This window comes from Scleropages formosus, chromosome 4 (assembly GCF_900964775.1).
Source record: "Scleropages formosus chromosome 4, fSclFor1.1, whole genome shotgun sequence".
In the NCBI taxonomy this organism is placed as follows: Eukaryota; Metazoa; Chordata; class Actinopteri; order Osteoglossiformes; family Osteoglossidae; genus Scleropages; species Scleropages formosus.
The window spans coordinates 7,778,177-7,839,932 of NC_041809.1; the positions used below are offsets into that span (position 1 = coordinate 7,778,177).

The window sequence follows — 61,756 nt, forward strand, 5'->3', positions numbered from 1 at the left end:
ATTTATTCATTTAGCAGACACTTTTCTCCAAAGCGATGTACATCTCATGGATAATAAAATGTGTACGTTATATTAGCAGTGATTTATTTATTTCCCTGCTATTTCCCTGCAGAAAACTTTCATCTTCTGTGAGCTGAATTAGATGAAAGTGGATAAACAGTAATCTATGAAGACATGTTAAACACCAGAAAAGTGATGCCATGAGAAAAAAGTACAAATACAAGAGTGGGACAAACACTGGGGAAACGCACTTCACTGCCTGAACTTTAGATTTCTTACACAATCATGTAAAGCAGTTCTTTACATTTTATAGCTGAACTCTAGAAGACTTGATTATAGGAGTGAACCAAAGCGTGGGCTATAAGGCTGGGTTTTTAGCAGGAATTAAGAACTGAGAAGACCTTTTTACGGCGATCAGTGATGTCTCTTCAACTCACTAATTATCCCACACCAAGAAATACATGTTTCGCATCGAGCATCTGCAACATTAATATTACGCAGAGAGATACTTCAGCGATACAGTTAATATTCCAGACCTCAGCAGCGCAGATCCTGTGTACCGGTGTGAAAATGTGCGCTGTGATGAGAAAGTCAACTAAAAACAGCCCAGACTTTCGAATGAAAAACAGCGTCGCAATGTACAAATGCGCAAAAATATGAGCGTGCACGAGCCAGCGTCGCACCGAGGTTTATGTTAACATGCAAGTGATGAAAATGCGTCTCGTATGGATTTACTGACTCGGCTCTCTGAGTAAAATGTAAAGACCCAGTAATAATAATAGCAACAACAATATTATTATTATTATTATTATTATTATTATTATTATTATTATTATTATTATTATTATTTACCTTATGGGATACATTATTCTGATTGTTTTGCTATAGGTTTAAACGTTCGCTGAATGTCGGTCCGATCCAGTAGGAACACAGGGAGGATTTCCAGCACTGCTCCATATAAAAAGGTGCGCTCCTCGGTCTGTCGTCACATCTCCATAGGAGCAGGTGGAGGAGCGCATCGTCCACTGATCCAGGGGTCTGCGGAGAGCCGCAGTCCAGAGCGCATCATCTCCAGGTACGGGGGTGCTGAGCAGGGTGGGTCTGACCACAAGATGCTCACCAGGGCATGCTGACCAGAGGGATTTTCACGAGAAGATGCCGAGCAGGGTTATGCTGATCAAAGGATGCTGGGCAGAGCGGGGGATGCTGACCAGAGGATGCTGAATGGAGCGCTCAGCATCACACAGCATGTCGGGAGCCAGTCTGGATGCAGGGTGTGGGAACTGCTCACAGCACCTTCCTCCTGAACTGAACTTCAGTGCGGGAACTCCCCCGTATGAGTCCATGGATGAAGATGAGGAACTTCTCAAGTACATCTGGAGGGAATACCTGCACCCGAAGCAGTACGAGTGGGTCTTAATAGCCGGATACATTGTAGTGTTCTTCGTTTCGCTCATCGGAAACACACTCGGTCAGTTCCAGCCCTCCTTACACTCCATTCCATTCACCTGTAACCTGCATTTCAGTTTTGCTTTATTTTTTTTTTTTTTCTTTTTGCTCTCTAAGCGCGTCGTTGTAGTTATATGTCTGGCAGCAATTACCTAATATCCACATATATTTGTAGGGCTTACTGCGCGTTTCAGACAGACCAATAAACGGGTGTGTGTGTGTGTGTGATTGATACTTCACTAAGAATATTATTAAATCATTGCAGCTTGAATATTCGACACACACACACACACACACACACACACACACACACACCCCTGTGCGTGTCACGTGTGCATATACGTATATGTATATCTGTATACGTGTATATGAATACACGTGTGTATATAAATGTATACATATATATGTATACATAGCCTATATATTAAATGTATACATACGTGTAAAAAACACCTATAATTATATATCTATGCTTATCTGTACATAAATATGTATATATACGACTGTATATAGAGTACGATATATGTACATGACACTTGACTGGTGCAGCAATGGAAATTTTTACAGCTGACATTTTTTTTTTATTTATTAAAAAAGTTGTTAGTGATACATTTTGCACTAAACCCAACCTTGACCAACCCAACCAGAAATCAGTGTTGAAAATCAGCATTGTTTTAATGCCATTCTCTTTCTTGTCATCTCAAGAGTCAACAACACACATCCTACATGCCCTTTGGTCCAGTTTGAGGCAGATCAATTATTTTTTGTGGCTGATACAGTAGATGAAAAATGATTTCATGCTGTAATTTTTTTTCCATACCACTAACAGCATTTATTTCACATCTACATGCTTTAATATGAGGAATTCCTGATCAAATGCTATTTGATACACTTATTAGTTAAAAGAAATGGTTAAATACTCATTAATTATCATGTGAAATATCATGGTACATGCAATATATGGAAAACAAGAATTCATAGCCATTTCACATGATAATGTATAGAGCTCTTGGGTTCATCTTGAAAAGTGGAGATGATGTTTTATTATAACATAGAGAAACAAATGGTTTAATGGCTGAACCCTCTAAACAGAAACTACATCACTATAAATTTTTCAGAATGCTTATATTTTTATTTTCTAAATGCTTTTTGCTGAAATTGTTCTTTTTAATATATAGATGTACCAGTCTTGTGGTGATCAAGGGATGTACTGCTGCTGCAACTTGATCACATGACACTAAAAAATTGTAATGAAGTTGTTCCTGAATTTACCTTTATCTTCTGCGTTGCCTGTTGTAGCCTGATGTTTCTCGAACTGTCTAGTTTGTGGCAACATTTCTTTTCTCTCTAACTCATTAGTGCTTCACCAGTAACATAATGAGGCATTCAATTCCAAACATTAATTTTTTTTTAGCTGACAGCTCTTCTTGCAAAAGCATACTGTAAGCATACTGGTAGACTGGTTAAAGGTTATTGTTAATATATTACTGCAGGAAAGTGAAATTTCCATGTCTGCTTCAATTTAAATTTAATATATTTTGTACACTATCAAACTACTATTGTATATTAGGCAGCAGAGGTCAGATCTGAAAATTATGATGACTATGATCAGTTTTATATGCAGGTGGTCCTTAAGGTTTCTATGAATGCTGGCATTTTGGATGCATCTTTTCCAGACTGATGGGAATTGGGCCCAATTTCAGGGACAAATGTCTACACGGAACACAATTTAAATAGCGACGCTGATGACTGTGTCCTTGTTTTCAGTCTGCTTCGCTGTGTGGAAGAACCATCACATGCGAACCGTGACCAACTACTTTATAGTGAACCTGTCTTTTGCTGACGTCCTGGTCACCATCACCTGTCTGCCAGCAAGCCTGGTGGTGGACATCACAGAAACATGGTTCTTTGGGGAAACCCTTTGCAAAGTGTTGCCGTACTTACAGGTGAGAGGAGGACTGAAGTTTTGTGTCAACCTGTCTTTCTCTTTATTATCTCAGGATCATTTGCAAATGTGGACAAGAAGACACAACTCTGGATGTCTGGATTCAATAGTTTTGATTCTGGAGCTCTTATGCAGGGTGAGATTTTGGAGAGAAGGGGGTCAAAACCAGTTCTTCTCTGTCTTTTGCTGCAGGGGAAATCCTTTCCCACTGTAAAGCAGGGGCTTAAATAGGGGAGTCATGGCAACTAGGTGTTTGTTAATGGTAGCTAAGTGTTGCATGGGCACTAACATGGTGAGCAGGTGTAGGTGTTGGTGTTTGCATAATTTTCCATGCATGGTGATGGTAATGAGCTGTAGTCCATTCTGTTTGTATGTGTGTTGTGTTCCGTATACTTTATGTGTATATATATCTTTTGTCTTCCTATCTGCCACATACTGTACATATTCTGCCAGTGTAATTTAATGACATTTAATTAATTAAGAATCAGTGCCAAACCCCAGAATTATGCTATTTTTCTATTTAGACAGACGTGTTTGGGCCTTGCTGATCCCTCTGATCTCTCATTAAAAGTGAATCCCATTGACTGAGCATCAGTGGATGTCTTGTACCCAAGTTCTGTGTCCTTCTTGAACTTTTTGATTATTATGATTTTTAGAACACGCCTTGAAATGTAAAGACAATTGCCTCAAGCAATATGGCAATTTGACTGTTGTTCCATTGTGAGCCCTGTGAAATTACACCTCCTGTATTTTATATCAGCCCGTCTGAGCTGATCTTAACTGTTGCTCAGTTGGAAATGAAACACCTTCTTGAGTGTGGGCACTTGATTCTTACGCCATCCAGTTTTCCAGTGAGCAGTCCGGTTTTGATTATTAGTTGTGCTATCAAGTGAGAATCACAGGAATGAGAAGTAGCGGGTTTTATTGTCAGGCTTTCACATTCACTGGGGTAGACTGTTTAATGTCTCAGAGAGCTTTACATCTTGTCAGATTCCATGTCATACATTCAGTGCAGCAGAACTATTCTAAGTCATTTAATAAAGTTTGGCATTTTTTTTTAGAAATTAAATGAAAAGTAGTTGAGTTCAGTAGCTGTGGAAAAGGTGTGGAAATCATAATGATTTATTAATTTTATACATTTAAGACTTAAGATTTTGATTTTATAAGCTTATTTTAGTATTTCATACAGGAATAATGACTATCCATATAGGGTCTGTACACTTTCAAGCAGCGCTGTACAAGAATGTCATTCTAACACAATGCATAGAGTATGTTACCAAATATTAAATAATATTTTGATAATACTTTCGCAAGATTCAGTCAAAAAAAATACCAGATATTCATGGGAAGAAATAAGAAAGCCAAACTGATTTCACCGAGGCTTTAGAGTGTCATGGATTGGTAAGAATGCATTGAATTCCAATTTTCCTGTGACGTAGTAGATACATATGAGGTGGACAAAATATTAGGAACAGCAAACAATATGTGAAGATGAAATACTTGTACAGAACAATAGCTTGTATAACAAAGGACAACCCTTAGCCATTAGAACTCAGGCCTTCCATGGGTGCAGTCGTACAACTTCAGAGCTGAGTGCACATGAATACCAGGCCAGTGCGAGCAAAGGCCTGTTTTTCTTTGAGAGATGAAGAACCCGGAAACTTACTTAATAATTTTTCAGTTGTAGACTATGTACATTGTTTGTTTTGGGAGGTCGCAGCGGGTTCAGCTGGTGCCCGCTGGGTCCGGGGTTCGAGTCCTGCTTGAGGTGCCTTGGCGTCCCATCCCCTCCCCATCTGGTCTTGTGCTCTGTGTTGCCGGGCTAGGCTCCAGCTCGCTGCGACCTCGATCAGGGCAAGCGGTTGTTGATGATGGATGGATGGATGGATGGATTTTGGAGGTAAACAAAGAGGAATGTACTGTGGTACTCATGAAAGTGCTCAACTGGGCATGTTGGAATTATCCTCTTGAAATATAGGAACACATCTATTTCACCTCTGAAATTTTTTGCAATTGTTGACAGCACTGCTTTTTTGCTGATAAGCTTGTCCGCGATTCTGATATTTTCTCCTTTTGGCTGCCACGATGACACCGCTCCCTTTGGCACTTAATTTATTAAAAATGTTTCTTGTTTTTGTGACCAGTGCACTTTGGCATCGATTATTTGGCACCATTACTTTGTTAGCTGTGTGTTATAGGTACATCAAGGTAAATCAAGGCAATTGGCCTCCACCTTAATATGACTGACCTGTACAGCAACTTTTATTCTTCTTCTTATTATTATTATTATTATTATTATAAATAAAACATAGTAACAAATGTTCAGTCAAAAAAGGAATAAGCCACCTTCTTGTTCAGGGAACTCTGGGAAAAACCACAAACCAGACAAGTGAGACCCCTTTTTTTCTGTGTCTTCTGTCCCGCCCTCAGACAATCTCGGTCTGCGTGTCGGTGTTGACTCTGAGCTGCATCGCCCAGGACCGATGGTACGCCATCTGCCACCCGCTAATGTTCAAGAGCACGGCCCGGAGGGCCCGCAGGAGCATCATCCTCATCTGGGCTGTGTCCTGCATCACCATGATCCCGCAGGCTGTGGTGATGAAGTGCACCAGCCTCGTGCCCGAGCTCACCAACAAAACCAGCCTGTTTACTGTGTGCGACGAGCACTGGGGCGGTGAGCTCCTTTCATAGTGTACTCCAGCTGTCCGTTATCAGTAACTGCTTATACAATGGAGGGTTGCGATGATCCGGAGCCAAGCATAAGATGTGAGGCAAGGCACACCCTGGATGGGACGCCAGTCTGTCCACAAGGCAATCACATGTTCTCATTCTCTCTCTCTCTTTTTCACACGCACACAATCACTTTAAGGACAATTTGAAGTAATCATTTAATCTGAAAGATGTCTTTGGACTGTGGGAGGAAACCAGAGCACCGGGAGGAAACCCATACTAATACAAGAAAGTGCAAATTCACACTCAGCTGGATTCGATCCCACATCCAAACCTGGAGCCCAGGGGCTCTGAGGCACCAGTGCTACAGTACAGTGCGTCCCCATGTGCAACTCACTGCTCAAGATGAGAAAAAGATATTAACTGGAAACACGGGGCAGCTGTTAGTGTAGTGGTTTGAGTTGCTGACTTTAGGCCCAACGGTTGCAGGTTTGAATCCCAACTAATCCCAACTCCAGTTAATACTACAGTACCCCTGAGAAAAGAACCCAAAAATTGCTCCAGTAAAAATCACTCAGCTGTATAAATGGGCGAATAATTGAACGTTGCTTTGGAGAAACGCGTCAGCTGAACAAATAAATATAAACCAATCTCCATGATGCTCTGGGTGTCTGCAGGGTGTTTTAGTGAATAGTTTGCACAAGCATCCTGCTCTAAACTTTCCTCTCAATACAGATTATTTAGGTATGCTATTAACTTTGCTGTATGCACCTGTTATTTTACTTGGATTTCTACATTTTACTAGCAGAGACAATGTTCATTGTAGGGTTTTCCATGACAGATCTGTTCTATATAGCAAAGACGACTCTTTTCTTGCTTTGTCTTTACTTGCTAAATTCCTGTGAAGCGCCTGGGTAGGGTAGGTACTGCTGCCGTCCTTCTCGAAGTCTGATTTCTGTCAAAAGCAATCAGTCTTCAAATTATTTCATAAGCGATATGGAGACTAAGAGAACGTCGATGTATCACATATTCGCTTGTGATTGCGAGAGCAGCGCAGTAGAGAGACTGAAGTCGCGCTCCTTGCCAATCGGCCTGTTATGTCTGAGGCTCAGGGGGAAGGAAACAAATACTGGGCGGTTCAGCATTTGACAGGCGCTATTCCCTGTGCAGCCTCCTCGTGACAGCCCGCTTCCCCATGAATAAATAACTCTTAATAATAAAATAAATAAATAAATCAATAACTGTGAGGCTGCACATCCACTCGGGTGGATTCTGTTGCTGCCTAATGTTGGTGCGAAAGGTGGACGCTTCAAAATCCATTTGTTTTCTGCAATAAATCACTCAAAGTTAAAAAATAAATACATAAATAAAATTAAAATGGCTGTCATGTTTATTAGTGAAAGAATGAAATATTACAAGGTTTTCGGTCTGTTATGATGACTTGAAGTCTGGAATTTCTACAATCTATGGTGGCTCACGGTTGGCAGGGTGATGAGGTTAGTTATTTTCCCTTGAAGGATCTGGGTTCGAACCTTGGTTGGAAGGGCAGTCAGTCGCAGGGAAGCCACACACAACAGGCAATTTCGTATCACCAGTTCACCCGGACTGCAGGAGGAAACCAGAGCACCCAGAGGAAACCCATGCAAAGAGTCCACTCCTACTCATTACACTTGATGAAGGCACTTACCTTGAATTGCTCCAGTAAAAATGACCCAGCTGTGTAAATGAATACAGAATTGAAAATACCTTTATATAATATACTTCACACTGTAAGTCATTTAGCAAAAAAAAAAAAGGGTCAACTTTATGAATAAGAAATAATAGTTTGAAAGTTAAGACAAATAAACTGGAACTTAAATCCTGTGGTGGTAGAGTGGTGCCGTGAGTAGCACTGTCACTTCACAGCACCTAGACTGGGTGTGGGTTTGACTCTGGTTGTCTTTGTATTGTGTTTGCATGTTCTCCCTGTCTCTGCATGGGTTTCCTCTGGGTGCTCTGGTTTCCTCCTGCAGTCCAGGTGAACTGGTGATGTTAAATTGCCTGTTGTGTGTGACTGGGTGTGTGTGGCTACCCTGTGGCTGACTACCCTTGCAGCCAGGGTTTACCCCCTTAGGCTTTTTCCAAGTGATTCCAGGATGGGCTCTGGACTTCTGCAACCCTGACCAAGACATGCGATTACCGAAAATAAATATTAAATCATATTTTTTTACTCTCCTTGACTTAGTTACATGTTTGTATTCATAGCTTTTTCTTCTTTGAATTGCAGACGAGATCTACCCCAAAGTTTACCACACGTGCTTTTTCATCGTCACCTACTTTGCCCCGTTGTGTCTCATGGTTTTGGCCTACATCCAGATATTCCACAAGCTCTGGTGTCATCAGGTGCGTGCGCCTCTTAGACTGCCAGAATAACTTCATTAGAGCAAAGCTCGTCTCCCACTCCACATGATTACATTTAGCTGTTATGATAATTAATAAACCAGATCTCATTGGTTCCAGAACACTCTGGATGGCGAACCAAGGCTGTCGTCTGGCTATTTAAAATGCGAGAGTAACGTGTGAATTCAGCAGCACGCATCCACTGTACACCTCAGTGTCCCAAGACTATGCCACTGTTACACTGGGAAAATACTTATTTTCAAACAGTTGATCTGTGACTGTCGTGATCATACAGGACTTTATGTTTCTAATGACCCAGCAAGGGCTGGCACAGATAAACTCACTCCTCCCATCCATGCACGCATAAACACACTTGGGATCTATCACACACACATTGTCTGAAACTGCTTGCCCCAAGCAGGGTCGTGGCAAGCCAGAGCCTAACCCAGCAACACAGGGTGTAAGGCCAAGGGGGAAGGGAACACACCCAGGATGGGACAGTAGTCCTCCGCAAGGCACCCCAAGCAGGGCTCGAACCACAAACCTACCACACAGCAGGCCCTGGCTGAACCCACCATACCACTACTCCCCCTGAGTTTGTTAATAGAAGAAAATGACTTCCAGCTTTATTAATAAAGAAATTGACCTTTTCCAGATTCCTGGGTCATCCTCCCTGCTGCAAAGGAAGTGGAGGTCCCTGCAGTGCTCGGCCCAGGTGCCCGGGGCGGGAGAGCCACTCAGGGTCCGCACGAGTGCTGTGTCAGCAGAAATCAAGCAGGTTCAAGCCAGGCGCAAGACGGCGCGCATGCTGATGGTGGTGCTGCTTGTGTTCGCTCTCTGCTACCTGCCCATCAGCGTGCTCAACATCATGAAGAGGTACAGAAAGTCAGCTGAGGCACTAAGCAGCTTCAAATCCTAAACACAGTAATTGCTCAATTTATGAAATCAAAACATTCCTGAAGACGCTGCCCATACCAAAACTTTGGATGCCAAAAACCAATTTCCAAGTATTGTAACTGAGAAATATAAAAATGCCCATCAGAAAACCCCAAACAACTTTTTTTCTAAATATTACTCAGACAATGTAAAACACCTATATAACTATCAAGCCATGATTTCAGCACAATACAAAACATTTACATTTATTCTTTAGCAGATCCTTTTTTTTTCAAAGTGCAGTTTATCTCAGAAATCAATACAAAACTGCAACAGATGGAGAGTTCTAGATGCAGACACGTGAATCACTTCATGATTATCAAATGCGTAATGAAGTAATAAATTTGTATGTTTCTAGGCAGCACGTTTCGGAAACTGCTTGTGTTTTCTTTAAGTCCAGTAGACAGCACCAACATTTATGTAAAAAAATAAGTGTATTCAGTGATTTAAAATAAACAAACAAGGAAACTTACTGTAATGAACTGTTACTGTGCTCAGTGAGTGCGAAGAAGAACAGTTTACTGTGAGCTGTAGTGTGTGGAGGAGGGAGGAGGCTTGGCAGTCATTGTTGCACTATCACTGCACAGTCTTGTGGAAACAATGCAAACACAATAGAGGAAAGTCCCAACTACAGTACATTACGGCGCTGCTACTTCACAATACGTGACCTCCAAGACCTCGACCAAGAGCCAAAAATTTCTGATATAAAGAATCAAGGAATGCCTATATGTGCTTTGTTTGATATGACCGCAATACTTTTTTGGCTTAAATAAAACGTCCGAAAAATGTTCACTTGTAGAAATGTCTTGAATCACTAATGCCTGTAAGAACTTTCACATAAGTAAGCCATAAATAACAAGCAAATGTAAGACCTGCTGGTAGGAATGAACAGAATTCTAAAGAAGTAACATAAAGGGCAAACATTATCTTCAACAATCTTTTTTACCCTAGGTCTTGCGTTAATACCCTTTTGTTAAGACTTGTCCCTTATCCCTCTTTCAAAAGTTGCCTGGCTGGTTGCTAAGCAGACAGTGAACACATTTTTTTACCAGACCATTCAGTCAGGCTTAAACAGAACCAGTTACCTGTATTATCCAGATACAGGTTGGTGGAGGTTGATCACAAGCGCCAGTACATGAGTACATTACTGCTTACACTTCAATTTCAGCTGTATGCCGTTCAGACACAGTTTATTTTAGAGGAATCTGCTGCACATGATCCTTGTAGAACGTGTCACTCTGAAATACCAGCATTCATTGTTTAGTTTATCTCTCGACATTCAGGGATCACAGGCAGCGGTTCTAAATTCCTGATGCAGCAGCTCTTTGCTCAGCTGAGGAGGTTCAGTATAGCAATCCAGTTACGGGCATAAAGGGCTTAAAAACATAAACAGGTTAAAAAAACAGTCACTGATATATTTACCTTCTATAAGACATAGCCTGATATGCATAAATGTCAATGACATATACATTGTCCTGAAAAACACATAGTATCAGCTACCAATATTTTTCTTCTGTGCTGACATCTCCCTCTCCATAAGGTGAATATCTAAATATTATGAAGTGTTATGAAGCAGTTCATACAAGAGCAAGTCAAAAACAATCCGTAATATAATTAGAAAAAAACTTAAATAGTGATTTTGTATTACTTTCCATTGTCTTTGAATAAGTTCAGTGATATTCTGATTAATGAAAGAAAGGAGAAGGCAGGGAGAAAATTTCTGACATGTGTTGCTGAGTTCTGCTTTGAGTGGTTACTTATTGTGAGCACATCTCTGAAACTGATACTGACATCTGCGGGTTTATTTCAGGGTCTTCGGAGCATTCAAGAACACAAACAACAGAGAGACGGTGTACGCCTGGTTCACTTTTTCACACTGGCTCATATACGCCAACAGTGCTGCTAACCCGATCATTTATAACTTCCTTAGTGGTGAGTTTCACATCTTCTCTTTAAAAATTTTAACCTCCTACCAGTGGAGGGAAACTGCACAGAAAGCTGAGCAGTAGCTCAGAAGTGACCCTTACTGGTGACGGTGGCACATTGCAAGGTGGAGCTATGACGTAACCAATTTAGCATACACTTTATCAATACTATATAACTGGATAATGTCATGTCTTTGCAAGTATACCTCAACAGTCCTAGAAATGATTATTTCACTGTTTTACAAAGTGGCTTGTGGCTGAAGGTGGAGCAACAAGTACCGTACAGTTTAAGGACACAGGCTTGTTTCCAAAAGGCTGCTGGTTCAAATCCCACTTCCAGTTGCAACAATAGTAGCCTTGAACAAGGAACATACTATATAAATGGTTAAAACACTTTAAGATGCTTTAGACAAAGGCATTAGCTATGACAGTAAATAATCCTATATGGCATAATGACTAAATGTCACTAGGCAAAAGTCTGGAAAATCACAGATTATGTTTGTTCGTCTATATTTTTATACCGGAGCATTTAGAATAATCACACACACATACACACTGCCTACAACTGCTTGTCCCAAGGCGAGCCGGAGCCTAACCCAGCAACACAGGGCACAGGGCTAAGGGGGGGAGGGGACACAGCCAGGACAGGATGCCAGTCCACCGCAAGGAACCTCAAGCAGGACTCAAACCCCAGACCCACCACAGAGCAGTTCCTAGCCAAACCTGCTGCACCACCATGTCACCACACCCTCCGCCCCCCCCGACTTAGAATAATTTAGTGAGGCAATGGTACAATGGTAAACCTAAAATGACTGATCCAGTTATAGAGCTGGACGATTTTTACTGGAGAAATGTGGGATAAGTAACTTGCTCAAGGAGTCTACAGCAGTACATGTGATTTCAAACTAAGTGTTAACCGCTGCGCCACCTGCTGACCATCCTATGTACTTAATGAATACACTGGAGCACATACTATAGGCTATCTGCGGTTCTGGGCTTAGGAAGGTGGACTTTCCTCAGTGGAAATGGATTCCACTAAAATGCTCCTTTCCATGTCTCAACAGGGAAGTTTCGCGAAGAGTTCAAAGCTGCGTTTTCCTGCCGCTGTTTCGGGCCGAATCCCGACGACGGCAACCGGGTAAGGGGGGGGACCAGTACCGAGAGCCGCAAATCCCTGTCCACACAGGTCAGCAATTTTGATAACATCTCTCGGATCTCCGACCAGGTGGTCTAGTCCCACGGACACCTCGAAGACACCCCCCCCCCAACCCACGCACCCCCCACACCGTCCTCGTCCTTCCCGCTGCGCGGCGTGGCGCGGCGGTCGCGCCCGTGGAGTCCGAGCCAATTCCCCGAGCGCAAGAGGGGAGAAGCGGACAGCGGTGAGGAGCACCAGCACAAGCTGAGATCTTTTGTTTGCTTTATCCGTCAGGACGGAGATCCGCAGTCGGCGGCATCCAGCTGCGACAACAACAGCAGCTCCGCACAGCTGGGCAAGGATGGAAACGCTGCCCCCGCGGGGGTACCGGTGTCCAGCGGTGTCCGGCGGAGCCACGCGCGGCCGACACGAGCCGAAGCGAATGGGAGAGTCGGACTAAAAATCACTGCGACAAACACGCGTGGAGAGTGAAAACGTCACGCGTGTGCGTGTGGTGCTGTGTGTGTGTGTGTGTGCCGCGAAGGTGGGTGGATGGCCCGCTGAGCTCGGTTTGTAGACGCGGTGCGCGACACTGCGCAGTACAGCGCAGTGCAGTACAGCGCAGTACAGTTCTGTTGCGTTCTGCTCGCGCCACTTTCCGTCAGTCCCCTTGGTGTAAAAGTACAGTCCTGACGTGCTGCAAACTTTTTTTCATTTTTTTTTTTTTAAATGACGGTCATGCCACAGAACTTAAAATTACTGCACTGAACGGATGAATATCAACTGAGTTATGAAACATGAATGTATGGCATTTATATGACTGTGGCAACACTGTATATTTACATGTATTTATTTAGCAAACGTGAATTCCAATGAACTCTGTGCAGTGTTATGAGCTCACACACTGCTAGATACTACTACTTACATCCATGGAACACACTCTCTCTGTCACTCACACTATGGGTGAACCTGAACAGCACGTATTCGGACTGTGGGAGGAAACCGGAGCACCCGGAGGAAACCCACGCAGACACGGGCAGAACATGTAAACTCCACGCAGACTGAGTGGGGATCGAACCCACAACCTCTCGCACCACCCAGGCGCCGTGAGACAGCAGCGCTGCTCCAGTACATGATGATCTACTAATTTTTTTTTTCTTTAAAGACAGTAAAACATTCTATGATCTGTTATTATATGGAAATGGCTTGAAAATGTTTTTTTTTTTTAAATTGAAATTTGCGTTGTGTGCTTTTTTTTTCTTCAAAAAATTTGTGCTTCACCGAAGACAAGTGAACTGCACTGCAACAACTCTTACTAGTAGTGTTTTTCGTGCTTTCTTTTGGGCTTTTCTCTACTAACCCATGACACGTCGTGCAATAGTCATATGTCTTCATTACTGTTCCTGGGAAACGACTCGTACAGGACACAGAGCACAGTAAACACAGTAAAGATGTGCGGTGACTGTTTATTCCATGATAAAGCTCCTGAATTGTTTTCTTCAGGAAACGCACATTTGGTGTTTTGTTTTCCTTTACGTACAGTATATTTCAGAAATAAAGTTTTACCTTTTCAAACTCGCTGTTTTTAAAGTTCCGCTATAATTAAAGCTGCTTTTAAAAGTGTTTTAAGTTCTTTCGTTCAATGACATCGCAGAGCAAGCAGTTTCGTATGAATTCTTTTATTTTTCAGTCTTTGTTTAATAAACATAACAGCATAACAACTTCACCTAAAATAATAATAATAATAATAATAATAATAATAATAATAATAATAATGTTCCTGTCAATTTACGTCATGTGGATAGTGGCGTGACGTCGTGCTTGGGTAGAGTGTGACGTCAAACAAAGGTGCGCGTGTCCCATCCCGGCTCGCCTTTGCTCCTCGCGACAAGAAGTGTTGTCACTGCTCTCTTAATCTCCTCCTGTCAACCGTTAAACCATGAACATCTGGGCAGTAGTGGGTAAGTCGACTCGCTTCTTATGGCTATACAAGGGGGTGCGCTGATATCATCATCATCATCATCATCATTATTATTATTATTATTATTATTATTATTATTATTATTATTGCCTTTGACTGTGTAAGGAAACCAGAGCAGTTAGAGGAAACCCATGCTCCACAAAGATTTAGTCGGGTTCGAACTCACAGCTCAAGAATCCACAATTATTATTATTATTATTATTATTATTATTATTATTATATTGGACTAGTATGCATTGTGTATCAATGAAGAGAGGGATTTTGACTCATCAGTTGATTTTCTCTTGGGCTGATCTGCTCTGTTTCTGCTGAATCGGTGGAGATGAACTTGTCTGCAGCATTTAAATACTAAGTAAATAATGAACTCACTCACTCATTTTATGCTTCTCTTTAGTCTACTTTGCTCTTAATCTGCGGATGCTGATATTCTTTGAGGCTGAAAGAGAGTATTATCTGAGAACCCCTTTCCTACAAACCTGCCTAGATACTATTTCTTTATGCAGGCAGAATATGCATTTAAAAATATTTTAAATGTATAAATAACAATAAAAATGTATTATAGACACATGTGTGCATGTATACATATATATATATATTATATACATCCATCCATTGTCAACAACCACTGTATATGTATGTATTATACATATTTTTTTATTATATATTTTATCTGTTTTATTTTATTGCTTGCACATTTTTTTGCCCGTTTCCTTCCTCCTGAGGTGTCCATCTCCCTCTTCCAGCAATCCTGGGAGTTCACATTATGTACACAGTGCCCTTGAGGACCAGCGAGTGTGTGGCCGTGCTGGAGGCTTGTGTAGCAGGATCAGCGATGTGCAGGAGTGGATGGGAGCTCCTCAAAAGTGTGTGTGGCTCCAAGGGTATGGCGACCGCGACGCGCAGCAGCTCGTGGGCTCGGGACTTTACCATTCGCTCGGCCCTGTCGTCTAATTCAATAGTTTCCAGACATGGCGTGAGAATGATTAGGTAGAGCGTTGAAAACGAGAGCATTTCCTGTGCTCAGCACAGAAATAAAACACGGTAAACTTAATAAAACACCTCTAGAGGAGGGTGGCGCATATGTTATATAAAAGGATCAATGACACTATTTTAATGTGTGTTTCTACCGCTGTCATTTTGGATGCCTAAATAACAGAGCGACACCAGCAACCGCAATAATTTAAAGTGCTCGGTCAGATGATCAGAATTTAAAATTTTATCCGCACCGACACGCAGGGTCACGATGAAAGAAAGCAGGTCTGTTATTATATGAAATGTGGCAAGAGCCGTGAAACCATGGGCCGTGATGCTTTCCTCCGCTCCCGGGTTCGCGATACAGATGGGAGCTGCAGAATAATGGGAACACGGTACTGTGGCGCCACTGTCCAGTACATGATAGAACGCTTCCCGCAGTGTAGGGGCTGTCTGTGCGTGGAGGGGACCTACTGCAGCACCGGGCAACTGCTGAACCCACAGTGCATCACTGATTCAGGTGGAGTACCTGTCATCAGTCTTCCTCTTTCTCCTCATCCTCTTCTATCTCTCCATACTCACTTGGTTGTGCTGATTCAGCCATTGCTTTGCAGTTAGAAGGACGTCGGTTCGAGTCCCATCTCTGCTTTAGTACCCTTGATAAAGGAACTTACCCAGAAATGACACTGTAGAACTTACCTAGCTGTATAAATGAGTAAATTATTTTAAGCATGTGGTGGCACGGTGGGTTGGACCGGACCCTGCTCTCCGGTGGGTCTGAGGTTCGAGTCCCGCTTGGGGTGCCTTGCGATGGACTGGCGTCCCGTCCTGTGTGTGTCCCCTCCCCCTCCAACCTTATACCTTGTGATGCTGGGTTAGGCTCTGACTCCCCGCGACCCTGTATGGGACAAGTGGTTCAGACACTTACATACATAAGTGTGTATTATATACGCACACATATATACTGTGTATATATACAGTATATTCTATGTATACTGTATATATAAACATATATCTTGTAAGCATTTTAAAATATGTATAAAATACATACATACATAATGCTTGCATAAAAAGTGTGCATTGTTTTTATAACATATATATATATATATATATACACATACACAAGGGGTACGGTGGCGCAGTGGGTTGGACCACAGTCCTCCTCTCCGGTGGGTCTGGGGTTCGAGTCCCGCTTGGGGTGCCTTGCGGCGGACTGGCGTCCCGTCCTGGGTGTGTCCCCTTCCCCCTCCGGCCTTACGCCCTGTGTTGCCGGGTAGGCTCCGGTTCCCCGTGACCCCGTATGGGATGAGTGGTTCAGACACTTATATACATATGTGTGTATTATATACGCACACGTATATATACAGTATATTCTATGTATACTGTATATATAAACATATATCTTGTAAGCATTTTAAAATATGTATAAAATACATACATACATAATGCTTGCATAAAAAGTGTGCATTGTTTTTATAACATATATATATATATATATATATACACACACACACACACACACATTTTCAGAACCGCTTGTCCCATACGGGGTCGCGGGGAACCGGAGCCTACCCGGTAACATATATATATATATATAAAGCTAACGTGCATTAAGTAATTGATGTTAATTAATTTAATGCAAGTTACTATATGCAAGAAATTAATTGTACTTATGCATCCATCCATCCATTTCCAACCGGTTGTCCTGATTAGGGTCATGGTGATCCAGAGCCTATCCCGAAAGCACTGGGTGCAGGGCTGAGGATGGGATTTCCTTATACATTATGTAGTTATATACACACATAATAAGCAACAAAGAAAATCTGTTTGGTTACTTTCTAACCTAGCTACAATTGTTTATTATTTATTTATGGAGTTAATTCACCTGGTGTTCTAAGTGAGATGCTCTCAGTGACCTGCCACCTGATCCACACACTCCCTTTTATTTATTTTTGTTAAATAATTCAACGATAAGGATACGTAGCCATTGTAACAACAGCAAAAACAACAGGCAGCGCGTTGCTCAGAGCTGCTGCCTTTGGACTCACTTTGGGTCGAATCCCACCTTCCGCTCTGGTGTCACTGATGTAAAAAGTACCCTGCTGTAAAAATGGATAAATCGTTTTAAGTGGCTTAACGCTGTATGCTGCTTTGGAAAAAAGGTGCCAGCGAAATGATTAAATAATCATTTATGTTAAAATATGAATATATGCGAGCAGGCAGTGAAGCTTCGCACCCCAGTCCGACCCCGAGCTGGACTGGAAGCGAGATGGACGTGGAGCTCCGGACACCGAACCCCAAACACTGCCTGTCCGCCCTGAAAAGCTGCAGCGACTCCCTCCACTGCTGGTCCTCGTACCGTGCGCTGAGGGGGTCTCCTGAGAGCGCCTGCATCCCCGCATGGGACCACCTGAGAAGCACAGCCCTGGTCAACTGCACCTGCCCCCCTAGGGGGCGAAAGGCGATGCGAAAGTGCCTGAGAGTGCAGAACCTTCTGAGTAAAGATCCCTGCAGCCACAACGCCCTCGAACCCCTGGCCTTGAAAGTTGCAGCGGGTCAGATTTACCAGCAAGAGGAGTATTTTGACACGGGTATGATATTCAGAAGCCGTCACATTGTCATCACACAGCACTTTCAGTTTCGCTGCTTCGAGAGAAAGAATAAATGTGTAGAGTCTTGGCCTTCCTTTATGAGCAATTTTTTTTTTTTTAAAGTCTGCTCCCGTAACATAACCGCCACACAATCATTTTATCATTTTTCAATGCGTGGGAGTAATTAATGCGTTTTCTCCAGGCTTCAGAATTTCGGAGTATTTGTGATATCATCGGTGAGCAAACGCTGTGAAATTTTTCTTCTTTTTCACCACCCTGAGATGTTTGTGCCCTTTGCAGCTGAAACGGAGCAGGGCTCTGATATGGAGTGGCACGGAAGCGCTCTCTTCCCACTCGGTAATGTCGAGCAAAATGATCATTACTCCGCTTTCACTACAGTATTTAGAGTACTTTCTTTTTTTTAATTATATATTCTCGTGTGACCCAGCAAAAAAAGAAAAAGAATTGTTTTGGGGCTGTCCAAGTTGTCCATTCCCCACTCCCAAACATGGGGCTTTCTTTGAAAGTATAGAATGTTCTCTTTACTCAGCGTTTTGTCACATACAGCATGGTAGATGCATTTAAAAATGTTTGTCCTCTAGAGTGGACAACATGAATTTCTAGGTCCCGGGAGGATATACTGCATCAAAATCACTTCAACACTCCAAGCAAAGCTGAAAAAAAGACTTTGCTTTAAAATAATATAGTTCTGCTTGAAAGTATCTGAACTCTATAGGGATGCTCATTATTTTTGTATAAAATATTAAAATAAATTTAGAAAATCTAAATGTAAAATCTTAAAACAGACGTAAAATTAATAAACGATTATGATTTACGCAGTGATTATGTTTACCTTCTCAGTTTAACCAATTCAACTTGAGCTTCATTTTTTGGACTACTTCCATGTATCTGCTACACACACGATTTACTCTAAAGTAACTTATCGAATTGGTCATTACACACCTATTGTATCACATAGGAAATACTGATTCTCATTAAACAACCGTGTCGTGGTAAAACTGAGGGACACAGGGGGTTCTTATGTTTGTACATCTGTGTGTTGATGTATTTACCACACTTGTGCACATGTGTGTTGTAGCTGCTGAGTTCAGTGGCTCATTGCCCAACATTGTCTCACAGCGCCTGGGTGGTGCGAGAGAACGTGGGTTCGATCCCTCCTCAGTCTGTGTGGAGTTTGTATCTTCTCCCTGTGTCTTTGTGGGTTTCCCCCATGTCTGTGTGGGTTTCCTCTGGGTGCTCTGGTTTCCTCCCACACTCCAAAGACATGCTGTTCAGGTTCCCCCATAGTGTGTGAATGACATGGAAAGAGTGTGTTTCGCTGATGTATGGATGAGTGACCCAGTGTAAGTAGTGTATCTAGCAGTGTAAGTCACCACGGTGAATAAGGTGTGTGGGCTGATAACACTACATAGTATCCATTGGAAGTTGCTTTGGAGAAAAGTGTCTGCTAAGTGAATAAATGTAAATGTGACTTTACTGAGGAAATTTCCTTGAGAACATGTGAAAAACCTGTGTTTCTCTCCAGTTCCTAAAACCCGAGGATCCTGCTTGTCTGAAATGAAGGTCTGCATTCAGGACAGCGTGTGCAACGCACAGCTCTCAGGCCTCTTTAAGTCGTGCTCGGAGCCCGGGTGCGATGGCGTACGCTGCCAGCGGGCCGCGCGCCGTTTCTATGATGGCCTGCCGCTCGGCGTGGCCGAAATGCTCGTCTTCTGCGCCTGCGAGCCCGACGACCCGCAGTGCCTGAGTGTGAGAGCAGACATCCAGAGCCCCGCATGTCCTGAGCGTCCAGAGGGAACCAGGACGAGGACGTGCCTGGAAGCGCGAGACGACTGCGTGAAGGACCCGCTCTGCAGGTGGGGCTCGTAGAAAGATGGGTGGAACGCTGACGTTGGACTCCGATCATACAGCACATGTTTGTTGTTGCTGCTGAGTTCAGTGGCTCGTTGACCAGTATTTCATGAACGCAAAACTGTCCGCTGAACTGATCCATTTCAGTGTCTGAAATGATAAATATCTGATCCATTTAAACACAGGGTATTATTACTGCATCAATTTAGGGTAAGTACCTTGGTCAAGGGGGGTGCGGTGGCGCAGTGGCGTGGTGGGTTGGCCCGAGTCCTGCTCTCCAGTGGGTCTGGGGTTCGAGTCCTGCTTGGGGTGCCTTGTGGCGGACTGGCGTCCCGTCCTGGGTGTGTCCCCTCCGGCCTTACGCCCTGTGTTGCTGGGTAGGCTCCGGTTCCCCGCGACCCCGTATGGGACAAGCGCTTCTGAAAATGTGTATGTGTGTACCTTGGTCAAGGGGGCACAGTGGTGCAGTGGGTTTGGCCTGTGCCAGCTCTCTGGTCGGTCTGGGGTTCAAGTCCCACTCGGGGTGCCCTGCGATGGCCTGGTGTCCTGTCCTGGGTGTGTCCCCTCACCCTCCAGCCTTGCACCCTGTGTTGCTAGGTTCAGCTCAAGTCAAGCAGTTTCAGTCAGTGTATGTGTGTGTGCATACCTTGATCAAGGGTACTACAATAGGTAACAGGTGTGTGGGGCTCAAACTGATCCCCTACAGGTTATACGCACATGTCCCTAATGCTTTGCAAATGAATGATTTCAATTCCTGACTGGATAACTCGTTACACCTCAACCAGGCATCTACGCTCCTCCACCTTAAGATCATTGATTTTTGCCTTCAGTGTGACGGAAATGAGCTCCCTCTGTCCCTCGGGCCTGCTGAATCCCTCTCAACATTTAAGACGGGCCTCAAATCACATATCTTTCAGACCCATTTCTTCCCTGATCATGTTTTCCACAAACTATCTCTACTTATCTGTTAAAACATTTAACTGTCAACTGACTCTCTATACCGTAAATTCAAATTTAAATCTAAAACTGTTTTTTTTTTTTCATTGAATCTGGCAATACACAGGAAACAGTATGGGACTTTTCAGTCCAAGTGTCTGAGGTCTGAATCGATCTTTTGCCACGCCGGTGAGAGTTGTTTCGGTCCCGTGGACCTGGACCTCATCCTTGGCAGTGATTTTGAGTGCAGGAGGGCCTTCTTTGGTACCATGGGCACTGTCCTCCACCAGCCGTGCACCTGTGATGGGCTCAACAGCGACGATCGCCACGCGTGCCTCTTTTTCCGATCCATTTTTCATGATAAATCACCTTTCGGTGAGTACAGCTGCTTTGGTTTCAATACTTTTCACTGTGATTTCATTTTCAGAGGATTGAGCCATTAAAATGAAACTGTGCATAAAAAGTCTGCCTGTGTTTCAGTTCACGGCCAGAATAAAGGAAATGAGTCACATGAAGCGGCACACGTTGAGAGCAGAGTGCTGGGATTGCCGTGGTTCGGCTGTAAGTCTGTTTCTGCTCGGGTTCTTCAAAGAGAGCTGGTCAGATTAGCCGAGATGCTGTTTCATGACACTGAAATTAGCCTCAACCTAAATTCTTGAAATATTATTTTCTCTTTTTCAGATCAAGTTGTGTTTCTCTTGGTTTGCATCCTCATTATGGTAACCTTGATAACGGGCATCATGGTGGTTTTGCATAAACTTGGGTAAGTCCTCTATATTGATAGGATTAAACAACAATCTTATAAATTCATTATATAATAAAAGTAAAGTAAATTATTAATATGACTACAGCCATAAGCATCCCATGAGCGTAACTCAAGGGTATATTTTTAATTGTCAATTTTTCTAGAGTGTGCCGAAGGACTAAGAAGCAAAGATCTCATCCAACATTTAATACTTGCGATAGTGTTATTATTTACTGATTTTCTGATTTAAACATTTGAATACCGTATCAGTGTGTCAGTGACAAGAGCACTATATATGAAAACGAACTGAAGTGAGTAAACTGCACTGGAATAAGTTTAAGATTTAGTTTTCAATACTTTTTTCCGTTAATTTTTTATCTTTCCTTTCACAATAATGAAAAAGTGTACATAGTCAAAAGGTGATAATTCATGGGAAATTTTTTTTAGAAAAACCATGTACTCTGGACAATATTTGATATGGGAAATAGATCAGTACAGATTATTTGAATAATATGTTGACTCAGCTAAATAGAAATGATGTGGGTTCTTTTTTATTACTGTCAGTTCTGTCACTGCTTGATGTTGGTCTTTCTTTGTGTTGCAAGTAATGTGTCGCCGACACAAGTATTTATTTTTAGCACCACAATATAATGAGCTATATCTTTCAAGCGAACAGCGAACTCCAGTCGTTACCTGTATAAAGAGCTCATGGTATGATCATTTGTTCTCATCTTTCCTTCTTACTCTGGTGTAGTTTTGACTCTCTTTGTCGAAGGAATTCTCATTATTTCTTAAAAAATTAATGTATATGATCAAATCTAACAGTCTGTGAGTTCAGTGGAGGCACGTAACTCAGTACTGTGACTGGTGGACATCAGATTTTATGCTCCTGTATTCATTCTGTATAAATGTGATATGTTGGTAAAATACCTATAATCCTTTATTCGTTTGTATGCACAATTTAAATAAATGTATGTTGCTGTGAAAACAGTCAGATTACCCTGACTTTACATTTTATTTACTGCTTCTACCTTTGTTCGATCCATATCTTAGCTGTGAAATAACAAATTCAAAAAATTTTAAAATTGCCCGAAAAGAAACAAAAAGTGTTGATTAAAAATAAAATAGAAAAAATAAATAAAGACATACAATATATTAAATATTTATATTAATAAATAAATGATATTAAATAAAATTAAATATTTTTCTGGTCCCCCAGCACCATAGAAGTTTTTACACCACTGGGTTATAAAAGCCTTTGTGTTCCATCTCTCTTCCAAAGTTCAGTGTAAGTCATCGTGGACTAGAAACAATTTGTTACCATATATAAATCGTTATTATCATAAATCAGCAATAGCATTTTTGGTTTAAACTAATTCCTTTACACCTCGTACCCTTCCGTTAATTCTGTTTTACATTTCTTCTAATGGCTGGGAGTAGCTGTAAATGTCCTTTTAAAGTTCACCTGGTCATGTCTTGGATGATGTGGTTACATGTTATTGCAGTTAAGAAAGTAATAACCTTGAGTGATGCTGGGAAATGGAAACTCAAGAGTGACAAATGAAGGCTTTTTGGGCAGCCGTTCGCCTACCTTTGACCTGCCTTGGTTCCTCGAAGCGAACGTGCGACGCTCCATCATGTACCCTGTTGAACTCCGGTACCTCGGTCCAGATGTCCCAAAATATAACCCAGGTGCCTCCCGAGTAATTTTTCACAGTTGAGGAGAAAATGTAAAATAATTCTTTATTTACAAATTCACAGGATGTCATCATTCTTAAAATATTACAATTTCCATTATTTTGACCGGGCCAAAAATCGAAACCTTTTTAGGACTGAATTTGTCACCCACATTCCGAGGCCTAACGTACTCATTATCTCAACTGTTGCAACGCAATGAATGGAAGGAAAAATGAGACTTTGAAATGAAACGGTAAAAAGTGAGGATTACGAATAAGACGGAACAGATCAAAGAGTGGAGCTCATTGGTTTAAACAAATATTACATACATTTGACTCAATAGTGAGCGTGGCGGGACAGTTTTTTCATATTCCATTTTATCACCTGTCTCTTTGTGTAAATATGCTTTACTTTAGTTTATAATAGCTTTTTTCTCTTTGAGCTTTACAGTCAGTATTTGGCCTGCTAATAATTGTGTACCACAGTAGACCGCAATATGTTTACATGTCTTTTACCTTTGCAGAGTGGAGGCAGAGCATAATGCGTTATATAAAACCCTCAACGCAAACAAGTGATGGCCAAGGTAATTATATTTACCTATGAAACAGGTTAGCTGATTTTTTCTCGCTTCCCTTTCATTTCCATTGCAAAAGGAGAGTGACGGTTTGTATCAGATGCATTATCTTTCAATCTTTAATTCTTTCCGATTTGAAGATTCTATAATTTGCCCTCAATATGCAAATCCTGCATTGCAAACATAGAATAGGTAACAACATTCGTGCAACCCCATAAAAACTGTAAATATAAAATAGAAATGTATTTTCCAGCAATTTCTTTGTTTATTATGTATAGGAAAGGGAATAAGCAATTGCATATAAGACAGTATATTACTATTAAAATGTATATAACTTGACGTATATTGGCACTTTCTGGATGATTGAGAGGCTGGCGTACCAGTCCTGGTGATAAAGTCTGATTCATAATTGGCCTTTTGAGAACAGAATGTAATATTATAGAGGATAGTCATGTTTTCTAAGGCATCAGTGATAGTAGAGTTGGTTAAAGTAATACATTTCCTAATACTCTCATACGCACTTGGATTTCCTTTGGCCACCATGGATCATGTTTTTCATAGCCAGGATGTGAAGAGCTGGTAGGTGCCTGGGAAAACCTTCAGCAATGGTGCGAGGAAGTTACTCTTAATGACGTTGCGAGGGAAGGCAACAGTAACGGAACGCGCGCTGCGGACGGAGCGTGACGGAGCGTCCCCGTGTGCGTGTGACGGAGAGGAGGCGAAAGCCGCGCGCCATGTGGACAGTGGGCTCAGTGTGCCTGCGGAGAGCTCAGGAAATCAGGAAATGAAAATACATTTTGGTGGGAGATAATGATCTGCCCTTGCTGGTCTGAAAGCCTGGGTCACCCCCCCACCACCCGACCAGTGAGCGCCCCCTCCCGAAGGTCCCCCGTTTAATTGCAAACACATTGTGCAGGAAATGAATAACCAGTAGCCCCCTCAACCCCCGGCACCCCAAGAAATACCCTTCGCCATTGAGGAATCGTGCCACCTCGATCCGGCGGGACATCTTTGGTTGGAACAAAAGCCAGAGCTGCCTACTCTACATATGCTACACTGCACACTGGTACCATTCACATTTATGCTTTTACATGTTATGCAGCATAGAGGTCACAATAAGGACATTGCATCGTAAAGGGCAAAAAGCAGCATCAGGGGACAGGGCAGCACGTTCTGGACACGTAGCATCTCCTGCAGGGATGACTTGGAGAACACCTACAACCTGCACTTGGCCTGGGCCACTTTGGAGTTGGTCTTCCGGTTCAGCGCTTTGCAGATGAAGTCTCCAGCTTCCATCACTTTGGAAAGATCCACTCCCTGATCAAAATAAATAAACAGGAAAATGCATATAATGAATCATGCAAAGTGGTATTGGGCTGTCATAATTTTTTTCCTTATTTGCATCCACTGGCTATTTTCCCTTTAATTATTAATTCCAATGTCATCCCAGTGCCACACATACACACTATCTGAACCACTTGTCCCATATAGGGTCGTGGGGAACTGGAGCCTAACCCAGCAACACAGGGCGTAAGGCTGGAGGGGGAAGGGACACACCCAGGACGAGACGCCAGTCCATCACAAGGCACCCCAAGGGGGATTCGAACCCCAGGCCCACCGGAGCGCATGACCCAGTCCAACCCACTGTGCCACCATGCCCCCCATCTCAGTGTCTTCTATCACTAAGTTGTGTGTCTGCTGCTGTTCCTTTGGAAGCAGTAAAGGTCTATCTATCTATCTATCTATCTATCTATCTATCTATCTATCTATCTATCTTTAAATTGTAAAAGTGGTGCTGAATTACATAAGTTACTACCATTTATACAAAGTGCAGTGTGGAGAGAGAACAGCTGAATTAAAGTAAGCAAGCAGAGTAGAATCAGTGTTCATGGTGTAACAGCTGGCCAGTAATTTAGAAGCAGAGGGGAAAAAACAAATTAGGAAATAATGACGAGAAACAAACTGTGCTTTGTAGGGAACAGGATAAATTACTTCCGAATGTCCATCCATCCATCCATCTTCCTCCGCTTTTATCCGGGGCCGGGTCGCGGGGGCAGCAGTCCGAGCAGAGTACTCCAGACCTCCCTCTCCCCGCACACCTCCTCCAGTTCCTCTGGGGGAACCCCAAGGCGTTCCCAGGCCAGCCGGGAGACATAGTCTCTCCAACGTGTCCTGGGTCTGCCCCGAGGCCTCCTCCCAGTGGGACAAGCCCGGAGCACCTCCCCAGGGAGGCGTCCAGGAGGCATCCGGAACAGATGCCCGAGCCACCTCAACTGGCTCCTCTCGATGCGGAGGAGCAGCGGCTCTACTCCGAGCTCCTCCCGGGTGACTGAGCTCCTCACCCTATCCCTAAGGGTGCGCCCAGCCACTCTGCGGAGGAAACTCATTTCTGCCGCTTGTATCCGCGATCTCATTCTTTCGGTCATGATCCAGAGTTCATGACCATAGGTGAGGGTAGGAACGTAGATCGACCGGTAAATTGAGAGCTTCGCCTTACGACTCAGCTCCCTCTTCACCACAACAGACCGGTACAATGACCGCATTACTGCAGACGCCGCACCGATCCGTCTGTCGACCTGCCGCTCCATTTTTCCCTCACTCGTGAACAAGACCCCAAGATACTTAAACTCCTCCACTTGAGGGAGCAACTCCCCCCTAACCCGGAGGGAGCAATCCACCTTTTTCCGACTGAGAACCATGGCCTCGGATTTGGAGGTGCTGATTCTCATCCCCACCGCTTCGCACTCGGCTGCAAACCTCCCCAGTGCACGCTGCAAGTCTTGACTTGATGAAGCCAACAGGACCACATCGTCCGCAAAAAGCAAAGACGAGATCTCGCGGCCACCAAAACAGACACCCTCCGTTCCCTGACTGCGCCTAGAAATTCTGTCCATAAAAATAATGAACAGAATCGGTGACAAAGGGCAGCCCTGGCGGAGTCCAACATGCACCAGGAACAGGTCTGACTTACTGCCGGCAATGCGAACCAAGCTCCTGCTCCGGTCATACAGGGAACGAACAGCCCGTAGCAACGAGCCCCGAACCCCATAATCCCGAAGCACCCCCCACAGGATGCCACGAGGGACACGGTCGAATGCCTTCTCCAGGTCCACAAAACACATATGGACTGGTTGGGCAAACTCCCACGAACCCTCCAACACCCTAGTGAGGGTATAGAGCTGGTCCAGTGTTCCACGGCCAGGGCGAAAACCGCATTGCTCCTCCTGAATCCGAGGTTCGACTATCGGTCGGATTCTCCTTTCCAGTACCCTGGCATAGACTTTCCCAGGGAGGCTAAGGAGTGTGATCCCCCTGTAGTTGGAACACAATCTCCGGTCCCCCTTCTTAAAAAGAGGGACCACCACCCCGGTCTGCCAGTCCAGAGGCACCGTTCCCGAACTCCACGCGATGCTGCAGAGGCGTGTCAGCCAAGACAGCCCCACAACATCCAGAGACTTGAGAAACTCGGGGCGGATCTCATCCACCCCCGGAGCCTTGCCACCGAGGAGTTTTTTGACTACCTCAGCAACTTCAGCCAGGGTAATGGACGAGTCCCCCTCCGAGTCCCCAGCCTCAGCTTCCTCTACGGAAGGCGTGTCGGAGGGATTGAGGAGATCCTCAAAGTACTCCTTCCACCGCCCGAGAACATCCTCAGCTGAGGTCAGCAGCGCACCACTTCCACTGTAAACAGTGTTCGTGGAACACCGCTTCCCCCCTCTGAGTCGCCGGACGGTTTGCCAGAATCTCTTTGAGGCCGACCGAAAGTCTTCCTCCATGGCCTCACCGAACTCCTCCCAAGCCCGAGTTTTTGCCGCGGCGACTGCCAGAGCCGCGCTCCGTTTGGCCCGTCGGTACCTGTCAGCTGCTTCAGGAGTCCCATGAGCCAGCCAGGCCCGATAGAACTCCTTCTTCAGCTTGACGGCATCCCTTACTTCCGGTGTCCACCACCGTGTTCGGGGATTGCCGCCGCGACAGGCACCGGAGACCTTATGGCCGCAGCTCCGCACCGCCGCACCGACAATGGAGGAGCGGAACATAGTCCATTCAGACTCAATGTCCCCCACCTCCCTCGGGACCTGGTTGAAGCTCTGTCGGAGGTGGGAGTTGAAGACCTCTCTGACAGGGGCCTCCGCCAAACGTTCCCAACAGACCCTCACTATGCGTTTGGGCCTGCCAGGTCTGTCCAGCTTTTTCCCCCGCCATCGAATCCAACTCACCACCAGGTGGTGATCAGTTGACAGCTCAGCCCCTCTCTTCACCCGAGTGTCCAAGACATATGGCCGAAGGTCAGAAGAAACGACTACAAAGTCGATCATCGACCTCCGACCTAGGGTGTCCTGGTGCCAAGTGCACTGGTGGACACCCTTATGCATGAACATGGTGTTCGTTATGGATAAACCGCGACTAGCACAGAAATCCAATAACAACTCACCGCTCGGGTTCAGATCAGGGAGGCCGTTCCTCCCAATCACGCCCCTCCAGGTATCACTGTCGCTGCCCACGTGGGCGTTAAAGTCCCCCAGTAGAACGACAGAGTCCCCAGTGGGAGCGCTTTCCAGCACGCCCCCCAGGGACTCTAAAAAGGCCGGGTACTCTACACTGCCGCTAGGCGCATAAGCACAAACGACAGTGAGAGACCGTTCCCTGACCCGAAGGCGTAGGGAGATGACCCTCTCATTCACCGGGGTAGACTCCAACACATGGCGGCTGAACTGGGGGGCTATTAATAAGCCCACACCAGCCCGCCGCCTCTCACCTTGGGCAACGCCAGAATAGTGGAGAGTCCACCCTCGATCGAGTAGAGTGGTTCCAGAACCCAAGCTGTGAGTGGAAGTGAGCCCGACTATATCTAGACGGTATCTCTCAACTTCCCGCACCAGCTCAGGCTCCTTCCCCGCCAGTGAGGTGACATTCCAAGTCCCAAAAACCAGAGTTGGCGCCCGAGGTTTGGGTCGGCCGGGCACTCGGCCCCGACCACCGCCCAAATCACAACGCACCGGCCCCTTATGGTTTCTCCGGCAGGTGGTGAGCCCACCGAAGAGCGGCTCCACGTTGTGGCTTCGGGCTGAGCCCGGCCAGGCCCCGTGGGCATAGACCTGGCCACCAGGCGCTCGCATGCGAGCCCCCCCCCCAGGCCTGGCTCCAGGGTGGGGCCCCGGTGACCCCATACCGGGCGGGGTAAACGGACGCCTTGATTTTTTTGTCATAAGGGGTTTTTGAACCGCGCTTTGTCTCGTCTGTCATCCAGGACCTGTCTGCCATGGGAGACCCTACCAGGGGCATGTAGCCCCAGACAACATAGCTCCTGGACTCATTCAGGCACTCAAACCCCTCCACCACGATAAGGTGGCGGTTCACGGAGGAGTACTTCCGAATGTCTTTTTTTATAAATGACGGTATCTAGTAACTGTGCATATCACCTGCAGTTATGACAAGTTTCTGGATTTTTGCATGAATGAGTCTTGAAATGTACTCAAAGTCATCTAAATAAATTACATAATAAAATAAATGAATATTAAAAGTGAAAATATATTATATTAAAAATACATTAATATGAAAAATTAATAATACATATTTTTTAAGAAACAACACTATCGGGACGCTCTCACAAAGCACCTTTATTACTGATTTATGTGGCAAGGTTGCTTAGATAGAGACTGGCTCATATTTTCGGAACTTGACAGCCAAATCTCTCCGCTCATGCGCGCGTTCAGTATATTTCCAACAGGGGGCGTCACAGCCAAAGAAATGCAACACATTTCGGCACATTAGGCTGTATGTGGTTGTCTTCCCACTGTCATTGAAAGAGCATCTAGTGAAGGCGCGCTGAAATGTGCACAGGTAGTGTATTTTCCCCACATCAGCAATACGAGAAGATTTAAGGAAAAGCAGAAGGGAGGGAAGGAGGGCAACACTTGGTGCTTTAAAAGTCGCCCGGAAACGGTTCTGTTTCCGTCGTGTTCCAAGATCAACACTCACGGTTTCAACGCCCAGGCCGTGAAGCATGTAGAGGACATCCTCCGTGGACACGTTTCCCGACGCCCCCTTGGCGTAAGGACAGCCCCCCAGGCCAGCCACCGAGGAGTCCACCACCGAGACCCCCATCTGGCACGGAGAGACAAGGAGAGATGTTCAAGGGCCTGGAGCCGTGAACCACCGGGTCCCAGCAGGCCCGTGAACGTGTGTCATCTCGGCTCTAGGCGACCCCTCGTGTCTTTTCCCAGCCAACCGGTGCCTTTGATTTATACTGAATATAAAAAAATTTGCTTTATGACCTCAAGCGTTTTTATGCAGCGCAGACTTTGCGGGCAAAACAACGGACGTGACCCTAAAACCCTTCTTTTTATTTTTACATTGTGCTGCTTTACATGGTTTTGTGAGGTTCAAAGAGCTTACAGATGTTCATGGTCCCAACCGCTGCTCTTTCAGTAGGTGTGACCCCAACAGCGTTTACTTTGACAAGTATATGAACTGTTTAATAGTTTCCTTGGCTTTTAGCACGTGTTCTGTATCCTGTTCGCAAAAAAAGTTTGGCTTCTTTACGTACAGTGCCGGGAGTTAAGGTTTTAGGGTGATTGCAAGCAATGGGGACATATGGAAAGCTGTGCACAAAAGACCTTGCTAAAAAAAAAAAAAAAAACAGCAGTAGATGGCAGTGGTTACAGCCATTGCCTTGGAGCTGAACAGTCCAAGGTTCAAATCCCTACTCTTGAAATAAGTACTTTGTAAGTTCACTTTCAACAAAAGGTGTCAGCTGTATCAATAAATCTGAATTCCATCTATTGAAACAAACCATAAATTTCTTTCTCTAGGCAACAAAATCCATACCCAGGAGTATCCAAGAGCACCATCTGTAGTATCAAAAAAAAATTGGTAATCAGCTATATACTAATTATGTCTAATTACATTTACTATGGGGGGCGTGATGGTGCAGTGGGTTGGACCGGGTCCTGCTCTCCGGTGGGTCTGGGGTTCGAGTCCCGCTTGGGGTGTCTTGCGATGGACTGGTGTCCCGTCCTGGATGTGTCCCCTCCCCCTCCGGCCTTACGCCCTGTGTTGCCGGTTAGGCTCCGGCTCCCCGCGACCCCGTATGGGACAAGCGGTTCAGAAAATGTGTGTGTATTTGTACATTTACTATGGGGGGCATGATCGCGGAGTGGGTTTGGCCAGGTCCCACTCTTTGGCGGGTCTGGGGTTCGAGTCCTGCTTGGGGTGCCTTGCGATGGACTGGTGTCCCGTCCTGGGTGTGTCCCCTCCCCCTCCGGCCTTGCACCCTGTGTTGTCGGGTTAGGTTGTGGTTCGCCGAGACCCTGCTTGGGACAAGCGGTTTCAGACTCTGTGTGTGTGTGTGTGTGTGTGTGTGTGTGTGTGTGTGTGTGTGTGTGTGTGTGTGTGTACATATACTATACTGTATGTGTCCAAGGCATCCGGGTCACTGTGACCCTAGTCAGGATGGATATACATATGTATAGCAGTAGGAGGAGCTGGTAGCGTAGTGATTAGAGCTGCTGCTTTCGGGCCTAAAAGTTGCAGGTCTGAATCCCCCTCCAGCTGTTGCACCCTTCAGCAAGGTACTTACCCTAAATTGCTCCAGTAAAAAATGACCCATCTGTATAAATGGGTTGATCATTGTCAATAGCGTAACAAAGTAAGTTGCTTTAACGAAAAGTGTCAGCAAAATGAATAAATATATATCCAGGTAAAACAGTTGTTTTCGTTATAATTAAGGAGACAATTTACAGTATAACAAAAAATCTGTTATTTGTATAAACACCATTGATATTCATTTAATGTCAGATGTCATCACATTAAAAATGCACTTTATTACTGCTCCGGCTTTACGTACGTTATCCAATTCACAGCAACAATAAAATTGCCTAATAGTATAAATGGGTGCACAATTTATAGTATTTGTACTGCAAGTTATAAGTTACAAGTTACCTAAAAAACGGTTATGAATACAAAGCTCATTAATAAACCGGAGTGAAAAAAGGATCGCCAAGGATGGTCATAAATTTTTATTTCATCAAGTCCTCCTGGCATAAATGATATGAAGAAAATTATTGCACGATCGTACCGTATTAAGCGGAAATGGCTTTTTTTTTGCAGTTTAAACCCAAAACCATACATCTTACCACCTTTCACTTTTGGATGATTGCAGTGCTGATTATAATTCATAAAGGTAAATTCCAAAAGTATATGTTACAGTAAACCTGGCATGAGGGAAATTTAAATAGTGGCGCATGAAATAACTCCACTTTAATGACACCAAAACTCCCTTCTGATGGTCCCAAGTACAATGTCTCAGTCTTCTCCCCGTTCTGTATAAACACCACATGGCATATGAAATAATAATCACATTTTCAATGCCTTTCCTGCCTTGTTTGACTTTCCCGAGTTCCGCTCGGAATGTCCGCAATTGGAGTAATTGTATATTTCGTACCTTGTGTGGGAAAACGTGTTTTTGGGGCTCGCCACGAGTGTCTGGCGTCCATATGAGAATTAATGGTGCGTTTTGGGCCTCTCCTCCGCGGTTCTGAGCTGCTGCTGGACCGCTTGACCAAACAGCCATTTTTAACACACACACACACACACATTTTCAGAACCGCTTGTCCCTTACGGGGTCACGGGGAACCGGAGCCTACCCGGCAACACAGGGCGTAAGGCCGGAGGGGGAAGGGGACACACCCAGGACGGGACGCCAGTCCGCCACAAGGCACCCCAAGCGGGACTCGAACCCCAGACCTACCGGAGAGCAAGACTGCGGTCCAACCCACTGCGCCACCGCACCCCCTCCATTTTTAACAATTTATTATTTTTTTAACCACGCATAACTTCCCTTTCGTGCAATTTAAAAGTCTTTCCTTAAAAAATAGTTTAATGTCTCAAACACTTTATAATATATGTTCCAGATACTATGAAGACTACCTTATTGGGTCTAATAATGGCAAGTAATATTGCCTGTACTCTACATGCAGGAAAAGGGGGAATTTTGCCTCGTTGCATAGAATAGAGTGACATTTTTATTAAAGTGCACATGGGCTCCTGGACTCGATTTGACGTTTTGTGATTTGCGGCCGGGTCAGAGTTTCGGTTTAATCCCGGCGCCCGTTTGACAAACTGCCATGTAATATATTTGGGCGAGGACACGAGGTGTCGCCTCGCAGTGATTTGTGCTGGGCGTTGCCTCTGAGGGCGGATGGGAGGCGCCGGGAGCACCCTGTGGCGGAGGCAGTGCAGACGGGTACTTTCTGCGAGCTGAGTCATACGAGTCACACCTTCACAGTGACAGGCAAAGAACAGACCCTCCGCCTTGTCCTCATCAGGACCCTGGCTGCTTTTTCCACTCAAAATGTGTGTGCGTGTGTGTGTGTGTGTGTCTTTGTGTGTGCACACATGGGGTTGTCTCTATGTTTGTGGTGTGGGTGTAAGGATGTGTATCCCTCTGTATGTGACTGTGTGAATGAACTTTAACATGTATTCATGTCTGTGTGTGTGTATTTGTACATATACGTGTGTGTGCTTGTGTGTGTCCCTTTGTGCGTATGTGAAAAAAACGTGTGTTTGGGTGACTGGCAGTGTGCATATATTTATATGTGCGTGTGTGTTTTTTTTTAGCAATGGTCTATTTCAGAAAAGCAAAGCCTATAAATACTGACTAGAACTGAAATAGTAGGACATACTATTCTCATAATATTCTCATGGTTACATTACATTTTACTTCTGTTTCTTTTTTCTAAATTCAGTGCTATTTGAGTTTCGATTTTCATTAAAGGTCAGTTTTTATTGTGGCTCTGAACTGGATAAATAGTGCATGAAAGTAAAAAGTAATAAAAAAAAGGATTTTGAATATAATGACTTCTGACGTTAAATTAAATGCAGTGCCGTTTATACCACAAATACAAAAGTCTGGTTTTTTGCACCAGATTTCCTATTTTGCGCCAACCACTTATTTTGTACCGCTTGCTTGTTATTTACTCCTTTTTTCTGACGCCTTGGCCCAAAGTGACTGAGAATGATGGGTTCATGCACTGAGATGCTCGCATTTATCTATTCATTAATACAGCCTAGTAATTCTTCCTGCATCGGTTCAGGGTAAGAACCTTGACCGAGGGAAGTGCGGCAGGAGGGGCATTCCAACCCGGGTCCATCAATTTCAAGGCAGTGGTTCTAACCACGACGCCACCTGCTGTCCCCTGTCCCTCGGCCGCCAGCTGAAATGCGGCTTAGGTTCCCGGAACCAGGCTCAGTTCTGCTCAGCCACCGAACGGCGTGAGATGAAAGCCCATTTATTTACAGCGCTTTCCACACAGGTGCTGTAACTTAAGCGGCCACTTCCGGGTACGCGGAAACGAGCGTCCGAGAGGTCGGCTCCTCCGAGCCATTAAGTTATTTACAACGGCTCCTGGCATCCTTTGTCTTCATCGTTAGGGCCCGCGAAGCCGAGCGACTATTTGTGCGGAGCGTTTGCAGATTAAGAGATCAGAATGTTTTCCACATGTCCCCTCCGCTGTCAGGAGAATATTAAAGGACTTTTCCAGCTTCCGCGGCCGAGCCAGATGTGGGAGGGTCCCCGAGAGGAGTGAAATTAACGCGCTTATCCTCCCTCTGACCTAGCTGCAGAATAAGGACAGATCGATTGGGGTGCCGTGGACGGGGCCTTCCGTTTCGTGATTTACCACGGTGGGCCGAGAAAAGAAAACGTAACGGGTGAGCGGCCCTCACCCCGGTGGGGCGAACAATGGTCCCCTGCCGTTTCTCAAGGACGTGGTGCTGTTTCGTACGATCGCTGTCAAACTCAGGTGTAATTGCTGTTTGTGTTGGCAAGAGGTGACGGCCCGCTCCAGACCGCTGCTCTCGCTGCCGCTGCTCTAGGACATTGCACCGGTTACACAACGTTGTTGTGTTGCGCAACCACGTTTCACGAGTTCACAATGCTAGCCCCTCCCCCTGTGCTCCAAGCCCCGCCCCCTTCCCGTCCCCATTCACCGTCAGGCCCTGGGTCTCAGGTGAACAATTCAGGGTAAGGAAAAGAGGGCTGGAGAACAGAACGACCTTGGAGAGGCGACGCCGAGTTGTGTTTCACCGCGGGGCACGGGCTTTACGCGGCGAACGAGCGGTCGGAAGACTCGAACTGGCAGCGTTCAATTAGCTTAACACAATCCAGAGACCAGATGTGGAATCTGTTGTTAAAAGAGCGGCATTCACCGAGCTGCGGCTCCTGTAAAAACAATACATTCCAGGGGGAACAAAAAAAACACAACACTTCTAGAGGTCTGCGTTCGGGTTCTTGCGGTCCTCGGCGTCGACGCGAAGCCCCCGGCCCATGAAAGACGAGCGGACCTGGCGCCCCGCGCCCCACACGACCGTGAAGGCCTCGCTTTGTCCTCAACACGGGAATCAGTCATCGACAATAGAGGGGGTACGCTCCGCTGGAATACCTGCGGCAAGTTCTGCTGGATCAGCTTTGAGGTTTCTCTACATAAACGGTGGAATTTAACCAGGGGAGGGTCGGGGTACCGAAGCACAGCGGGAAAGCTGTAGAGTCAACGCGTTACCGACGTGGGGCTGCGCTCCCCCAGCGGCGCACGAACACGGGCTGCTTCCGCAAAGCCGCAGACTGTTCCTGGTGTGCGAGCCGTGAAGTTACGGGGTGGGGGACAAAACCGATAAATGATAAAATCCCTTCTGATGAAGAGCGTATGAATCAGAACACCCTGGGACACCGATGGCCCCCCATGGTCCGGGTACGATTAAAGAGCCAAAGTAAAAGCCCGGCTCCTTAGGCAGGTAGGACTCGGCGGTAAACAAGCGAGGCTCGGTTTTGGCTCGAGAACAGCGGTGCCACCCATTGCCAGAGGTGCACCTAGCAGCGTCGTCGAGCACGGCGTCACCCTACAGCTTATGTTCGCATGTCTGGTATCAGCTTGCACATGTAACCTGAAGGCTGTCTGTTCCGAGTCCCAGTAAAGGCCTGCTGTTTGTACCCCTGAGAAAGGTACTCCACTCCTTATAAGAGCTCCAGTGGAAATATCCAACAGCATAACTAAGGAAAATCTGTAAGTCAGCTGACTAGAACTACTGCTATAATAATAATAATAATAATAATAATAATAATAATAATGAAGCAGCATGGTGGCACAATGGATAGGCTAGGCTGCGGTTTTGAACATGACTCAGTATGTGTTGAGCGTGTCTGTTTCAACCAGGTGCTCAGGTTTCCCCCCACAGTTCAAAAACATGCTTCAAAAGGGCTGATGACTGAAAATCACCCTCTGTGTGTGTGTGTGTTCTAGTGAATGTGTGTGATCACCCTGCGATGGACTGTTGTCCTCTCCAGGGTGCACCCTGCCTCACACCCGGTTTCCCAGATAGGCTCCAGACCACCCTGCATTGGAAAACTGGTTACAGACAACGAATAATATTATAAGCTCCACATATTTTTTGACTTACATTTCTCAGAAAAACTCAAAACCTTGCTTTCTGCTTGTTAGCTGGCAAGACTTCGCAAGACACAAGGGACGACACGTACAAAATTTTAATTTTTCAGAAAGATTTACTCTTGAAACCTGATGCAACGAGCGAGACTCTCACATTTGACTAAGCTTTTCGTTAAAAACAACAGAAACGCGTGCGTCCGGGTGCTTGTACTCCTCCCGCTCTGCCGAAACAAGTGGCGTTAAGTGCTCGTTTTCATCGTTCTCAAACCTCTTAGTCTCCCTGTCACGGGGCTAACGTCCGGCAAATTCGGGTTCCTAAAGTCTCGACTTAAAAGAGGTGCGGCAATCTTCCCTCCGCAGCACAACAAAAGGGACGTAATTGAAAGCATACAGTATGTAAGGCGGAAGAGGCCAGCTAAGATCCCATTTCCTCCATCTCCTTTTCGTGGTTTTACAGTCATGCTTCAGAAATCCGGCGGCATTTCTACTATTTTTAAAGACTTAATTAATCCCGCCTCGCCGTTCTTCGCAAATTGCCCTCAGTTTGCATTAGAGGGACGGCTAAGCGAAGGGTCACTCGGGAACATCGACGCTGCCGTCGCGGCGGAACGGGACGCGGAAAGAAGGAGAAGAAGCAGAAAAAAAAAAACGTTCACAGAAATTCCACACATTCTCAGCGCTCTGTCAAGCAATGGTGATTAATATCACTTAGTGGGAATGTATTATAGCATGTAAACCTGGAGCCGCAGGGGCCCTTCGCTGCACAGCGTGGCTGTCCCAATAAAAACCAGCCGCTCCGAGGAGGATGCGTTGGGCTCAGACAGCACACGCTCACGCCGCGCATCAGTCACACCTTCTTTATTCTCCATGTCTACAAAACTGAACCCACGCTGATTTTTTTTTTCAACATAATCCACTACTATCACTCCTGTCCAGATCTCATCTATATCTAATGGTGAGCAAGCATACACATCATTGCTTTAAGTCTCAGGAGGAGCCCAGATATATTATAACTCATCTGCTCTTGAGCAAGATCATACATAACCTAAGTTTTGCTGTTATATTAGTGTATTTATATTATACTCATATTACTGTAAAGTATGTATATTATTTTAGTATATGCAAATTTTGTATAACAAGGTCAAAATGACGAAATGATAAAATGCTGTTAAATATATATTTTATATATATACATTTATTTATTTATTTAGATATTTTCATATTTATATAAATATAAATAAATGCTGATAGTGTGCAATTGTGGAATATGTAAGTTGCTGTGCATAATAGAGGCTGAACATCTGGCCATGTAATTGCTTAAATAGCCGTCACTTCTGTGTTGGATATTTCTACATTAAATGCATAAAAACCCAGCAGTACCTTTTGAAGCAATATTCCCAAGTAGCAAACGTGCACTTTTTTTTAAAAAAAAAAAAAAAAAAAAACCGCGCTTCTCCTTCGTAAAAGTGAGCGTTTCAGGAGGTCTACATTTTTGGCAGAGCCCAAGAAAAAGTGTTGACTCAAACATCAACCACAAGGAGTTTAAATACTTTTCAGTTTTGCTTTTCTTTTTTTTTTTTTTTTTTTTTTTTTTTTATTCTGAATTTTGTTGTGTTTACTTCACTTACATAATAAGCTGGCGCTCAGCTTAGTGCAAAGTTGGAGGTGTTTTTCGCCTCCCGGTACGAGAGCGGTCTGGCTCACTGTCATCGGCTCAGCGGTCAATAATGGTCGGTGTGAAAAAAGTTTGATGGATTATATGCAGCCAGGTCTGTGGAGTGGAACCGCAGACCTTTCCCCCCATTGTGTGCCTGGCCAAAAGGTGGGAAAGTTATACTGTTTAAAAAAAGGTACCAAATAAAGTCCCAAAGGAAGGGATCATGGAGCATGGAATGTCTTTATCACGGACAAAGGCAGAGGTGACCGTGAGCTGACGGGGTTGGCAGAATTCATTTCTCTCACAGTCGGTGGCGTGAACTGCTGGCACCTAGTAATGAAAAGCGCCGATAAAAATCTTTCATTTCCACTGCGTTTGTCAGCACGGGGGTGAACAAATGGCTGGCTAAATTTCTCTCGCTCTTATTATTTTCTGCAGTCACGGAGCAGCTGTGATGAATCAATTTTATGCTGATTCACACCAGAGAAATTCGATGTTTTCTTGCTGCTCTTCCTATCGAATGCAACCCCGCCCCGCCCCACAAGAAGAACCGGGGGCTCTGGTAAACATGACTTATTTTTACATTTTCCAGCTAAAAGCTCATCGCAAACTCGAAAGCGGAACTTAAAAGGCCGACGCGGGGCGAGCAAATTTAACTGGCATTAAAAAAGATACAGTTCCATAGAGATGGAGCGCGTTGAGATTTTCACAAGGGTGGTATTGTAAATTCCCGTTTTTAACACGCTTTTAAGTGTCTATTTCTATTTCAGAAAACTTCCTACCGTTTTTTTTTTTTTTTTTTTTTTTTGGGCCGGCCAATGAAAATGTTATTTTTCATTTGATAAATGCTACGATGTGAAGGCCTGCGGTCGAAATTAAATACGATCCGGTTCCGACGGCACGTCCGAATGCGGGCCTCTAATTGGCCCTTAGCGAGCGTTTGAAATGGGACACCGCGGTGGGACTCAGAGTTCACAGCGAAGGTAGGCGGCTTGACGGTAAGATTATTCCTGTCCCCCGCGGTCATAACCTCGCCCTGAACCAGGTGACTCTCGCATTCTGCTAGACAACAGCGTCCACAAATTGCCCGGGGCCTTTGTGGTCTGGATCCGTCGGTGAAAGAGAACGAGAGAGAGAGCTCTCCAAATGATCAGGGTTCCCCTTTCCAACCGACTGCCAGGTGTTTGGCGCAAAGCGCCGGCCGATGAAAGCGCTTCTGGTGCGCCGTTGTCACTGTGTTCAGTGGCTCGGTGACAGACGAGTTGGCCGCGCCACCCCACCCACCCGTCGCTCACAAAGAAGGGCACCCTAACCTCCACAAGCCCTGGGAGTGGGGGCATCGGGAGGTGATCCGCCGTCATGTGAAACAGGCGCCGAATAGGTGAATCTTTTCGGCCCTACCTCCACCTCCACCCCCCAGCCACTTCTGCTGACCTGGCCGAGCCCCCGGAACACCCTGAAACGCTGCTGGGGAGCTCAGACTGTGAAAGAATAGCTGAAAGGCCCCGGGGAAGCAACATAGCTGCTCCTCCTCTGCTTTCCTAAGGATGGGGGTCAACCTTACCCACCGCATATTGGAACTAGCGCCACGCTCTTGTTTGAGTTTGCGGTCTGAACACACAGCACACTTCCTCCAATCCATGAAAGTTTGATCTCTCTGCCATGGGACATATTTGCTGAACAGAGAGTCTGCTTTATGCTCCTAATGATTTTGAAGTTCCTATTGTCAGCGGGCGGTGTAATCATTTTTTATCATATGCTCCCTCAAGGAGATCTCCTGCCATAATTGCCATATTACGTTTCCTATTAAATGAATCATAAAATGAGCGGTGTGTTCTTTCCATCTCTTTTTGTTGCGTGGCGTAACTGATACTCTAGGTTTCCCACATTATTACATTAGAGAAATGTTTTGGCAGTTTCAGGCCTCCCCACATCCATATATCAGGTGAATAATTAAGAATGCTGTCTATACAGAATGATAAAGATGGTGCTGTTTATCATGTCAAATATTTAGTATTTTTCTTTTTCGTCAAGTTTATTTGTGTAACCCTTTCTGAAACATCCATCCATCCATCCATCCATTTTCTACAGCCGCTTGTCCTGAGCAGGGTCACAGTGAGCAGGAGCCTATCTTGGAAGCATTGGGTGCAGGATTGAGTGGGAATACATTCTAGACGCCACCTTTGTGAAACAGTTCTTGGTTATTTTGGGTCTTAACAGTCATACCTGCGTAAGAGGATTCCTCAGAGCAAGTCAATGGGCGGTCAAGCTATTGCTAACCTGTAGGGCAACGAGGATGTTGGCAAGCGCCTGGCCGTAGGTATCATGGCAGTGAACAGCCAGGGTGCTCATGGGAACCTCCTTCTTCACGCTGTCCAGTAGTCTGGCCATAGAGCCCGGGGTGCCCACTCCAATGGTGTCCCCCAGGGAGATCTCATAGCAGCCCATCCCATACAGTGTTTTCACCACCTGAGGTGTGAAGAGTAATCAATCACAGTGGCCCAGATGCCCAGATTCACTCTCAAATGACTGGGTTTCCAAACACACAAGTCAATAAATGTAGACACAACTATGGCATCCTCAAATAATAGTAGATTTTCCATTTCAGAGATACTTTCAACCAGATATCCTTCAATAACAAGGCGGAAAACACATCGTCCTGTTTCTCATTTGCAATGGTAGCTAAAGTAGCTCACCTTTGTCACTTTAGATGGTTCTATGTCTCCTTCGTATGGGCATCCTAACACGCAGGAAACATACCTAAAATGCACAGAAAATGATGTCCATAATTTTTTTTCTCGCAACTGTGATTTTATATCAGTGCAAAATATGTGCCAAGTGATTTTATTACATGCAATTTTGTAGAATTTGTACAAATAAACTTCATGTCGTTGATGAAATATGAGATTTACGACCTTAAAATATTTTAAAATTATGGCTAATTTGATCGATAGTAAATAATATTACTTCAACCTGGTGGTCTGAAGAAGCTTCTTTTGTCAAAGATCAGATAATAGCGGAAAGAAAGAGCTTTTTGCAAACAGAGTAAACAACTTTGTGTAAAACAGTTCCAAGGAAACGTTGCCTTCACATGGCCATAGATACATGGACCAGCTGTGGGAACACTTGAAAATGTACAGTAAAGTATACATTTTCTCTTTCAATAAGATACCCTTATTCTTCTCTGTTCTGTAGTACAAACAGTCGAATTTGGGAATTTTCCATAGTCTGTAGTGCACAGGCAGTATTGTTTACAGACCACTTCACTTTTGTTAGGTCCTCGTTCCATCTACCACAGATGTTATTCACAATTTGCTTAAATCTCATTAAAACATTTGGAGAAGAAGAACTCTGCCCTTTTACTCTATAACTAAGTGTATTTTTGAGAAGTTCGATGACCAGACCTTCTTTGCGATTAAATTAATGGTTGCACCGTGACCGTACTAACCCCCGCACTGGTATTTGTAGCTCCTTAGCTGCTCGGACTACTTCCTCGAACCTTTGCATGCTCTCCTCGATGGAGCAGTTGATATTCTTTCGGCTGAAGGTTTCGGAGGCCGAACCAAAAACAGCCACCTCGGTGGCACCTGCTGCAATCTAGGGGGTAGAAATAAAACTAGTTGACTGGTAAAGATGACAGGAGTTCCTTTCTCCTGTCTATGACTTTGGCGTTTCAAAGGCATGAGAGCACACCGGCAGATGGCTGGACAGTTTCTCTCATAGTTTCGCTTGTACGATATGATGCTGATAGAAAAATGCACAAACTGAACGTCACTCACGGCAGTCCGAAAGCCTCGCAAATTAGGTGTCAAAACTGGATATTTAACTTGCGGTGCTCTGTGAATTCCTTGAAGAACATCTGTGTGATCAGCCATCTAGAAATGACAAAAATTAAGTCAAACCAACTGCGCCACTACACCCACCTAACAAAGAATCAGTGGAATCAAACTTCAGGTTTTATTAGTTTCTATGACAGATTTTCTATCTATCTATCTATCTATCTATCTATCTATCTATCTATCTATCTATCTATCTATCTATCTATCTATCATCTTAGTCTGTTTATGCATTTGTTTTATTTCTGAGAAGAAATAACCAATCAAATGTTATTGTAAACTAGCTGGAAACTAACACTGTCCTTCACATAGCAGTATTAATTTTTAACCCACGAACTTCCCCTGTTTGCTCAACTGGGGATAAAATTTCCATTATTTCTTATGGAAGAAAAACTAATTGGCTTTGGGGAAAAAATACAATTTCTAAATGATATTTTAATGTTATACTCTTTCTTATCTTCTTTCTTTGCCTTTGCAGCCTTGCGCAATGCCTTTTGCACTTTTTTTCAACCTTTTTAAGAGACATTTGAATAATGGACGTTTTCTATGTAAATAAATAAATTTCAAGATCACTGCTTGTGTCTTCACTCTGCAAAGCTTCCCGACACAGTACTGTTAGAGGCGTTTTGTAGCATTACTATAGGAGATGATTTTCAAGAATGACCTTCATTTTATTGTGAGACTAAGGTTGTATTTGCATAACAGTTGTTTCTAGTGTAACCTAAAGGTTAATACAAACCAACACTGAGGGAAAAACCCTTTTGGGTTTCAGACACCAGCAGTGTATCTCTGTCTGGAAACCTATGGTTCAAACAACAATGTTTTCGTACAGAATTAAATACCTGTTGTGGAAGTAAAATGACTTTATAACAGGCTAGAATGCCATTGTTCTTAATACAAAGCCTGTTTTATGAAAAAGGTGTATATTTTCATAAGTCATTGTATTGTATTTTTGTCTAGGAAGCAAGTGTACACGTTGGTGGCACAGTGAGTAGTGTTGCTGTCTCACAGTGCTTGGGTGGTGTAAGAGGACGTGGGTTTGAATCCTGCTCAGTTGTGTGGAGTTTGCATGTTCTTCCCATGTCCTGTGGGTGCTCTGGTTTCTTCCCACAGTCCCAAGACATGCTGTCCAGGTTCACCCATAGTGTGTGAGCGACAGAGAAAGTGTGTTCCACTGATGTATAGATGAGTGACCCAATGTAAGTAGTGTATCTAGTAGTGTAAGTCACCTTGGTGAATAAGGTGTGTGGGCTGATAACACTACATAGAGTTCATTGGAAGTTGCTTTGGAGAAAAGTGTCTACTAAATAAATGTGAATTTTGAGCAGAAAATAAGACAGCATGCAATCCCAGCTCTTCTGCATCAGTTCCAAGAAGAGCTGGGACAAATGCTTTCCTTTCACTTTCCAGCTCTGTTCATTCCATTCACGTATTGCCACGTGTACTCAAACTTTTGACTGGCACCGTAACTTTAACCGTAAAGGTAAATATACACATGTAGAATTGCAGCTGGAATAATATCAGTCAAAACACATCTAATTAGCAGGTTCCCAGGTTTGACTAAAGCCAGGCCTTTGTAAGGCAGTACAGTGTACCAAAACATCTGCGTGTCTCTAACCACATCTGGAGCTTCTGTTTCAGCTGCAGGGCTTCGCCGGTAGTTTTACAGAGAACAATGATTGAGCAATAAATCACTCAGCACGATTTCTGGGTGCACAAAAGAGAAATATTACCTGTGGCACCCACTTTGAAGAGACAAAGCTGGTGGCCTCGATCGCAGGCAGGCCCGTTTTCGAGAGCAAGTCTATAAACTGGATCTTGACATCCGTCGGAACAATTTCCTGTGAAAACGGTGGAATTTAACGAACAGTTTCTAGATCTTATTTGAACTCATGAAGTTTTTTTTTTGGGATGCGAATTCTCTTATTTTGCAAGCAGTGGAAACATTTTCTTATATATATATATATATATATATATATATTCTTTTTAATCAAATTATGCTCTTAGTTCTGCATTTGACAAACTTTGTGCCAGCGAAACAATCTTCATCACAAATGTGGGAATGATAAAGCTGTGATGTAACCATTCTTAACATGTAACATGTGAGCATCTGGTGTAACCATGTTGTGCTTCTTATATATTTCAAGGTTAGTTTGTATTCATTTCATCAATACAGTACTTGAAGGAAAAATGGGAAACACATGTTTTAAGGTAATAGTTGAGAGAATCCAAGTATTTTATTCCCTTTCCACAAACCATCTCTTTTTACTATTAAAAAAGTCCATCTGTTCACGCAAAAGAAAGAAGTTACTTTCTGATTCATTGGAAGAAAATGAAAAGAAAACAAAGCTTTTCGTCTTATTTATTCATACCTGTCATCACCTTTCCGAGCTGCCTTTTTCGGTTTTGTGTCTTTGGAAAATAGCGGTAAGACTTGGAGTTCATATGGTTACTATAGTGTGCGGTAACCATAAACATCCAGATGTAAAAAATTCAACGTTGAAAAGCAAGAAAGTCCAATTAAAGATAATTATTATGTTTCCCAATTTCACAATACAGCGGCCTGTTAAAATTAAATATTGATGTGTGCGATTGAAAAAATCTGAGCGCAAATACCGAGGGCAGTGTTCGCAGTGATGTTGTGTTGCCTTATCATACCTCGAGTGCTACCCTTTATTTTTTAAACTTGGTAACAGATTAACCTAATCCTCGTATCTTCTCTTCTCCTCCTTATCATTGCAGGCCATCGCTTTCAACCCAGACATGCCAACTTGGAACATGTTTTTTGCAAATACTCTACATCATATTTGACCTTTGGCCAGTTTAATCTTTTTTCCGCTTTATTTATTTATTTATTTTAAATTACTGTCATCCTTCACAGCTTTCATTTATGGAATTCTTTTGGGAATTATTCCTAATATATATACATGACAGTGTACTGAAAGTAGCATATTAAAAAAAAGGATCTTTCACAAAGCTTAATTTATTCATACAATACGCTGAAATGATCTAGTAGGCGTTATAAAAAGAACATTTATAGAAATATACCTTTTCATTCTGCAGTCCATCTCTTGGCCCCACTTCAACGATTTTAACAAACTTGGGAAGATCAGTTATTGCATTCCTCTGAAATATTTTTGAGAAAATAAAAGGAAAGTTGTAACACAAACACACTCGTCCGTGACCTTTATACTACTTTCATCCTGAGACGAGAAAAGCCTATGAGAATAATAAAGGTATTAAAAGTATAAAATTGTATAGACATGCAAGTACATGTCAAATGAGCTTTTTTTTTACACAGGTTGCTCATGATTTTAAACATTCAACACTTTCGCTTACCATCATTATTGATTCTCCGTATGTATGGAAATACGTAATTCTTGGTCATTTATGCAAGCGTGCGCATTGAATGGTGCAGGCAATGTGTAACATTCGAAAGCTGTCAACAGTGTGTTTGAGCCGCGGTAAAACCAGATCTCTTGTGATGATATGTGGTCATGGGAGATGATTTGAAATTCAGAAGGTGATTGGCTGTGACACCTCTAAGAAGGATCAGAAAGGAGACTTTTCTGAAAAATAAATTCACCTTGTGCAACACAAAACCCAGTCCAGACTAAGAGTGACTCGAAAGGCACCAGCATCACGAATGACAGAAGGTCACAGCTAAGGGCTATACTATCAATAATTCAGATACTTGATGCTTGACGACTATAATTTCACGTGACCGCATAGGCCGATCTAAGTCTGTTCACTTAACCGATGCCTGGCTTGTGCTCTCTACAGCATCCGCGCTTCACCCTCTTGTTCTTTAATGGCTCCTCCTCTTTCCCTCTCATCCTAGCTCTCTTCTGTCTGATCCTCAAGCTTCCTCTCAGTGGAAGGCAGAGTCTGCTGGGAAAATGAAGGCCCCTCTTACCTTCTCCCTCTGTAGCCAGGCAGCCAGCCATGGGTAATCCCGGGTTAGTTGCTCGTAGCTCAGGCAATGTTTCAGCGCAGCAGGGACGTTACCCATCCGTCTGGCTCACAATTACCGCTTCTACGGCTGCCCCCGATCCCCAGACGCCTGCAACACGCATTCAGAGTCAGCGCTTCCGTACAAACACACACACACACTCACACATGCACGTATTCGCACGCTGTATCGCGTCTGCTCACGGTGACATCCCAGCATCTGCTGGGGCATCTCCCGTGAAACAAAGACCGCTGCAGAACGGCTGCTCGCATCCAAGGGTGACTCAGCTGTTGCCATGGCAACCTCATCTTTTGCCGAGGAAGCAATGGCGGGGGTGAAGGAATGGAGGGAGTGAGACATGGAGAAGGAGCAAGAGAAACAGGGAGCGAGGTAAAGCAGTATCCTGGAGACTGATCTATGAACGTCAACACCAAACCTACACCGGAGGAACCTTCACAAAAAAGCAAGGCTTGAAACTGGCAGGCAACTTGACACGGGTGGCCGTGTGCACCCGGCTCCAGTCGAAATCCCAAGCTCGGGTGGGTGAGCTGCCCGTACTGATCTCTTGCAGCACAAACCCCCGCCACTAGTGTGGTCAACTGCATGCAAGCAACAAAATCCTGCTGTAAGGCTTCTAATCTGACCCTGAAAGGCACATACCTCCCCAACCAGATGTTAACAATAGAGCCCATAATGAAGTCCTAGTGCTACACTCTTAAGGAAAACAATGACTCGGATTGCAGGAAAAATCCCCCCTGTGTGTGTCCATTCAGGGAACTGGCCGGCGCAATCACCCTGCAAATATGTACGCCTGAATGGCATTTTCCAACCAAATGGCACCTCTCTCTCTCTCTCTCTCTCTCTCTCTCTCTCGCTCTCTTTTTGAGACTAAGAAAGTTTGTGCCGTGGTGCACCATTCAGTTTTGGTGGCAGGAATCTTACTTGTATCATTGTTAGATGTTAACAGTTGTAAGGAAGCAACCCTTTCACTGGAAATATTCCATTTTCCTCCAGATCCTGTTAATCACTTATGGCCACCCTCATGACGTTCGTTTTAGGGGATTTTTTTTTTTTTTTGGGCGAATGCATAAACATTACTGTATGCCAGATATTATCTGCCTGCAAAAGGCTTAAGATTGCAATCTGTTGCCGTGAGGAGAAGAATTAACCATTAAAACTAGGATGTTCCTCTGAATGAGCTGGATCCATTGAGAATTATTTCTCTGCTTCCAGCTGGATTTCAAAATACATAAATAAAATGAAATACTTTCTCAATGTAGGAGTTGAAATAGAATTTTCGGTCATCTCACCCTATTTAAGTAACAAAAAGCAGAAATAGCTTCTTGAATTTGTTACTGAAAGTTACAAAAATATGGCTTCATTCAATAAATTCGTGCAATATACCGCCCTCGTCGTCTTCAGGCTTGCATGCACATTTTGCATTCCCATATGTGATGGTCTGTGCAGTTCAAAATAAGCCTTTAAAAAGTTAATTTTCTAAATCTGGTCCCGAATTGCTGGCAGCTGGAGCAAACCAGATAAGTTTCATAACCCCAACTGGGCATTTCACGTTTCCCTTTCATGAGCGGTCCACAACTAAAGAGACAGAAAACACGAGAGGTCCATCCTGACAAGGACCAGCTGCGGAGAGTTATTTTAAAGATGCTGACAGTCCCTTAAGGGCAGGCTGGCTTATTGGAAGCAATGCAGTGCAGGTGAACAAGGAAGTTTTATGTTGAAGATATATATCAAAAGGATATTAGAAACTCCTAACCACTTCACCACCCCAGAAAAAAAAAAAAAACCCCTCAGTGATTCATGCCATCATTGAGAGGGAAATAAGCTATTTCTTTGAGGGACATTACTCAGTAATTGTGACTTTGATTACGTTGGTTTGACAGGTGCTGTGATACGATACAACTGGACCAGGATGGATCAGTCGCTCGGGCTGTTGACGCGGTGATTACCGCCACTGGGATTGGAAGATGTAGACTGTACAAGACCCAAGCCTGGATACGTCCCAATTCCAAGTAGGGGTTTTCAACAATTAATCACCACCATGTTAGCACACAACTCCCACAGAGCAGCCTATGCTTTGCTTTACAATTAGCCTCTGTAAGGCTACTTGGTAAAAAGAGCCATAAATCGCATCCCCCTAAGTGTCGTTCTATGCTATCACCAGGATGGACCTCGATTATTCACGCATAGCTTCCATCCCTCAGTGCTGCTGTTCAATTCCAAACTCCTTAAGCAAATGCGAGCCATGTATCATAACAATGAGTGAGTGTGACTCACCAACAACGAGCATTGTGTGCAGCCTTGCAGCGTGTGTCCCTGACAAATAACAAGGTACATACATGAAAGGAAAAAGAAGGAAATGGCTCTTTAGTCAAATCTGAGGAGCAGGCAAGCTCAGGGGGACTTCTTAGGTGTACAACACCAAACAGTTGTGACTCTGTCTATAGCCTGGAGATTTTGGCAGCATGTTCCCATGTCATGTATATTCAACATTTACATTAATTTATTTAGCAGACACTTTTCTCCAAAGCAACTTCCAATGAACTCTATGTAGTGTTATCAGCCCACGCACCTTATTCACCAAGGTGACTTACACTGCTAGATACACTACTTACACTGGGTCACTCATCCATACATCAGTGGAACACACACTCTCTGTGTCTCCTACACACTACAGGGGAACCTGAACAGCAAGTCTTTGGACTGTGGGAGGAAACCAGAGCACCCAGAGGAAACCCATACAGACTGAATGGGGCTCAAACCAACATCCTCTCACACCACCTAGGCGCTGTGAGACAACAACACTACTCGCTGTGCCATTGTGCCACCCTTTTGAACCTTTGACCAACAATCATCAGGCAGGCCATTAAATCTGTGGAAACCAGGAGCACTAATGATGACCTTGTGTATCCCCCAGCAGTCTTTTCCTGAGTCAGAATTTGTTTATGAAGAATTACCTGGATTGACGAAAGAACAGGAGTGCATGCTTCCCGTCTTTAGTTCAGAATGAAACAGATGTGTTACGGCAGTTTGAAGGAAGATTGCTCTGTGGCTTTCTGCTTTTATACTTATTTAGCTAAGCCCTTTTCAACAAAGCAATTTACATCACGTCGCCCATTTAGACACTCGGGCAATTTTAATACATCAGTACAGGGTAGGGAGCGCAATGAAGGCTGCAGCAGCAGGAGGTTCTATTGGAATCCAAGTCCTTCAAGTACAACAGCTGTAACCACTACACTGTCATCTGCTCGTCTGAAAAAAATGAGGAAAAAAAGGAGAAAAAAGATACTGCACCATTTTCAGATGGTTAAAATGACCAATCCAACTCTAACATTCAAGATACACAGGGCAAGATGTTACACCCCATGCGTATATTACAAGGGGTGTATACAAGGTCCCAATCCAACCAACATGACCATGAAGACACAGAGAACAACATCTAGCATTGCCAACAAATGTCTCCATGTATAACTGGAACTAATTAGTGCTATTCTGTGATGGCAAAGTAAGTGTATGCTGATGTGGGACAAGCATGTTAATAAGCTAACATATTAATAAGCATATCAATAAGCAAAAAAACCCGTAATTTCTTAGTTTCAAACCTTCGGCAGCTTGGCTGGAGCAGTGAGAAAAGCTCCCTTACTCTTAACTGTTTCCCATTCCCTTACTCTCCATCTGAATTGGAAAAAAAGAAAAGAAGTGGCTCCAGGGAGATGTTATTTTTTGCCAACGTGAAAGCCTTTATAAAACCAGCAGGTTACCTTATACAGTTCCTTCAGGAAGACAGGCAGTCCTGAGCCAATTTTCCACCACTACCCTCTCCAGAGGGACAGCATGTGCATTTAAGATTACTCCACAGTAGTTGCCTCTCCCAAGCACCCGGGGTTTTCAGTTACTAAAGTCACTGACCTGTTGGAAAGGGCAGCCGCCCCTATGTGATAGACAGGGTGAAGGGGCGAGCAGGTATCGGAAGACGTTGAACCTTTGGTGCATGTTTTTTCTTCCGTCGGGGTCGCCGTACACATCGAAAGCAAATATTTAGGACCCGGGACCGACTGCTGTTTGACCACCGCTCTTGACAGGTTTACTGTAGTTCGTCAAACAGACTGTAAAAGGTGGACTGTGTAAACACCGAGAATCAAAACTCAAAGCCTGGACTGGAACAGTAGCTACTTTTTGTCCACTGACAGGCAGGGAAAAAAGAGCATTATATTCTTTGCCTGGTATACAGTGTAAAAAGGCTAATAGAGAGCTCATTTTCTGCTGTTTGTTTTGGTTAGCTATCCAATATAAGTTGAGCTATTAACATATCTGACACTAATATATTTTGTCAAAGGTCATAAAGTAGTCAGGGATTTATCGAACAAATTGTCAAGATGCACTGTGGATAAGTGCTGATGTGTCCAGTAGCAGCGGCAAATTTGCATTTCATTTCATTCTTAAATTTCTCCTTCCAGATCTCGATATCATAAAGCCGACATTTCAGCGCCGCATTCATAAGAGCTTAAGGGAGAACAACGTGCAATAAAATGAAATGTGAAACTACATCAGCTATTGGTTTAGTTTATTTTTTGTTTTGTGTTTTAAGAAATGTTTTCCATTTTTTGACATTTTCTCCCAGTGTAAGAAAACGTTTTTTTTTTTTTTTTCCATTATGCTACGGAAGGCTGGACACGATGCAAACTTTGTATAATTAATTGACTGCTAACCTTGAAGGGTTTAATGCATTTTACGGACACCTGTGTGGATCTCCAAAGGAAGTAGAAGCTAGCGAGCAAAAATCTATAACGCGGAAAAAAATATTTTGACACACCTTCCAACCATCTTCAAAACACCCCGAAAGCACGATTCATGCAGTGTCCTGAAATTTTGATCACAGTTATGTTCATCAGCTTTTTCCCATCCCATTTCGAAGCCCACATAAAGACAGATGCTAAGCAAATGTTTATTTTAACAGTTGCCATAGAGACGAAGATGAATCCCCTTTACTGGCCGACAATTTTTTTCAAAGAACTAAAAAAAGAAATAATTCGGTATGTGACATCAGGTTTATTCGGCAGAGAAACTTTGAAACTCATCTGACAGCTGACGGCAGTTTTTTTTGTTACGCTCGGGGAGTCTCACAAATGCCAAGAAGCAGGTAGGTGAGTTTGCGGCTTTCTATTTGACGAATAAAAAAATCCACATGTCAGATATTAGAAATGGTGCCACGGCAGGCCCTGAATTTCATATTGGATAGTGGCTCCCTCCTACTAACACTGCAGTTCCCATCTCTCTGTAGTATAGATCCTGCAACCCTCTGGTGTTCAGTGGAGGAGACGCTCACTTCAGAACAAACAGATGGAGACCACTGCTCTTTGTTTATCTGACTATTTTTGACCTTTATCCTGTGGGCACTTCCTGTGTTTTTTTCTTTTCATGGATGGTGCATGACAAGCATTTGTGTGGAAATGAAAAGCTTGCGTGGTCCCAGCGAGGGCGTGGGGCAGCCCTGGGTTCAGTAGCTGCTCAGGGGCAGCGAAGCAGGGACAGCCACCTGGGAGTACGGGAGGAGCGGTGGAGCGGACCACCCAGGCAGGTGTGGTCCATGGGTCTCTCGTGTGTACGTTAAGGATCCACATCCTCAGCGCACACGCTCGATGTCCTGTCTTGCCAAGAAGTGTCCTTTCTTTGAAGTTCTCCAAACTGCTTCCGATGAGTACATTATACCATAAGCGTCTAGGACCAGGACAAAACTGTGCACCGCTTGCAGTGTCTTTTTCAGTCTTTAATTCGCACGTGTGGTCGGGAAGAAATTGACTGGTTATGTATGGACTTCATGTTACTTTGAAACACCATTTCAGAATGTCGTGTTTGAATTGGAAACCTGATATTATATGTTTGTCCTAAAACAGTGTACCCTCCCTGGGCTCTTTTGAGAACTTGGAATATTAATAATTATATATTGTATTTATACATAAACAATGCCAACGATGGAAAAATTTTCTTTTACAAATTATAGTCTCAACTCTTATAAATACTATTCTTTCTTCATTTAAGAAGTCCAAGGCCTGACCATAATTTGGTCTGATTGGAATCAGGACCATTGTAAATGTCTGAACAATGTCAAAAAGACTTTTTTTTTTTTAAAAAAAGCCAAATGTCACCCATAATTATTTTGATATAACATTTTCTGTCCATACAAAACTATAAAACCATCTTAGGTGGACAATACAACTTCAGATGCTTACATTTCAGATGGAATGCTGAAAATCCTTTTTATTGAGTACAGAAACTACTGACTTGTCTTCTGATGGAACATTGATCTTTTTTAATTGAGAACACATGCAGCTCCCACTACATTGTTTATTACGGAGGTAGATGCACTGTAACTAAACGACGGCAGATTTGTTTATTGTAGATTACATGGTAAATAGCGTCTAGACAAGATGCTGCTTTGTTATTCTCTTGTTTGCTTGACTCTAATGGGTACCTTTCTTTTAATTTCAACTGTTGTTTATGTTGTAAATCAGCTTATTTATAGAAGAAGCTGACTAAAATTCCTAAATCCTCATTAGACTGGTGAGTGAGGTTATGTGAGTAATGTTAGGCTTTTATGTTTATGAAAATCATTCATAATTATTTTTACTGGAGAAAAACACAGAATATGGATATTCGTGAATGAAGAAATGTAGCAGACTGCGGCAATAAACTATGAATAAATTACAATTTCAATTAAACTGTTTCTACAGGAGTAATGTAGTTATTAAATAAAAATAATTAAACATTACTTAAAACATGAAACAATAAAAAATAATATTATTTTCATTATTATCAGTGCCAAGGTTGTAATTATTCATTAAAGGTGCAAATGGCCATTATTCTATTCGTAACAAGATGCTCCTTTCTTCCCTATCCTGTCTGTCACATACAGTATATAGAATCTTTAATACAAATTAATTTCAGAACATTATACCCATATCTATGAACATAACTTTTCCTTCTTCTTGCTATTTGTTCACAATAAATCTATAAGAAGTGTTATAGTAAGTTATGGAAGTATTCACTCATTTCAACCTAAAATGAACGAGAATAAATGCAGAACTCTGACGACAACTATAACATATATTTTCAATTTTCTCCACGTTAAGTGAATTTCCAAAAAAGATGACGTGTTTTATGCCTTTCTTTAGAATCAAGCCATGTACAGTGTAGGGTTACAGGCTGTGGATGGAAATCAAACGCCTGGCTTCAGAGAACGGGGCTCACGACGCGTAAATGGGTTCAGCTGACCCATAAGAATATGTCAGAGATTTCATGTATTCAGTTTCAGACATGCTCGCTTTGTTTGAGTTATAATCCTAATGGAGCGAGTTGGTCCCGTTTTACCGCAGCATGAGGTAAGGTTATCTCTTAAGCAACAAAGAAAAGCTCCATTGGGCCATTGAAGGATTTGGGCACCTCGAATGACTCTCTTGTCTCTGTGGGGTGTGCACACCTCCCACCAGCCCCCCGAAACAGGCTTCCTACCCTTCTTCAGCTGACCGTGGGACAATCACATGAAACGGTACATTTCAAAATGTACTGATTTAGGGTTGTGAGTGAGGGGTCAGGGACGGTGGGAAAAGAAGCATGATCTTTTTAACGGCTGCTTCTGGAAATATCACGGCTTGCCTGAATCCCCAGAAGCTGTGAGGCACGTGGTCCAGGGACTGCAAGAGGGAGAGTCACCTACAGGCTCATGTGCCAGCCTGGAAAGAGCTCACACGAACCACGCCCCGGCAGCCGAGCCCCCCGGGACCACCCACATAGGAAGCAGCTGAACCCTTCGTGTCCTGTATGTATTGGTCCCTCTCAGCATGGATATAAAAGTGGATTAAGAATGTGCAGAGGGCTAATTCCTGAAGGAGGCAGGGTCACGGTTGGGGAAAGGAAGAGGATGCTTGACAGACAGTTTTTTTTCTAAACCGATTTAGACAGGTTATTTGTACTGGATTGAGGTTAAGCACCTTGTTTAAGGGGATTGCAATATAAAAACCCACGTTTTTCATTCTTGTACCACCTGCTGCCTTTACGGTCCTCACACCCACCTTTAAATCCTGAGACATCAGTAGTACACCTCTGAAATCTTTTCTGTTGCTGGAAAGCATGGCAGAAGGGGATCACTTGCAATCTGCAAAGAAGGAAAAGTAACAATATAAATGAAGAGGTTTCTCGCTATGTTTGACTTCTGATAAAATTTTAGCCAAGCAAGAATGTAAATTAATTCAATTAACTGATAACATATGACTTTCAAAATGATAAGTAATTATTACATTTAAAAATAATTTAATAATAATGAAGTTAGCAATAACTAAAAATTACTCTTTTAATTATCCAAAAATTATGTCTTTTAAATAATGAATACAAAACAAGTATTTTTCTGAAGGCACACGAAGCAAAGCAAATCCTGTCTTGCAAAAAACAGTCAGATGGGAGAAAAATAGAAGGAGAATGTAAATAGTAAAATGTTACCAAAAAGTGTATGTATTAAAGACACAATGCTCTAATTTTCGAGATTGATTTTTAGTAACTCGAGTCAATTTTGACCATTTAGAAACCAAAAAATTTCCAAATGTTTTAAAACTTATGAAGCTGTGAGGAGGAGAAGGTATATTGTGTTAAATGAAAGCATGAAAAGGAGGAAAAAGCTTTTTTGTGAAATGAAATGTGTCTAAGGCAACCAGACCTTAAATTAGGATTTGCTGCCTTTAAATTCACTTTGGGTTTTAGTGTAACCCAAAAGTTGCATGCTTGGATTCGATATCACAGATCGAATTTAAGCGTCTATCAAGCAGGGGAAATCCGCCCTCTTCCCAGTTAACAAAACAAATATGGCTATGTGAATTACAGAGCGCATGCATAAATAATGCTTTTGAGCAGTTTACTTGTAAAGACTGTTCCATATGCATCTTGCTAGAACCCTCGATTCTCCGAAAAATGTGTAAAAATATGACCCAGATGGTCTGAATACTAAAACAGTTTGATTGAAACGTAACAGGGAGTCCATGGCCCACCCAGAAAGAGACAAGTAGAGAGAACCATATGTGGAAAAATGAATAAAGTAAACTGCAAAACATTTTTATTAGATACCGTTTCACCGGCCTTGTGGTCGGTCTGCAAGTTGACACTCCGAAAACAAACTGTGAGGCAACAGAACCCTCCGGAAAAAAATGAGTGGAAATTACCCATTGGAATAGACAATGGCGTCTGTTTCTTTTATTAGGTGAGTTCTATGTGTGCGCATGTTTGACAGCTCTTGCATGTAATAACAGGGACTTGTTCAAACGCACCTTTGAAAAAACCTTGAAATGAGATACTGATACAGGATTTTTAATGGATGAAAAACAAACCTACACAAAGACTTTATTTTCTTATCATTTAGCATACAGTTATTCTACTCTTCCTTCTTTTAGCAGCATAAAGGTTATTACACTTCAAAGTTTTACTTGGTGGAACTGTGTTTGTCATTGTAAGGCCTTTGAAAAAAGGTGCTCAAAATATTACTGTTACCATTCTGGTTCAGAATGTAAAGCAAATTAAAGTGAAAAAGCATCCGGTATATCTTTTCCTTGTCACAAATATACATGCTTTGGTCAATCAATATAATCAGGACAATCAAAAATTTCTAAGACTGACCACTATGTGATGCTACTGAGCTCCTTTTACCAAACCAGCAGCATCACAATTTAAATTATTGATCTACCATTCATATTGTACATCTCATAATTTTGGTGTATTCCCTCATAGCTTGCATCAGTCCTAAGTGATAAGTACTTGAACCATGGAATGTGTTTTGAGAAAACGAGGGTAGCAGATATTGTAATGTTTAGAGAATTTGTCTTACAATCAAAAGAGTTGGGTTCAAATCTCCACTACCAATGTATTATCCTTGACCACGATGCTTAGCATCAAAATTCCAAAACTCTGTGACCTTGAAAAAGGGTGTCAGCTACACAAGTTTACCGGAGAATTTAAACCCACATTCCATGACAAGATCAGTCTCAGAGAAGTTCCAAGAAAACACTCCTTTGACTTTATGATCAGAGCACACTCTCATTCTTCACTGAAGAAAGTCTACTTGGTTTTAAAACAGGAAGAAGCACCTTGTTATTAATCTTTGGAAAGTTCTCTGTTGGCCAAGTCAAGACAAATAACTCCATTGCTTTGCATTAAGGTCTTCGTGACTGAAGCCATTTGTTTCTGGAAAGTCTGGAAAGTAGAGCGTGCATGTAAGCACTTCCCCACCCCAGTCTCTGAAATGAACAATGCTCAAAAAAAAAAGGCGTCTGTTTGACACTTCCGGCGGTTGAACATTCTCCTGTGATGGATGGCACGCTTCAGAGGCTTCCCCGCAGCTATACATCACATCTGCTGAGCACGACGAAAACACACCCCTGGACAAGACATCCCACCGTCTGGTTTCTCTATCAGAGGAGGACACCTTACTGCAAGCGCTGAAACCCAAGACCAAAATGTCAGCCACCATGTGTGCACATTGCATAGTGTTAAATGGCTCCTGCTGAAAAATACGGGGCTATTTTCATTGGTTGCTATAAACAATGTGCTTTTGGCATTAAATTTAAACTGCCAGGCCATTAGACTTAAGTGTTTCTCCCTTGCATGATGTCTTAAGATGGAGTTAGACGGAAAAATGTGACGAAAGACATTGAAAAGCTACATTAAAATATTTAGGATTAAGCAATTCACGTACAAAATCATTAAAATAATTTCTCTCGGTACTGTTCCAAAATGTCACTTGTTGAGCAGGGGTCTTCACGTGGGGTCAGAGAAAGGCAACATTTTTTTTGAAAGCGTGGGTTAGCTTCACATCATTAAAAAGGAGCAGAAATAAAGAGGGAAGAAACCAAAAAAAAAACATATGCACACATAAATAGCTAATTTGGACCGTCACTGGATAGTTTACAGCTGTTTACAAAGTCAAGACAGCCATTTCACCGTGTCTCGGGTAGGGGGGATATTTGTGGGCCTGGTAGCATAGCAGCGGCCGCTCACTCCAGCCTATGTTCCAGAAGGGGGTTCGCCTGGGGGACGCGGGGCGGCCGGCGTGTTAATCTACCCTCAGTCTGGCAACTGTTCCCCCTATGTCTCATGTGGTCAGGGGGGTTTACGCTCAGGGGCCGGTGCACTTACAGGGAATCCCTTTAGATTGGAGCCCATTCACTCTGGTCTGGCTGAACTCGGAGAAAAAGGAAGACATTTTGCAAGTTTGGAAAGAATCCACACTATTAAACAGTGGACGGGATTGTGAAGAGCGAGAAGTAATCATGCATGGCAACAGGCCACAGGAATTCAAATCATCCTCCACGCCAAGAGTTAAGTTAGCAGGTGGCCTCCTCCATTCATTGAATGTCAACACTCTTTTTAGATGTAGCCCACATAACATCTGTACAGGCCGGCCACTGCTTTTAATTAACTGAAATAGAGTCACTCAATGTTCCAACATAGTGGAAAAAAAACACACGCACACACCATAAAAAAGAGCGGGAGGGAGAGAAAGTTTAACCGAGTGTATATCTTGTGCTCCCCGAAGGTCAACACAGTTATATAAATAAATATTAATCTTTAACATAATCCTCCTGGTTACCTGTGTTTCCCAGTCTATTCACAATTTCAGGGCTCCGGCAGATTCCATGGAAAATTGAGCAATCTTTCACACTTTGGAGAGCGATGGGCAGGTAAATTCAACATTCATCATATTCCTATTTAGGTGGTCTTGTACAGGAAAATTGGTCTTGCACAGCACCGATTTCGCAGAACCCGTCAGGGTCAATTTTCATTTCTTTTTTTTTGTAAAATTACAGGCCAGACCCTCACTGTGAGAAGCACTTTGAAAAATGAACTGTCTGATACATTTACAAATGTACGATTATATTGAAATAACTGGTTATCCAGCATCATGTTATAACAGACTCTCCACTAATTTATTTTCACAATGCATTTTTGAAATTAGTTTGAAATAGAAAGAAGGAGATGATTAAATATTCAAACTCCTTTCTTTTTAAACGTTGTTTCTTACTTGTTGAAAATCTCGCCAGCTAAGGGGTTTATTATCGGGTTTTGTCTGAGCACACTTAGAGCTGGAATGGCAGCTATGTCAAATGTCACTCTTGTGATAAAAAACATGTTCCTTTTTATCTTTAAATGATAGCAGTGACTGTCAGTTAATGGAAAATTGTACGACATCTTTGTTGTGTTAGTCAATTTGCTTTGGCGAGGAAAAAAAAAGTTTTTATGTAGGTTTAGAGTGTGTAGAATAGTGTGTGTTCCTCCATTGTTGTAACTGCATGGTAATATATGTGAAGAAGCCATGCACAATATTCTGTGGCGATGAAAGAAGTTATGTGGCAATGTCAGTTTCATGTTTTTAGTTATCATGGTAATATTCCAGCTCAAAAGCGTGTATGACATTGCATCAAATATCCCAATAAATAAGGGTGCTCGGTGACTTCTATGAAATAGCATTGAGAATTATGCAAATGAACTCAAAAATAAGTGAACAGGAAAGAGCAGACTCTCTGAAATTATTGTAGAGCTCAAAGAGATCAACAGCCCCCTTCCCATCATCGTTAGAGGGAATAGAAAGTTGATTCATGGTGCACTGGTGCTGTCTTCCATTATTACACGATCTCCCAAGCAACACACAAGCAACAAGAACATGATCTCCCAGCAACACACTCGGAAACACTTCAATGGGCAGCAGTGCTTCTTCGACATGTTATGAGGAAGGGAAGAGTTTCCTTGTGATAACCATTACTTAGTGGGCATCTTTATTCAAAAACCTGGAAATCCTAGGTTTGTGTGCTGTACTAACAATTATTATTCCCTAACTTACAGATCTGGGTATTTTTACTTGGTCAAGGGTACTACAAGATGAAGAAAGATTCAAAGATGAATCCTTCGATTGCAAGGCAACACTTCGAACTACCATGCAATTACTGACCCTGCAGACATTTCTACCTGAAAAAAGCACCCCAGGTATGAGAATAACCACATATAAAGAATTTTCTGCCTGTCACATCAGGAAAAGGAGAAAATTAAAAATTACTGGGTTATCAAATTAAAAGGAGAAAGTGAATGCCAAGATAAAGTATGAGTCAAAAGTGTAAGTACACCTGGGCAATACTTGCATGGGATGAATTGGAGAGAAGAGTTAAAACAAAGCAACAGATAACTGAGGTGTACTTACACTCTGGCAAGTACTGCAGAAGAGCTAAGAAGATGGGTCAGCTTTTTTTAATTAACTTGCTCTAGATATTCAACATCCTCATTATATTGACCTATTCTCAGGAATTATTGCCTTATGAAAAAAAAAGGTACCAAATGTACTCAAACTTTTGACTAATACTACAAGTTACCCTAGCTATTCTTAATTTATCTATTGTTATCCATATTTATTTGTGTCTCTGATGGAAATCTTCATCATCATCACTAGCTCACATCTTTGTACCCTTATTTCTATTCATGAAAACATGGGTATAAGAAAGGACTTGTTCAGGTCGGATAGTGTTTGTTCTGTTGTGATGTTGGCTACAATCTTCTGTACCCCATTGTGTTCAGCTGTGGTTGCGTTTACATCTTTTTACAGCATGCAAACGCGAGCCGTATCGTTTTTACAGAGACAACACTTCCAGCATCAAAGAGTGGCAAATTCTTGCCTACATTCACAATGATGAGTCTCAACCAAGGTTTCTCAAAAATGCTTTGATCTGGATGTTCAGCATCCTCATTAGGTTAATTTACCTCTGTTAAGGTTGGCTTTTATATAGCTTGTGCATGAAACATGTGATTTAAGGACAATTTGTTATCTGTGAACATCATGGAAAAATACAGTTTGGACTACAAATGTATTTACATCTAGAGTACAGTCCTGTCGAGAGAAGTTCATAACAAACTGTGCTGGATGGATGTGGTGACTCAGAATCGGTCCATTGATCAAAACTGACTCTATGTCCAGTGCAGGGTCATGGTGATATGGAGCCTGTCCCTGAAAAATGGGGCTTCAAGCATGGAAAGGACATCATGTCTGGAACGAGACATTCACACAATTTAAAATCACTAGTTCACCAGAAGCACGAGTCTTTGGACTGCGGAAGGAAACCAGAGCACTGCAGCAAAGGCACACGGACATGGGGAGAACATGAAAACACCACCCATACCGAGCCACATTCGAGCCCAAATCTTAATGCACAACCCAAGAGGCACCGGGACTACCTGCTGCACCACCATGCCTCCCCTCCTTTTGAAATTGCCAAACAGTCCAGGACAAGAAATTACACCAAAAGGAGGAGAATCAGTCTAGAAAATTTACTGCATACTGATGTGATGATATCACATACAGTCGGTACACAAGGTCAGCCGACGAACACGTTACTGCAGGCATTGTAAACAGTACATGTGAAAGGTCATGTTTCCATACTGGAGGGGTGAAACTGTGCAAAACTGCAGCATGTTTAGGCAACACGTCCGGCGCTGTGATTGCGGCTGGGTCTGCGCGTGACATGGATACCGCGACTACCGAAGGAGCCCAGTGCGCGCAGCTGGAGACAGATGTACAGCCTCCCTGGGTGGATTCAGGTTGTTTACGCCGCGCTTGTCAAACAGGCATAAATCTCAACCCGCTGTGCCGCAACAGCGCATAAAACATCCACAGAATTTCAAACACTAACAAATGGAGAAGACCTGAAGCTGGGAGAAGGTGAAGGCTTGCAGCTGGACGCAGGGAAGGAGGTGTCATCTGCCCGGAGGAGCCATTAGTCACTTCTGCTTTTGACTTGAGGGCAACGAAAGCAATTTGAATTGAATTCAAATTAATTCCCTACATCAGAAATTACAACGCAAATAACAGAAAATACTGGAGACACAAAGGTTTTTATTAGTATTTAACCTGAACCTGTACTTTGCTACTTTAAAACCAGATGATTCAAACTTTTCTAATTAAATTATTTTACATAGTCTACATATTATAATTATAAGATAAATTTCTTCTGTTGATGTAATGCATTCACTGTATTTTTCTCCGAGATGTATGACGCTTTGGAGAAAAGCACCTGCCAAATGAATAAATGTAAATGTAAATGTAAATATTAAGATCTCACAGGTTCCTGGTCATAACACTTTGACACTCCTATGGTAACCAAATACCAGAAAAGAGAATGAGAGCAAGAAACATTAGAAACACACTGTAGAAAGACATTTAATAGCATATAAACAACACACACGTACAGTAAATCTTTATTTTTTAAAAATATATTACTCAAGTTAACAATATGCATTATGATAGATAATCTACAAAGATACTAACATTAATATTTTCTACTGTTTCTCCCCTTAATGATTGAGTATGGTTAGAAGATTTTACTAGGATGTGAAATATTAAAAACTACAGAAATGGAAACAATTCTGGCACTAAATTATATTTCTTCTAGAAAAGAAACAATTACTTTAATGTGGTAAAGTTCAAGACAATAGTGTTTTTTTTGTTTGTTTTTTTGTGAACCAAAACAGTTGGACAAATCAAAGATAAGGGATGAATTCATTCATCGCCACTTGTGTTAGTTTAACAGCACATTAAAAATGTTGATCCAAAGAAACCGTTTCAGTTTTGATGATTTGAACATGAATGTGTTCATTTGATTAAATCATTTAAATCATTTGAACATTTCCTATGCAGTCATCAGTGCCACGAAGCTAAAAATACTATGCAAAATAACAAAAGTTTGCTTTTCCTCTTTGTTTTTTTTTCTTTTTAAAAAATACAACATCTTTGAACCACAAAGCAAACATTATTTACCTCAAGTTTCTAAAGGGAGCTGAAATATAGAATTTTAATAATAAGAAAAATGGTTAAAAATGTGGCTCCATTACCATAAAAACCTATTTTAACTTTGGTACTTCACATGAAATTGATACGATGCCAGACTTTTATGGAAAAAAATAAATTGAGCCAGCACCTTCACATACAAAACAGCAGTGCATTCTTGAGTTAATCCCGGTTATGGGCTGAAAAGTATTGTCATGCTAA

At 43.1% G+C, this 61,756-nt stretch overlaps 3 protein-coding genes across 7 annotated transcripts; 2 read left to right on the top strand and 1 right to left on the bottom strand.

The window, feature by feature from the left end:
- Nucleotides 1-1,224: 1,224 nt before the first annotated feature.
- hcrtr2 (hypocretin (orexin) receptor 2) lies at nt 1,225-12,538 on the top strand. The gene is made up of 7 exons (XM_018749309.2): nt 1,225-1,471; nt 3,217-3,395; nt 5,825-6,068; nt 8,331-8,446; nt 9,099-9,319; nt 11,190-11,311; nt 12,369-12,538. The coding sequence occupies exons 1-7, from the start codon at nt 1,225-1,227 to the stop codon at nt 12,536-12,538; spliced, it is 1,299 nt and encodes a 432-aa protein (XP_018604825.2).
- A 1,789-nt stretch (nt 12,539-14,327) lies between these two features.
- Nucleotides 14,328-21,561, top strand: gfral (GDNF family receptor alpha like). Its single transcript, XM_029250845.1, has 5 exons — nt 14,328-14,403; nt 19,533-19,863; nt 20,922-21,169; nt 21,275-21,355; nt 21,476-21,561. Exons 1-5 carry the CDS (start codon nt 14,382-14,384, stop codon nt 21,559-21,561), a joined length of 768 nt encoding a protein of 255 aa, XP_029106678.1. The 5' UTR covers nt 14,328-14,381.
- Nucleotides 21,562-24,143: 2,582 nt separating this feature from the next.
- hmgcll1 (3-hydroxymethyl-3-methylglutaryl-CoA lyase like 1) lies at nt 24,144-45,896 on the bottom strand. Of its 5 annotated transcripts, none has more exons than XM_018749381.2 (9): nt 45,640-45,896; nt 44,772-44,849; nt 43,457-43,564; nt 41,667-41,762; nt 41,336-41,484; nt 40,584-40,647; nt 40,168-40,356; nt 29,770-29,895; nt 24,144-25,107 (listed from the first exon to the last, which is right to left on the bottom strand). In XM_018749381.2, the coding sequence occupies exons 1-9, from the start codon at nt 45,733-45,735 to the stop codon at nt 25,006-25,008; spliced, it is 1,008 nt and encodes a 335-aa protein (XP_018604897.1). In that variant the 5' UTR covers nt 45,736-45,896; the 3' UTR covers nt 24,144-25,005. The 5 variants fall into 5 exon arrangements, with proteins under 5 accessions (XP_018604897.1, XP_018604896.2, XP_018604898.1 ...); XM_018749380.2 differs by having other exon boundaries at nt 45,607-45,896; XM_018749382.2 differs by lacking the exon at nt 44,772-44,849.
- Nucleotides 45,897-61,756: the final 15,860 nt, after the last annotated feature.

What these genes read in the sequence shown, in the direction of transcription:
- hmgcll1 (XM_018749380.2), bottom strand. Translation starts at nt 45,735, where the DNA reads ATGGGTAACGTCCCTGCTGCGCTGAAACATTGCCTGAGCTACGAGCAA. An exon ending in CTTCAAAGTGGGTGCCACAG is followed by an intron (nt 41,763 to 43,456) that starts GTAATATTTCTC and finishes TGTCATTTCTAG; the next exon opens with ATGGCTGATCACACAGATGT. An exon ending in AACCATCTAAAGTGACAAAG is followed by an intron (nt 40,357 to 40,583) that starts GTGAGCTACTTT and finishes TTCACACCTCAG; the next exon opens with GTGGTGAAAACACTGTATGG.
- hcrtr2 (XM_018749309.2), top strand. Translation starts at nt 1,225, where the DNA reads ATGGAGCGCTCAGCATCACACAGCATGTCGGGAGCCAGTCTGGATGCA. An exon ending in GCTCATCGGAAACACACTCG is followed by an intron (nt 1,472 to 3,216) that starts GTCAGTTCCAGC and finishes CCTTGTTTTCAG; the next exon opens with TCTGCTTCGCTGTGTGGAAG. An exon ending in GTGCGACGAGCACTGGGGCG is followed by an intron (nt 6,069 to 8,330) that starts GTGAGCTCCTTT and finishes TTTGAATTGCAG; the next exon opens with ACGAGATCTACCCCAAAGTT.
- gfral (XM_029250845.1), top strand. Translation starts at nt 14,382, where the DNA reads ATGAACATCTGGGCAGTAGTGG. An exon ending in GAACATCTGGGCAGTAGTGG is followed by an intron (nt 14,404 to 19,532) that starts GTAAGTCGACTC and finishes GTTTCTCTCCAG; the next exon opens with TTCCTAAAACCCGAGGATCC. An exon ending in TCATGATAAATCACCTTTCG is followed by an intron (nt 21,170 to 21,274) that starts GTGAGTACAGCT and finishes CCTGTGTTTCAG; the next exon opens with TTCACGGCCAGAATAAAGGA.